This window comes from Grampus griseus, assembly GCF_964374135.1.
Source record: "Grampus griseus genome assembly, chromosome: 5".
Lineage (NCBI taxonomy): Eukaryota > Metazoa > Chordata > Mammalia > Artiodactyla > Delphinidae > Grampus > Grampus griseus.
This window is the reverse complement of record NC_138998.1, coordinates 62,014,983-62,087,071: the sequence shown is the minus strand read 5'-3', so window position 1 is coordinate 62,087,071 and position 72,089 is coordinate 62,014,983. Positions and strand designations below refer to the sequence as shown.

General features: G+C 39.5%; 1 protein-coding gene, 1 long non-coding RNA gene and 1 pseudogene across 3 annotated transcripts in view; 2 read left to right on the top strand and 1 right to left on the bottom strand.

Moving 5' to 3' along the window:
• The window catches only part of LOC309822868, an 8,126-nt gene extending 6,308 nt beyond the window's left edge, over positions 1-1,818 (bottom strand). Inside the window, exon 1 of the long non-coding RNA XR_014296781.1 lies at positions 1,758-1,818. This is a non-coding gene — a long non-coding RNA (uncharacterized lncRNA). The remainder of the gene's footprint in view (positions 1-1,757) is intronic.
• A 10,003-nt stretch (positions 1,819-11,821) lies between these two features.
• Positions 11,822-63,650, top strand: EHHADH (enoyl-CoA hydratase and 3-hydroxyacyl CoA dehydrogenase). Its single transcript, XM_082654909.1, has 7 exons — positions 11,822-11,940; positions 16,406-16,509; positions 21,475-21,647; positions 25,807-25,918; positions 34,487-34,591; positions 47,878-48,219; positions 60,173-63,650. Exons 1-7 carry the CDS (start codon positions 11,867-11,869, stop codon positions 61,432-61,434), a joined length of 2,172 nt encoding a protein of 723 aa, XP_082511035.1. The 5' UTR covers positions 11,822-11,866; the 3' UTR covers positions 61,435-63,650.
• Positions 49,750-53,900, top strand: LOC309822853 (serine/arginine-rich splicing factor 3-like; annotated as a pseudogene). The gene has a single exon. The product of its transcript is annotated as a serine/arginine-rich splicing factor 3-like (transcript).
• Positions 63,651-72,089: the final 8,439 nt, after the last annotated feature.

Genomic DNA, 72,089 nt, shown 5'->3' with positions numbered 1-72,089 from the left:
TACCCAAATTACCACTTGGATACCAATTTATGATGAATAACAGTTATAATAATTATTATGAATATAGGCATTTAGATGTGCAAAATCAGTGGACATGACATCGAACAGCACATTGAGGTAGCAAAATTAGACTTTATGACATTAATACAAATCTAGAGGTACCAAATTTTTATGTATCCTAAAAGTGGCACCATAGTAAGAGCACACAAAGGTGGGGATGATTTGGATACCAACAGTTTCCAGAAATTGGGAAACAAGGTTTAAAGGCAGGCAAACTTTAAAAAATTAGATGTCTTCAATAAGGTATTCACATGCCTACTTTTAGTTTTTTCCAACCTATTTTTAAGAACAGCTTAGATTGTTAAATCTAAAAATGCTTACTAGTTTCTTCTTTGTAAAGCAAACAAACAAAAAGCCTTAAATTCAGGTTTTCCTACTCCGTTATATCCAATCTAATAATAACATTCTAGAACCACTTAGGAGCTACTACCTCATTTGATAGCATGAAACCCATACACATAATCACCTCCCTAGATCTAGATCAATCACTGCATCTAGATAGTGACTCATGCCCAGATCTTACTACAAGCCTGATGTGTCACATGCCCTTTTTTCCCATTTGACAACCAAAAAGAATCTGGTTACACTACTTGTTGTTTAGGTCTATGCCTACTATTTATTCCATTCAAGACACCTAAACAAATAATTTACAAAGGAAACAATTTAACCTTCAGGGATTCATTCTTTTGGAAGCCTCCTACAACTGTTTGGAAGGAGTTAACCTTTTGTGTACCCACCAGGTGAAACCTCTGACTGGATTTTTATAGATTACTATTTTCATCTTTGTTATGAAATACTTCTCACTTATATCTCAAATGTAAAAATACCTCAATTTAAGGAAGAAAACATTACGAAAAACAAAGCAAGTTCATATTACTGAAAAGAAAGCACTTAGAACACTAATTAGAAGCTCAGTGCTACAACTGCAGCTTATCATTTGATGGCCAACTTCTGTCTGGTATCATTCACCTGGAAGTTATTCCCAGAAAAGTAAAGGAACCTGAAAAAAGCCAAATTGATCGCCTTTCCTCTCTACCCACCCCAGAGAAAAATATTAAGACACATTTCTAAATTTCAGTAACTACAAAACAATAACAACAATATCCCGAATCTCTACTGCACTGACATCCTCAAAACCACTGATTAGCAAACTAAGCTGGCATCACTTCTACATTCACAAGTAGGAGCACTGAAGTTCAGAAGTTCCCCCAGCTGATCCAGAATTGGGTTCGTGCGTTCATTAATTCATTCATTTGACAGCATCTAAAGATGCCTAATAATGGCAAAGCACTGCCCTGGATTAAGAGATGAAAAGACGATGTCGCTGTCCCCTACTAGCAGAACAGGACGGGGGACGGAGTAGGAGGGAAATGAACTCTAGGTCAGCTCATCTCAGTGCCCAGGTTCCATCTCTTCACCCCCGAGCGCCAACACTCATGAGCCTGTGACCCCCAGCCATGACTGATTCCTAGAAGACTCAGCCTGTATTTCCTCAACGACCTCGGCCCTCACGACCCCGTTCCCAAAGTTCCTCGTATCCCTGTCTCTCCAGGGAGTCCCACGCCAGGAAGCCTTTCCTTCAGACCCCACCTCATGCGAGATCCACGTTTCCCCGCCCGACTTGGAGCTTCTAACAATCTGAGCCCCCAACCCCAACTTTCACCCTTGCCCCGGTCCAGGTTCGGCCCGCAGGTTACCTGCCTGGGATCCGTGGTTCCAGGATGACCACTGACGCCCCGCCCCGCCCATCGCGACGCCCTCCACAACCAGGTACCGCCTCCAGGGCGTAACTTCCGGGTGTCGCGTCCGGCCCGAACTCCTCCCGGCCCCGCAGTCCCGCTAAGCACTTGACGCCGCTAGTTGACGCCACTTCCGGCCTGTTCCTCGGTTCCCCTGGGTTCCAGGCGCTCTCCCATCCTTGTTTACGCGGTTTTTTCTGCTTGCTTTCCTAAACTCCGGCTATGTAGAACAGCCTGGAGAAGAGCATTTTTTTTGTTTTTCAAACTTCTTTGCCAACTTCTGCAGCCTTCCCTTAGATGATCACTTCCTTCTGCTCCTTCTGTACTTTGAACTCATCACTGTTCTCTGGACTCGTCAGGCCGCTCGGAGAATCACAAGGTTTTCTAAATGTTGCTCAAGTGATGCTGCCTCTCACTTGTAACGGTGTTACCTAGGCAAGTTACTTAACCTCTCGGTGTCCGTTTCCTCAAGCGTGAAACAGACAATATTAGTACCTAGAATATAAGGTTGGTGTGTGTATTACTTGAGATAATACATGGAAAGCGCTGGCATAGTGAAAGCATTCAATGAGTGTTTATTACAAACGCTCTCTGGTTTCCTGTTGGAACATGCAGATGGTAAAGGAGCTTGGAACCGATTTTCCTCTTATCCTCAGCTTTTAATTAAGTGATTAATTAATGATGCTTGGTACTTCTGAACTGTGAGCTCCTCCAGACAAAGATGGAATTTTGTATAAGAATCCGTTTTGACGCTCCTTGAAATCACCTGCTTGGTTATTGTGCTAGGTACTGAGGGAAAGATGAGTAAAACCCAAGCCCTGCCCTCAAAAATGTGGAGATGCATAGTAAGTTATTATGGGAGGAAGAGAGTCAACCCAGGAAAATATAGATGGGACCAGCTGAGCTGAGGATTTATCTTTAGAACAAAAAAAAAATTCACAGAATGTTAGAACTGAAAAGAACTTTAGAGGTAATTATTTAGTCAACCTCTTGATGTTACAAGTAAGGAAAATTGGATCCAGAGAAGCAACTGACCAAAAGTCACAATTAATGGCAGGGCTAGGACCAGAAGTAGAGTCTAAAAATACTACCTTCCTCCATTTCCAAAATATGCCTCAAGGTGTTAATAAGGTAAAAGCAGATTCACTTGCAAAACCTTCACTCTCAAGTGAAAAGGACTAGGAAAATCCCAGTCCAAGAGAGACAAGAGCAGTGGAACCCAGCAGTTGCCACAGGATTCTGATGATCGTGTGAATGTTCTGGTCTTGCCACTGCTGGGTTCATTTCAAACACCGTAGCCCCTTCTCCCCTGGCAAACTTCTTATATTTACCCAGAAATGAGGGGTTAAGTATCAATTCCTGTGAGCTCTACCTTCAGTTTTAACTGGCTGGACAGGCATAAGTAACGGATTCAAGCAGTTCCTGAGGGTAAACATAAATACTGTGAATACACTGCCAATAACATGGCACAACTTTATTTAGACTTCTCTTTTCGACACGATTTCTCTTAAATATTCAAACTCTGTTTTAGGACTATGACAAAGCTAACATAGGTATTATTATTGAAATGTTGCTTATGAGTCTGTGTTCCAAATGACCAGGTAATCCCATAGACCCATAGAATAATATAGTTGGAATAGATGAAATTTAAGGTTTCTTCCAACTCTATCATTAAAAAAGGTAAATGATACTTTTTTTTTTTATTTTTTGCGGTACGCGGGCCTCTCACTGTTGTGGCCTCTCCCGTTGCGGAGCACAGGCTCCGGACGCACAGGCCCAGCGGCCATGGCTCACGGGCCTAGCCGCTCCGCGGCATGTGGGATCTCCCCGGACCGGGGCACGAACCTGTGTCCCCTGCATCGGCAGGCGGACTCTCAACCACTGTGCCACCAGGGAAGCCCTCAATGATACTTTTAATGAATCTGTGGTCCATTGGAACTAAATAATTTACTGAAAGTCACAAAATTAGACAATGGCAGTAAGTTCTAAAGTCTAAGCCTCCTAATTTTATTCATTTATTCATTCGTTCAGGAGACACCAGGCCAGGCATTAGGGATACAAAGATGAATAAAATAATCCCCTGCCTTTGAGGAGCTTTCTATATGGTGAGGGAGACAGACCTTTTAATGAAAAAATAATTCCATGTTAATGTTATCATAGGTCCATCTAGTGCCTTCATTCAACCAATGTTCTTTTCCCCCTTTGCTACCAACATACCATAACTTGATAAAAATCAGTATAAAATGTTTTAATCAAATTTTAAATCATTTGAACCATATATATATATATATATTTCTTTTTTCTTTTTTTTTGGCCATGCCACGCGGCTTGTGGGATCTCAGTTCCCCAAGATTGAACCCAGGTCACAGCAGTGTAAGTGCCGAATCTTAATGGCTAGACTGCCAGGGAACTCCCAAACCACATTTTTAAGAGTCAATCACAGTTTACACAGGTCTTAGAGTCAGTTTGTTTGGGTTCTACGCCTAGCTCTGCTATTAACTAGCCATGTGACCTTAAACAAATCACTTCCCCTCTTAGCCTCGATTTCCTCTTCAAGGTCCTACCTCCAGTAAACCTTGTGTTAGTCAGTCTAGTAGAAAAAAAGACACATGCTATCTCCCACTGTGACCACTAGATGGCTTTTTTGCTTTGCTTTGCTTTCCCCCCTCCCCTCTCTCTTCTCTCACTCTTCCTTTCTCCCTTTCTTTCTTTCTTGTTAGTTTCTCTAACCAAAGACATTATTATACCACCTATCTGAATAACCATCTATACTGGTAAAGATTGAGTATCCCAAGACTCTGGGAGAGGACAGTTCTAAAATGTTTGTTGAATGAATGAAAGAAAGAGTGGAGGGGACTTCTCTGGTGGTGCAGTGGTTAAGAATCTGCCTGCCAATGCAGGGGACACGGGTTCGATCCTTCGTCCAGGAAGATCCCACTTGCCACAAAGCAACTAAGCCTGTGTGCCACAGCTACTGAGCCTGCACTTTAGAGCCCGCGAGCCACAACTACTGAGCCTACATGCCACAACTACTGAAGCCCACGTGCCTAGAACCCATGCTCCACGACAAGAGAAGCCACCACAATGAGAAGCCCGTGCACCACATCAAAGAGTAGACCCCACTCACTACAACTAGAGAAAACCAGCGCACAGCAATGAAGTCCCAATGCAGCCAAAAATAAATTATAAAAAAGTAAAAATTGAAAAAAAAAAACAACTAGCCTAATAATTTTTAAAATGGACAAGTATTGCTAAGGATTTGGAGAAATTGGAAACCTCAGGCATTGCTGTATGTATTGTATGCTAAATGGTGCCAAACAGTTTGGCAGTTTCTCAAAAAGTTAAACATAGAATTACCATACGACCAAGCAATTCTACTTCTAGGTGTATACCCCAGAGAATTAAACACACAGTTTACATAAAAACATGTACATGAAATGTTCATAGCAGCATTATTCATAGTAGCCAAAACAGTAGAAATAACCCAAATATCTACCAGCTGATAAATGGACAAACAAAATGTGGATATTCAGCCATAAAAAGGAACGAAGTATTGCTATATGCTACAACATGGATGGATCTTAAAAACAAAACATTATGCTAACTGAAGGAAACCAGACACAAAAGGCCACATATTGTGTGGGTCCATTTATATGAAATGTCCAGAATATGTAAGCCCATAGAGACAGATTAGTGTCTTTATTAGAGTAGATCTGTGTTTGCTGGGGATAAGGAGAAAGGGGAATGGTAAGTGGCTACTTAATGGATACAGGATTTCTTTTTGTGGTCTTAAAATGTTCTGGAATTTGAGAGTGATGATGATGTACAATTTTGTGAATATACTAAAAATCATTGTATCGTACACTTTCAAAGGGTGAGTTGTGTAGTATGTGAGTTCTATCTCAATAAAAAGTTAATTATCCTTTAAAGAAAAGAGTACATCACTTGAAATTTAAAAGGAAAAAGAGTTTTTATGGATCAGAAAAAAGAACAAACATGAGTTAAGGGAACATGAATATCACCTGATTGATGACAGGTGCAGAATACAGAGAATCATTGCCATTGACAAACATGAAGAGTGTCCAGAACAACCCACGTAGTGAGAAACTAGAGATTGCTTCTCTTATGAGAAATGGTGGTACCTGAGGAAGAGCCTAAGAAGAGCAGGCTGGGACAGACTTGTTAGCATATTTAAATATCTGATGAAAGACTGTTCTAATTAAAGGAAGGCAGTGTATAGCAAAAGTAGAATCATGGAGTAATTACTTTTGAGAACAAAAGTAGAATCAGGGAGTAGAAAGTCCTAAGGAATAGTGCTAATTTTTAGCAAGCAAAAATGTCTACCATGCAGAGTACTGAGCTCCCCATCATTGAGAGCATTCAAGAGAGGTGGGTAATCTTGTGCTAGGAATGTTGTTGAGGCATTCCTATATTTGAGAGAATATTAGACTAAATAAGCTAGAGCATCTCTCAAATTTATATATATGTAGCCTTTTTCTAAATGGTGCCAGTTTGTCAGAAAAATCTGAAAAGGATTCTTATTAGCAGATGAAATGGTCTCTTCGGTAAAATGATATGGTGGGAAATCCGGAGAAAGATCTGAGAAAACATAAAGGTGAACTACAGCCTAATTGCACTTTCAACATGAAATGAAATTGGATGCCAGAGAATGCCAGGAGTGTCATAAAAGGTGCTATCCTGTTGAGAAGGGACATTTTTCGTACATGATTTTCAGTTCAGAAGTTGACAGATGGCATTTAGTGAAAAACTATTTGCAAACCTAAAGCGATAAGCAGAGTCCACTGGAAAGCTGAGAGGCTGAAACATGGGGAGATAGCAGTGAATGAATTCTCAGTTCGATTTTTGGCTGCATTCAACTCAAATTTTGTTGCAGCACATGGGCGTGATCTTTAAATATGCTCAGTAGTACATTGCTGATCTCTGACATTTCAGCTGGTGAAAATGATTAACATGTGACGGAGTCATTTTTGCCCTAGCTGGGTCTCCTTTAGAAATCCTGATGGCTTATCTTATTAAGATACTGAATATGTGTGTGCGTGTGTGTGTGGGGGTGTATCTCCAAGGCTCAGAACTTGAGCAAGCCACTTGAATTTATAAAAATTATCATTACTGATGGTATTGTATAGTGAAGAAATGATTTTTATCCCATCTCTCATTTCAGACACTAATATGAGCAGCTTTTGTCCTCAAGTGTCAGCCAACTTCACTGTGGAAGTGTGTACTCACTGCCCTTTTCTTCACTATATTAGTTACAATAGGTTTAAAGTCTTTAACAAACAGAGCCAAATTTCTTTCTTTAGCCAGTAACAGTCCATGTTGGTTCCAGTCAGTGGGCCAGCTCTCCTTTACAGCATCATTTGAGAAGTCTGGCTTCTGCGGCTTTATCCTCCCCGAGAGGCTTGTGTCCATTTGTATCCCACAGTGAGAGGGGAAAGGACATTAAAGAGAACATGTGAGAGATTTTATCACTCCAGCTGGAAAGCAATATTTTGCATTCGTTCCAGAAAAACCTGATTGGTTTACCAAAGCAGTCTGCTCTGATGGCTTCATGTCACTATCAAATGAAGTGTTACAACACCACACCTTGATTCCAGAGCTAAAAGATCACCAATGCAGGGAAAGCCAAGTTTAGATAGCTAGCTCTGTTTTACCATGAGTATATATTTACACGTTCTAGTACATAAAAGTTTTATATTTACATTCTTATATTTTTCTTTTAAGCTGTAATGAACTACTATTTTAATTGAGGTATAGTTGATTTACAATATTGTGTTAGTTTCAGGTGTACAGCTAAGTAATTCATTATATTATATATATATACATTTTTTCTTCAGATTCTTTTCCATTTTAGGTTATTACAAGATACTGAATATACTTCTTTGTAAACCTTATTTCTATTATGGTTTATTACTGGATATTGAATATAGTTCCCTGTGCTATACAATAGGACCTTGTTGTTTACCCATTTTTTTATATAACAGTTTGCATCTGCTAGTCTCAAACTCCCAATCCAACCCTCCCCTGCACACCCTTGGCAACCACAAGTCTGTTCTCTGTCTGTGAGTTCTGTTTCTGTTTCATAGATAAGTTCATTTGTGTCATATTTTAGATTCCATATGTAAGTGATATCATAAGGTATTTGTCTTTATATTTCTGACTTACTTCATTTAGTATAATAATCTCTAGGTCCATGCATGTAGCCACAAATGGCATTATTTCATTCTTTTTTATGGCTGAGTAATATTCCACTATATATGTGTACCACATCTTCTTTATCCATTTATCTGTCAGTGGACATTTAGGTTGTTTCCATGTCTTGGCTATTGTAAATAGTGCTGCTATGAACATAGGGGTATATCTATATTTTCGAATTATAGTTTTGTCTGGATATATGCCCAGGACTGGGATTGTTGGATCGTATGGCATCTCTATTTTTAGTTTTTTTTAGGAACCTCCATACTGTTCTCCATAGTGGCTGCACCAACTTGCATTCCCACCAACAGTGTAGGAGCGTTCCCTTTTCTCCACACCCTCTCCAGTATTTGTTATTTGTAGACTTTTTAATCATGGCCATTGAATATATTTCTTTTTCTTTTTTTCTTGTTTTTGGCTGCATTGGGTCTTCATTGCTGCACGTGGGCTTTCTCTAGTTGCGTTGAGCGGGGACTACTCTTTGTTGAGGTGCACGGGTTTCTCACTGCGGTGGCTTCTCTTGTTGCGGAGCATGGGCTCTAGGCACTTGGGCTTCAGTAGTTGTGGCACGTGGGCTCAGTAGTTGTGGCTCACAGGCTGTAGAGCACAGGCTCAGTAGTTGTGGCACACAGGCTTAATTGCTCTGCAGCATGTGGGATCTTCCCAGACCAGGGATCAAACCCGTGTCCCCTGCACTGGCAGGCGGATTCTTAACCACTGTGTCACCAGGGAAGTCCTGATCAACTGATCTATTTGTGAATTGCAACACCATGACAGCAATGAAAATGACATATTTAAGAAGCAAAAGCAGTAACATGCAAATGATGTGGAAGTGTGTTAGTCAAGAGGAATGGCATCCTGCTAAGTAGCACTTGTTGGAACTAATAAGAAGACAATTTAAGAATGTAATAGTTCATCACAACGATCAAGAGACTGTCAAGGGGTCAAGTGGTCTGTAAACAACATCATGGTGGCACCTGCTATGTTAGCTTGCTACACTGCCATAGATTGGGCCCATAAGGAGTCCAAATAGATTTAGACAGTTTATTATTTACATAGACAGCAAAAGAAAGATCAGCATGGTATCTGCTACCTAGTCGCACAGTATGGCACCAAACAGGAGGGGCTGGATGACAGATTACAGGAACTGTGGGGATCGCTGTTGTTGAGGAGCAGGGCAGGGTCAGCAATTGCATGAAACCGAGAGTGAGTGCCCTCTTCAATTTTGCCCACCCTAATCCCGGCCTTGCTGAGGAGCCAACTCTAAACTACTGCCAAGCAAGGCAGGGAGGAGCTGAGTCCTGCCCAGATTCACAATAAAGAGACCAGATATTTCTCATTCTCGAGGTCAAGGAGACCTTCCCGACTACCCATGCGTAGAAAGACTCCTTGGGGGCCAAAAAGGGAGGGGGCACCACCGCATAATACGTGGCGTCAACCTTCCCATAGGCTTCTGCGCCAGAATCCATCTTGGCTAAGAGGTGCGCACGCACACGGGGAGGACACTGAGTTAACCAAATACGGACTCTGAGTCAGGCAAAGCAAGATGATTGGCCAGAGAAAACCCAGAAGAAAGGCCCCATGTAAGTGATTTAAACTACCACAAAGGCGCGACTCTCTCTCTGAGCCCACCCATGTGTGTCTATTCACATGTACTTTTTTGCTCCTAATAAACCTTTTACTTGTTTCACTAAAAAAAAATAGAATTAAAAAAAAAATAAACTGCCAAACAGTTTTGTAGACTTACACAGAAATTTGCAGCTGTACCTAAGGGGAGGGAGGTGCAAGGCAGAAAGTTCTGTGTTCAAATAAAACTAGGGAGATAGATGAGAAATGACCCGTGGCTGACTCCAAGATGTAGATGAGAAAAATGCCTCAAAACGGCTCCACACCATGCTGATCTCCACTTCCTCCAGGAGCAATTTCAGAACTGTTAAGCCTTGCCTACATGGCCTTTGTGGAGGTACTCGAAGTTGTTAGGATGGACGGCAGAATTGTTCCCCTAGAGGCCGACATCTGAAAAGACAATACTGAATCTATTGCTTCCTACAGTAAGGGAAAGCTGTGCTGGTCATACATAGTCTCTCCAAGCAGAGCAGACTGTTGATCTTACATATAGTTTTTGGGCAAGGTTGAATTCAGGGATTGGCGAATTTTAGAGGCAGTAGAGATTGATGCCACTTGTAAGAGGCTGGTTGATGTTGAATGTTGGCACTCAGAGGCGTGTGCCCTGGGCTGTTTGTGATTGGCTGGCTATCAAAAGTGAGAGGCTGGGACTTCCCTGGTGGCTCAGTGGTTAAGAATCCGCCTGCCGGGCTTCCCTGGTGGCGCGGTGGTTGAGGGTCCGCCTGCCAATGCAGGGGATGGGGGTTCGTGCCCTGGTCCGGGAGGATCCCACATGCTGCGGAGCGGCTGGGCCCGTGGGCCATGGCCGCTAAGCCTGTGCGTCCGGAGCCTGTGCTCTGCAACGGGAGAGGCCACAACAGTGAGAGGCCCGCGTACCGCAAAAAAAAAAAAAAAAAAAAAAAAGAATCCGCCTGCCAATTCAGGGTACACAGGTTCGATCCCTGGTCTGGGAAGATCCCACATGCTGCAGAGCAACTAAGCCCGTACACTCTACTACTGAGCCTGCGCTCTAGAGCCCGCGAACCACAACTACTGAGCCCATGTGCCACAACTACTGAAGCCCAAGTGCCTAGAGCCCGTGCTCTGCAACAAGAGAAGCCACCACAGTGAGAAGCCCGTGCACCGCAACAAAGAGTAGCCCCCACTTGACGCAACTAACGAAAGCCCACGTGCAGCAACAAAGACCCAACGCAGCCAAAAAAAAAAAAAAAATGAGGGGCTGTCCTTGATAGGTTGTCCTTGACGGATTAGATGGGTTCTGACTGCTACTTGTTTTCAGGGCTTCAAGGCAATAGGTACTTTCCTAGGAGTAGGAACCTGGTTTTATTTTCAACAGGTAAAAGAAAATCTATGAAAATAATCCTTAATCTTTGCTAAAATTGGTGAAACATTAGTGAATAAAACCGCTCCATTGTTTTTTTCTCTGAAACTTCCAGACTGCCTTCTAGCCCCCTGATGGACTGTGGAGACCGCCTGAGGCCAACTGCATCTTTAAAAACTTTGTCCCAGCCTGAACGAGGCTTTATTTATCTTTAGTCTCCTGCCTACAGCCTAGCACATAATAGGTGCTCAATTGGTGGTTGAAGTATTGGAAATCACAATCTTTAGGAATGGCAGAAGAAGAAAGAAATGGAAGGATTGGGCAGGCAGGAAAGTTGAAGGTTTCACTAGGTCGCTGTATGACGGTTCTGTAAATATTTGATATTAGTACCGTACCCATTTAGGTGAAATGAATGATTTGTGTATTTTATGTGTTCCAGGTGTGTGTCATATCACATAATTGTGAGGATCCCAGATATCTGTCCCTGTTAAGAAGGATCGTGTAGATGAAAACTGTGATGAGGACACAGCTCCACCAACTTAGGGAACCTAGGACTTGTCCAGAGTAGCCAGCCCCTCTGGGCCAGCGGTTTGCAAATCTCGACTTGCTGGCAATTCCACTCATTTTCCATAGTCCTCCCTGATCTACTTTGTGCAGGGAGCAGGACAAGAGCCAACAAAGAGGAGACGACAAGGATCTGCAGAGCGCGGGGCTGTGGTCCGGGGAAGGAGGAGGTCTGGGATGGATGATGGGCATCGGCGCCCTGGAGCGGCCCGGGGGGCGGGAGGCGATGCCGAGCTCACATTGGCCCAGCAGGTGCCCCTCCTCGCGGGGCCGGCCCAGCGCCCAGTGAAAGTGATATCGCCCTGGGGCCATGAGCTGAGGCGACCTCGGCGACTGAGGAAACATGGCTGAGTTTACGCGGCTGCAGAACTGCCTGGCGCTGATCCGCCTACGAAACCCGCCTGTCAACGCGCTCAGGTAACGGGCTCGGCCGCCTTCAGCCCGGGGACAGCGAGCAGGGTCTTAGCCGCCTGCCTGCAGTGGAAGCTTTGACTCTCCCCTGCTGGTTTAAACGGAGAGAGACACTGAAACGGATTAAACCTGGGCATATGCCAGGGCCTTTTACATTGGTTAGCTCAGTTCCTGTTTGCAGAGAACTCTCTCACTGGTAAGGAAACCGAGGCTGAGAGGCAGACAGATGGCTACGAAGCGGGGGAGCTGGGATGGATCGGGTCTGTCCGTGCTCCCTTCGCGCTGGACTCTTCTGCTTGCTTGCAACTTTGACTTCTCAGCCGTACTTTCTATTCCAAAGGTCTTAGTGCAATGCTGGCTGGACCTTGATCCTTCACTTCCCAACCTCGAGTCCAGGCCACCCTTATAATGTGTGACTAAAAGTTTTAGGAATCCAACAATAAAGTGGCTTCGCACTGTTAAAAATATAGATCCCCTTTAATGCCAACACAGTGAGTAAAAGAGGATTGTGTCCTGGCCCAGATATGCAAAGGTATATCTCTTGGTCTGTTGTAAACCTTAAGGTCTTAGTGCTTCCGTGGAAGATCCATGTTGGGTTAAGCCCATATCAGAATAAGCCTATTAAATAGCGTTTTCTGAAAAACTACTGTGGAGTACCTTCCTTGTTAAACTTGTAAAAGCATTACTTTTTAAAAGTGAGATTAACGCTGCTCTTTTGAAAGTTAATGACGTTATATAGGTTTGGTTCTTTTATATCTCTGAAAAAAGTATAGTGATACATCAGCCTAGGAAAGAGTCACCTATCCACAGGGAGTAGGATTAGAAGAAATGATAATTTACGGAGAACATATAAAGCATAAAGAGAAAGACTTTTGGTCAAAATCCTTATCACATGATGCTGGAGCAAAAAGAGACTGTAATGAGAAGACATACTAATTTTAACTGAATTTTCATCCTACTATCATCAGATTTGATTTTATCATTAGCACTAGTATAATTATTTTAATATAAAATTTTGCATTTAAAAATATAAAAAATCAGAAATAAAATCATTCAAGGATGATAATGTCCACTTACTTGCCACTCTCAGAAAAAAGCAAAATATTTATTATTTTGGCTTTGATGAAGAAAAACATGAGTAATATGATTACATATCAGTTTTGAACTTGACTGTATTCCTATTAGAATTACTAAATATTAGGACTCTGCCTTAACCTCTGCTCATAATGGGAAACTGTGCCCATCTAGAACTTGGGGAAAAAGGTTCCACAGTCTACTACCTATAACTAGGAATATTTTACCATAACTACTTAAAATGTTTCTGTTATTTAACCTGCCCCCTAGCCCCCCTTGCAGGAGAAATGTTAGTATCTACCTCATTAAGTTGTTGTGAGGTTTAAATGTGTTAGAGATTATAAACTGGCACTTAGCAGATGTTAGCTATCATTAGTACTATTAGTCAGAAGGCCTGTTACAAGCCCCTACCAGCAGGCCCCGCTGCTCAGGATTCATTGCAGCTGCATCAAGATTTTCTCCACTTGGGAATAAATGCTTTCTTGCCCTTTTCCATCTACCTTCTTCTGAACTTATGTTTAGGTAGAGGTGTGTGTCCCAGCACATTCATCAAGTTTAACAGGTTCCCAATTTTTTTTTTTTTTGCTTTACACTTTTCTTCTTCCCTTCCTTCCTTTCTCCCTTCCTATTTCTAATTTTATGTGGGAAGTTATTTCTTCCTAGCTAAGTGAGAGATTCTTATTTGAATATTTTTGGGCCCAACCAAATAGTTCAAATCTTTCCTTGCTTCCTTTAGCCAGCCAGGTTTCCTTCTATTCAGGTGAATGCCAACCCTCTTTACAAATGTAGGACATGTCTGATTACTAGGCCCATCTCCCAGAACAATGGCTTTCACACTTTTTAAAATTATAATCCACACAGGAATCCATGTTTTACATAGCAACCTAAGACACACACACATACGAATACATAACTGAAAACAAAGTTTCGTGAAACTTATTTGTTTTGTTTGATATATTATATTTTCTTTTCTATTTCTTTGTTTGAAGAATGCTGGTCACAAGGCACGGCTTGATTCGCTGACCCCCTGGCTTTAAAAAATTGTCGCAAGAAAGGCTTCCTATAGTGACAGAAGCTAAAGATCTTTGGTCATCACTCATGAAATGTTACCTTTAGACTCCATTTCTCCATGCCTGACAATATTAAGGGGAGAAAATAATTTCTTAACCCCTGTGACCTTGACATTGCTGCGAAGTTGTTGTCCTTTTCACTCAACTAGAATCTAGTAAAGCTATATCTACTACAGCCATTTTCATTTTTCTTTTTTCCTGTGTTTTATATTTGCAAAATTAGCAAGAACATAAGAAATAAAAGAGTAGGGGTTGGTTGAAATGGGAAAAGCCAGCCTTGTCTCCTCAGTGGCGCAGATTGGGCTCATTTTCCAGCCATCATTTACCCAGAAGGAAATATGTGCCTTTTGGACTTCTCAGTAGTATGGATGGTTCAGAATCAGTTTTCCATTAGCAGATTTGGTTTCTAATTAACTAGTTGAAGGCAAGAGGTTTTGTTTGATTTCAGCGGGGTTAAATGGTGGAAAAAAGGGAATTGCCATAAACAAGGGCAAGTATCTCCTTTATTCCCTGAGGTTTTAACTCAGTTGCTGGTCTGAACAATCTGGCTTTATGGACATTTGTTGTTGTTTGTTTTAAGATTTTTTTTTCACTCTGTATAAAATGTTCCCCCAATACTTAGAACTCTAAGGCAAAACTGATTGGCCTCTGGTTCTACCGTTTTTCCTTTAAGCAATTCCTCACCACTCTTCCCAGTTCTCCTCTTTTATCATCCCTTGGCACTTGTTGATCCTCTGCTTCATGGCAAATTCTCCTCTCTTGGTCTCTGTGACTTTGGGCTCCCTTGGTACTGAATCACTCTGCTGAGCCTCTCCCACCTCTTAGATCATCTAGATCTACCCTCAGCTCTCTGTTCTTTTTCTTTGGCAGACTCATTCAATCTTGGCTTTAACTATCTCCTCTGTGGATGACTCCCTCATCTACTGAAATTTGGCAAAGTCTACTACATGCCCTTTCTTTCCCAGACCTTGCCTTTACCGCCTAAATTAGTTAGGATTAGGCTTGGCTGCTAGTGACAGAAAACTCAAAATCATGATGGATTAAATAAGAAAAAGTTGATGTCTGTCACAGCAGCGTCCTGGAATGACTGGTATGGCTGCTCCACAATCATCAGTGATCCCAATTCTGTCTATCTTTTGCTCCGCCATCCTCAATAAACAGCTTCCACCTCTTGATCCATAATGGCTGCTCCAAATCTAGCCATCATATCTGCATTCCTGCCAGAAGTAGGGAGGAAAGAAAAAGCAAAAAGCATACCCAATCCTTTGAGGACTATTCCCAAAAGTTGCATGTACCAAATCCGTTTCCATCCCATTGGCCAGAAATTAATGCCTCGGGCTGACCTTACTGCTGGGAAATGTAGTCTTTATTTTGGGCAGCCATGTATCCAGCTAAAAACCAGATGTTTAATGCTTCAAAGAATGTTGGGATGGAGGGATATTTGGGGGTAACTTGCAGCCCCTGCCACATCACTTAGACTGTTATTTTTAGACAATTTCAGTTTCTTATATTATGCCAATATGACAAATTGAAAAAACTTTCTTGGGACTTCCCTGGTGACGCAGTGGTTAAGAATCCGCCTGCCAATGCAGGGGACACGGGTTCAATCCCTGGTCTGGGAAGATCCCACATGCTGCGGAGCAATTAAGCCCGTGCGCCACAACTACTGAGCCTGCTCTCTAGAGCCTGTGAGCCACAACCACTGAGCCCATGCGCCACAACTACTGGAGCCCAAGTGCCTAGAGCCTGTGCTCCACAACAAGAGAAGCCACTGCAATGAGAACCCCATGCACCACAACAAAGAGTAACCCCCGCTCACAACAACTAGAGAAAGCCCACACTCAGCAACAAAGATCCGACACAGCCAAAAATAAATAAATAATAAATTTATTTTTAAAAACAAGACTTTCTTTCCTCTCGGGAGTTCCACGTCACTTTCTTTGTACCTTTATTACAGCACTTATTTTAGTGTGATATTGTGTTGTGTACATTTTGTTCTCCCTAGGATGTTGTAAGCCCTCACTGTACATAGGATATGTATATAATATTTTTAAATTGATAGTGCTGATTCTAAGTGGTCAAAGTTACAGCAAAATGTAGGAAAACACTTTTTTTCCTAAAGTTTATGTGTTTAATCAACTCAGTGCTTAATTTACAGTAAATACATATATTATTTGTTAAATTAGTGAAAGTTTAATGATAAGTATCTAGGATTTTTATACATCGTGTATATGTTTAATTTTTCATTGTTAAGAAAGGAAAAAAACCTCTGAGATGGTAGAAATTTGATTCTGACTCATGCTTCATGTAATTTTTTTCCCTTTTAGTGAGACTGTTCTCCGTGGAATAAAAGAGGGTCTGCAGAAAGCTCTAACAGACCATACAGTAAAAGCCATTGTGATTTGTGGAGCAGATGGCATCTTCTCTGCAGGTAACCAGTGTCTAACCCTCTCCCATGCTCTCTGAAATCCTGCCACAGACTGAGATCAATGCTGCATTATCTGTTCTTGTGGGTAATACTATAGTGTGGGTAATGAATATGGGAGTTGAATGGGAATGAGAAACATTGTGGAGAAAGAGACAAGAGTCATAGGAGAGAACCCAGAGAAGATGCTGACCTTACTCTCTTTTATATTGGATTGGGCCTTTGGAGGACATTTAGTTCCAGGCTTGATGGCTATTATAGCTGCTAGTATACATCTGCTGGTACATATCTGCTCTGCATGTGTCACCATCCTATGCGAGCTTGGGCAAGTCCCTTAAATCTCCTGAAACTCAATTTCTCTATTTATAAAATAGATACCATAATATTTATATCTTAACAGGTTTTTGTGAGAGTAAATGAGATAACACATCTGAAAGCCCTAGAGCAGTGCTTGCATGCAGAACATGTTCGATAAATGTTATTTTTTATTTTACACAGAGTCCTGCAATGGACTTCACTTTTCTTCTGATAGTCACCCATCTCAGTGACCATGCACTCTTTATTGGGTTATCCTGTGAAGATGCAAAATAGTGACAAAATACGGCAAAAGCATCTGAAATGGTGATTTATTCACTGGTATTTGTGGCACCTTTTCTTCTTTTCCCAAATTATACCCTTTGACAAAAGTTCCATGGATATGAAGGCCCATGTATTCTTACTGTAGCCAGAGGAATTTTTTTCATTTTTCTTCTTCTTCTTCTTTTTTTTTTTTTTTGCCAGAGGAATTTAATGTATGTCGTGGTAACCTGAGAAGAAATAGATGTTGAAATCATAACAATGAATAAATATAAACACATTAATCATTATAATAATTACCGTTTAGCTTACCTGCTATGTGCCAGTACTGAGTAGCTTATTTACTTATTAACAATGAAAATAGTAATATTTTTACATACTTTATATTTTAATCCTCAGTAAATCCTACAGTTTCCATTTACAGATGAGAAGGCTAAGCCTAAGAGAAGTTAAATAGTGGGCCAAACATTAACCAGCTATTAAATAGCTTACTCAACTATTTGAAAACTTAAGGTTGGGAGCCCAAGATGGTGACTTTGAGGCATGGAGTGAGGGATCAGAATTATGAAAAATCAGAACTGATATTTCTTTGTAAAAAAGGAGGTAGGAGGGCTTCCCTGGTGGCGCAGTGGTTGAGAGTCTGCCTGCCGATGAGGGGGACGCGGGTTCGTGCTCCGGTCCGGGAGGATCCCGCGTGCCGCGGAGCGGCTGGGCCCGTGGGCCATGGCCGCTGGGCCTGCGCGTCCGGAGCCTGTGCTCCGCAACGGGAGAGGCCACAACAGTGAGAGAGGCCCGCGTACTGCAAAAAAAAAAAAAAAAAAAAAAAAAAAAAAAAAAAGGAGGTAGGAGAGAACGTAGTTAGAGTTCAGAGGCAGCAAAAATAATTGTTCTGGAAAAGCATTAGGGATTGTCAGACTTGACTTAATGGACTTAGATAGAACAATGTGCCCAGCAATCGGAAAATATGTATTCTCCAATCTGCAACATTTACAAAAGTTGATCAGCTACTGGACTGTGAAAGCTTATCTCAATAAATTTCATTTAGAATATCTCTGACAACAGTGCAATCAAGCTAGAAATCAATAACAAAAATATAACTAGAGATTCTCATGTGTTTGGAAAATAAATTCATTTTTTAATAACCTTTGAGTCAAAGCAGAAATCATAATGTAATTTAGAAAATATTTTTAACTGAATGATAATAAAAACAATATATAAAACTTGAGGGATACAGTTAAAGCAAAGCTTAGCAGGAAATGTATGGCCTTAAAGGTATATATCAGAAAAGAAAAAACACTGAAACATATTGTGGTATTCCTATTAAGGAACTGACAAAACAAACAGTAAAATAGATCCAAATGAAGTAGAAGGAAGGAAATGATAGAGGGGAAATTACTAAAATAGAATACGAATGTGAATCAAGAGAACAATAATATCAAATGTTCTTTGAAAATACTAATAAAATTGATAAAGCTTCAGAGAGGCTTATCAAGAAAAAAAAGAGACAATACAAACAATACATATAAAGAATGACAAAAGGGATATCACTGAAGATGCTCTAGCCATTAAAAATGATAATATGAACAAGTAGAAAAACAGAGCTTACAAAATTGATTCAAGAAGAAACAGAAAACCATTAAAGAAATTGAGTCAGTAATCAAAAATCTCACAAAGTAAATTCAAGTCCCAGATGACTTCATTGGTAACCTCTAACTGAAAAGTCAAGGAAAATATCATTCTAATTTTACACAAACATTTCAGAGAATAAAAATAAGAGGGAACACTTTCTATATTAGTTTCCTGGGGCTGCCATAACAAGTGAGCACAAACTGGGTGGCTTAAAACAATAGAAGTTTATTCTCTCAGAGTTCCAGAGGCTAAAAGTTCAAAATCAAGATATCTGCAAGGCCATTCTTTCTCCAAAGCCTCTAGGGAAGAAGTCTTCCTTGCCTCTTCTAGCTTCTGTGGTTGCTGGCAATCCTTGGCAATCCTTGGCTTGTTGCTGCATTATCCCTATCTCTGCCTCTGTCTTCCTGTGGCTTTATCCTCTGTGTCCAAATTTCCCTGATCTTATATAGACCCACACTGATCCAGTATGACCTCTTCTTTACCTGATTATATCTGCAAAGACCCTATTTCCAAATAAGATCACATTCACAGGTTCTGGGTGGACACCGTTCTATCCAGTACACTTCCCAACTCCTTTTGTGAGGCTAGCATAACCTTGATAACAAAACCTGTCAAGACAGTATGAAAAAGCAAAATTAAAGGCCAATTTTATTTGTATTTTTGTTTTTTGTTTAACCTAGATATAAAACTCTGAAACATTATATAATAAAACTGAATCTAACGATATATAAAAAGCATGATATATTACTTTCATCCCAGAAATACCAGATTCATTAAACATGAGACATCAATGTAATTCATCCTATTAAAAGATTAAAGGAGGAAAATCATGTGATTATTTCAAGAGATTCAGAAAAAAACACTTGGTAACGTTTAGCATGCATTAAAGATTAAAATTCTTAGTAAACTAAATATAGAAAGAAAATGTCTTCATCAGGCAAAATGTATCTATTTTTAAAAACCTACAGCAAACATCAAACAAAATGGTAAATTGAATGCTTTCCTTTTCAGAAAGAAATAAGACAAGGCTGGCTGCTATCACCATTTGTATTTGACATTATATTCTAGGCCCTGGCCAGCCTAGAAAAAGAAATAAAAGGTATAAGCATTGGGAAGGAAGAAACAGAACCATCATTATTCAGAAGAAATGAGTGTTTGTAAAAAATAAATCTATCAGAAAATTATTAGAATTAATAATAGAATTTAGGAATTTTGCTGGATGTAAAATCAGGATCCAAAAATTAATTGCATTTCTATGTGCCAGAGATAAACAGTTAAAAAGTAAAATCACTATACTCTTGTCTGTGCCTTGGTTTCTATAAAATTGGGATGATCATACTAACCTTTTGCTGCAAGTAGAAGAATGTAGTATAACATTTAAGAATGTGAACTGTGTAGTCAAACTGCCTGAGCTCAAATCCTTATTCAACCAGTTACAGAATCATATGTCTGAACTAGTCACTTAACATCTCAAAGCCTTAAACTTAAACTTGTAAAATGTTAATAGACTATTTAACTTAGGTGTTAAGAAAATTAAATGAGACAATATATGAAACTACTTAGCCCAGTGCCTTATGTATAGTATTTATCCAACAAATGTTAATTGCTTCTGTTACTTGAAAAATTAGTTTAACCTAAAGTTACAGGAATAATAGACATGACATTCAGACTGAAGTTCACCTTGTTTCTCTAGAACCAAAAGGAATCTAAAAAAATAAAAATAAATAATAACAGTAGAGTGTGAAATATGATGGATTGGTGAGAAAAAAAGCACAATCCCTGGATGGATGCTAGATGAGGAGCAGGTAGCAAAAAAAAAAAAAAAAAGAAAGGCTGAACATGAAATAATTAATTTAACTTTTTAACTTGTACCAGGCTTAATATTTTCAAAGAACATATAATGCTATAGGGGAAAAGCTCACTACTATGTATAATGTTATGTGAAAAAAGGAAAATATAAAAAATGACTTTACAGAGTGTTCTCAATATTGTTAAAAATATATATTATAGTAAACATTCATTTAATTGTCACATCAGTTATTTAAGATAGGTATTGAAACAAAATGGTTAAATAACTTACTCAAGGTCACAAAGCAATTTACATACATGCGTTGGGAAAAAACTAAAAATTCACCAAAATATTACATTGTTATCTCTGTGTGGTGATATTTGGAGTAATATTTTTATCCTTTATAATTTTGTGTATTTTTCAAGATTTCTATAATGCATATGATTTTTATAATTAGGAAAAGCAGTAAATGTTGTTACTTTTATTGATCACAAAAAAGTCTATCACAGAAATGTAATTCTAAGCTGATTGATTAACATATAACTCACAAATATGTCTTCATGTTACTCTGAGGTTTTATATTGTTATGACTGATGCCCTTAACAAAGATATGGGTCTAAATTGCTGTGAATAGAGTTGGTGAACAGTATCATGCAAAAAATGGGAATGGCTGACTCAATCTTAGAATCTTTGCTTCCCTTTTCTGAGCTTTCAAATTTTTCTAAAAGTAGAGTTACTACTATCATATGGAAAGACAGATTTTAGATTACAGGACTTCTGATAAAGATTTGAGGATTTTCTCTCATATCTTTCTACATTTTCCAGGCTACTTGTTCCTTTACTGTGTCTGCAACCAAAGGATAAAGAGTTTCATGGGTCCAAAGAGATCTGAGATTCCTTAAGTGTAATCTGGTAACTTATTGTTCTATAGCAAAGTCTTCTTCAACTCTCTTTTTTCCTTGTCTTTGTGTTCTTAGGTGCTGATATCCGTGGCTTCAGTGCTGATAAGACCTTTGACTTGACATTGGGAAGTGTAGTAGATGAAGTACAGAGAAACAAGAAGCCTGTGGTGGCAGCTATCCAAAGGGTGGCTTTAGGAGGGGGACTGGAGCTGGCCCTGGGCTGTCACTATAGGATTGCCCATGCAGAGGTAACAGAGGGGATCCATATGGGATTTGATGTAGGGAGCTTTTCTTTAGAGCAAGCTCTAAATGTAGTCATAAGCATCAGAGGTGATCATTTTGAATGGTTAGCTTACTGGTTCACAACTCTTAGGTTTTTCTAGCACTGGTGTTCAGCTGTTACATACAAGTACAGTGTTACTCTTTGTTGAAATGTTGAAATATGTCCATTCTAGTTGATAAAGAGTTACTACCCTGAGCCTGTGACTGTCCCATCACTTCCCCTAACCCTAGCCTTTGGACCTTCCCATGACCCACTAGTTAAAGGGGAACTCCTGTACAGGACACCCAGGACCTTGCTCTAGTACTATGGCCCACATCAGATTTCACTGAGCTATGCTCATGCAGTATGAGGTATTAATATTTTGACCATCACCCCTGAGTGTACATACTTAATTTAAATTTTTGTTTCCTATCTCAAACATTTCAGTTTTGTGGTCTCATAATTTTTAGTACTTAAGAAGACAAGTTCCTATTGGAAACTGTGCACAACTAGTAAATCCATGTATTTCTGGAAATAGATTTAATTTGGGTTATTAGACATGTAGATTGAGGTTTGTGATACCAGTCTTATAATAGTAATATTTTTATAAGTAATACATTTTTCTAATAATAAAGATAATATTCATCATTGTAATAGACTATAAAATACAGGAAAGTACAAAGATGTAAAACTGAAGTCACCATAAACTCACAGTTCAGAAATAACCACTATTGACATTTTATTTTTTTTCTTCCTTGTCTTTTTCCTGTGTAATTTTTTTTCTTCGCAATCTTTTTTTTAAAAAAAAAATACATTTGGAATTTTATTGTATTTCACTTGTAGTCTATTTTTATACTAATACTGTATCTAAATTATTATTAAATATTCTTTATCCATTTTACCAATCTGTACCATTTACATTTAACATAATTACTGATAAGGAAGGACTTTTGCCATTTTGCTATTTGTTTTCTACGTCTTATATTTTTTCATTCCTCAGTTCCTCCATTAATGCTTTTGTTTGTATTAAATGGATAAGTTCTAGTACACTTTTAATTCTCTTATTGTTTCTTTCACTGTATATTTTTGAGTTATTTTCTTAGTGGTGGTTGCCCTGGGGTTAACATCTTAATTTCTGATAAGCTAGTTCAGATTAATACCAACTTAATTTCAATAGTATGTAAAAAATTTGCTCCCATATAGTTCTGTTACACACCACCTTTATGCTGTTATTGTCACAAATTATATCATTATACATTGCATGCCCATCAACATAAATATATAATTATTGCTTAATGTAGTGGTCTTTTAAATCAGGTAAGGAAAAAGAGGAATTGCAAACAAAAAATTACATTAATACTGTCTTTTATATTTACCTGTGTAGTTACCCTTTAACAGTGTTCTTTATTCCTTCATGTGGATTTGAGTTACTGTCTAGTGTCTTTTCATTTCATCCTGAAGGATTTCTTGTAGGGCAGATCTGCTAGCAACAAATTCAATTTTTATTTATCTGAAAATGTCTTAATTTGCCTTCATTTTTTAAAATAAATTTTTATTTATTTTTTAATTTTGGGCTGTGTTGGGTCTTCATTGCTGCAATGTGGGCTTTCTCTAGTTGCAGTGAGCGGGGGCTACTCTTCACTGTGGTGTGCAGGCTTCTCATTGTGGTGGCTTCTCTTGTTGTGGAGCATGGACTCTAGGCTCACGGGTGTCAGTAGTTGTGGCTCACGGGCTCTAGAGTGTAGGCTCAGTAGTTGTGGTACATGGGCTTAATTGCTCCACGGCATGTGGGAATCTTCCCGGACCAGGGCTCGAACCTGTGTCCCCTGCATTGGCAGGCAGATTCTTAACAACTGCACCACTAGGGAAGTCCCAATTTGCCTTCATTTTTAATGACTAGTTTTGCTGGATGTAGAATTCTTGGTTGACAGTACTTTTCTTTCAGTACTTTGAACGTGTCATCCCACTGGCACTGGTCTCCCTGGTATCTTTTTTTTTTTATTTTTAATTAATTTATTTTTGGCTGTGTTGGGTCTTTGTTGCTGTGTGTGGGCTTCATCTAGTTGCGGTGAGTGGGGTCTACTCTTCCTTGTGGTGCGCAGGCTTCTTATTGTGGTGGCTTTTCTTGTTGCAGAGCAGGGGCTCTAGGTGCATGGGGTTCAGTAGCTGTGGCATGTGGGCTCAGTAGTCGTGGCTAGCGGGCTCTAGAGTGCAGACTCAGTAGTTATGGCACATGGGCTTTGTTGCTCCGTGGCATGTGGGATCTACCCAGACCAGGGCTCGAGCCCAAGTCCCCTGCATTGACAGGTGGATTCTTAACCACTGTGCCACAAGGGAAGCCCTCTCCATGGTTTCTGATGAGAAATTTGCTGTCAATCTTATTGGAAATATTCCTTAAAAATATCATTTTAAATGGTTGCATAATTTTTCATCTTATAGATTTATCATAATTTATTTAACCATTTCCCTATGTTGTTTTAATTTTTTATAAAACTTATAAATAAAGACACATATCCTAAGTGTTCCTTTTTCTGTGTTCCTAATACCATGACCTTCTGCACACTCAGTGCAGATCTAAGTTATAAGCAATAGTAAGTCAGGGGATAGGGATGACCACTGGTGGGAAAAATGGTGATCAACTGCTAGGAAAGCCTCATGTGAGAGAGGCTCAAACATTCCAGGTATTTTGGAGCTGTTGGCATCACAATTTGGGCAAATGGCAGTCTGTATTTAAGTACCCTCCTCCTCCCATCCTTATACCTGGAAAATGACTAACAGAACTTTGGCCACTTTTAAGGCAAAGAGAGACATGTGATTAAGGTCTCAATCTCACCCTCTCATCTGGACTGAGGTTGCTGCCTGACTTTCTTCCTTTCTTCCTCCCTTCCTTTCTTCCTCGCTTCCTTTCTTCCTTTCTTCCTCCCTTTCCTTCTTTCTTTCTTTCTTTCTCTTTTTATAATAGCTTCATTGAGATATAATTCATATACCATATAATTCACTCATTTAAAGTGTACAGTCCAGCGGTATATTAGTATATTCACAGAGTTACGCAATCATTACCACAGTTGATTTTAGGATATTTCATCACCCTCAAAAGAAACTTCACACCTTTTAGGAGTAAACCATCATTTCCCTCTCCCCCAGTCCTAGCAATTACTAATCTACTTTCTGTCTGTATGGATTTACCTATTCTAGACACTTCATGTAAATGAAAACATACAATATGTTGTCTTTTGTGTCTGGTTTTTTCCACTTAGCATTGTTTTCAAGGTTCACCTGTGTTGTAACATGTCATTAGTATTTTATTCCCTTCCATGGCTGAATATTTCTTTTTATGGATATACCACATTTTCTTTATTCATTCATTACTTGATGGACATTTGGATTGTTTCTTCTTTCTTGGATTTATGAACAATGATGCTATGAAAATTTTTGCACAAGTGTTTTTTGTGGGCATGTTTTCATTTCTTTTGAGTATATATAGAGGAGTGGAATTGTTGGGTCGTATGGTAACTCTGGTCGTATGGTTAACCTTTGAGAAACTGCCAAATTGTTTTCCAAAGTGACTGCATCATTTTACGGTCCCACCAGCAATGTATGAGGGTTTTGTATGCTCCACATACTCTCTAAAACTTGTTATTGTATGTCTTTTTTATTATAGCCATCATAGTGGGTGTGAAGTGGTATCTTGTAGTTTTGATTTGCATTTCCCTGATGGCTAATGATATTGAGCATCTTTTCATGTGCTTATTGGCCATTTGTATCTTTTTGGAGTAATGTCTATTCAGATGCTTTGCCCATTTGAATTGGATCATTTGTCTTTTTATTATTGAGTTATAAAAGTTCTTTATATATTCCACATATGTTATTAGCAACTATTTTTTCCCATTCTGTGAATAATTGAGTCAGAGAAGAATTGTGTAAGAAGCTGGGGATGTGTTTCAACATGAAGACTTAGGGATGGCACAGCTCTATTTATGCTATTAATTAAAGGAGAGGGTGTGCACTAATTTTCTCTGTAGAAACTCTCACTGAATTCTATGCAGCAATGTTTTTGAGGGTGTGAGAAACCCAGGGGAATGCTTGCCTTGACTCTGAATATATCATCTCATTCTAATGACCTTTATGCCTTCAATCTTTGATAGGCTCAAGTTGGCTTCCCAGAGGTCACACTAGGAATCCTTCCTGGTGCAAGAGGAACCCAGCTTCTCCCCAGACTTATTGGAGTTCCTGCTGCACTTGACTTAATTACCTCAGGTCAGTACTAACCCTGCCAATGTCTGTCTAGTTCAATGTGAGGAACTGGACTAGGATTTAGAAACATTCTGGCTTGACCATTCCCTACCCATGTAATTTTAAGAGGATACTTTAACTTCTTTGATGTCAATTTTCTCATCTTTAAATGTAAAGAATGCCTTTTCTGAGAGCTTCTCGAAAGTTACCATGAAGAGCAAATGTGAGTGCTTTCTAAATGAAAGTATATACCGAGCCCTAATCAAATTTAAGTGTCTGCTCATAGACACTGGTTTCACATAGGGTGCATTATATTCAGATCTAATTTAGAAATTGTAATATAAACAAGAATTGAAACCAGAATTTCCAAGGAAAGATTTCAAATTTTAGTTTGGAAATGACTGCATTTTTCATTTCCCAGGTGATAAGGTGTTAGCTTCAAATAAAAGTTTTCTCTTTCAATAGGGAATGTGAACAATGCAACACTAGAAATCATCTAGAGACCCTGAATTTACCAAATATGATAAGACATAGAAAGATATTGCCAGTCGAAGTGAGGTTGGATGAAAGAACATACATAACTATTTACTCCAAACAGGTGGAACTAATGAGGCCTTGGGCCAGACACTTTACCTCTTTGTGCCTTAGTTTCTTCATAAATGTTTATGACAATAGCACCTACCATATGGTGGTGTGGTGAAGATTAGACACCTTAATGCATACAATGTGCTTAGAACAGTCCTAGACATGGTAAAAAGTGTTAGTTATATGTTATTATTCCCATATCTGACTTTAGTGAAAGAGGAGGATTGAGTAAAAATAAGATGAGGATCTTGGTAATAGACTATATCCCAAAGAATGGGCAATAAAAAGAGCACAATCTTTAGAATCAAAGACCTGAGCTTGAATCCCAGCTGTACCACATATAAACAATATGCCTTGTACAAATTAATTTTTATTCACTCATGCAGCAGCTGTTTAATTTTTTCTCATGTGCTGGGCCCTGTTGTAGGCAGTGGGAACTATAGAGGTAAATCAAACCTACAAAAACTCCTGCCCTTATGGATATTATATACAGAAAACAACAACAATAACAATAATTATCAATTCAAAAATGCACAGTGTTTTCCACATCTTTGAAATCAGGACGCCTCTTACATTCATTGTGAGTTGTGGTTTGATTGGCAGTGTTTTTCTTCCCTTGTTTCTGTGGGTCAGGAATTTGGGAACAGCTTAGTTGGGTTCTAGCTCAAGGTTTCTCATGAAGTTGCAGTCAAGATACTGACTGGGGCCATAGTCATCTGAAAACTTGACTGGGGCTGGAGGATCTACTTCCAAGATCTGCTTCCAAGATGGCGCACTCACATGGATGGCTGCTGCTGACTGTTGGCAGGAGGCTTCATTTCCTCTCCACATGGACCTCTCTCTAGAGCTACCTGCATATCCTCACAGCATGGAAGCTGGCTTCCTGTAGAGTGAGTGATCCAAGAGAGAGCAAGGCAAAGACTGCAATGTCTTTTATGACCTAGCTTTGGAGTCACGTGCCATCTTTTCTGAACTATTCTATTGATTATACAAGTCTTCCCTATCCAACTTGGGAGGGGAACTTGAATACTTAGAGGTCAAACACATGGCAGGTCACTTTGGAGACCAGCTACCACACTGTATACTCTTCTTAAACTCCATGCCTACCTATTATGTAAGTAGTATACATGGTAGGTTAGATGGAGATCAGTGCTAAGGAGAAAACATAAAGCAGAAAGGGGAAATGTAAAATGATAGGGCTGGGGGTTGGGTAATATTTTAGGTAGGATAGTTGGGAAAGGCTTTCCTACAAAATGAATGTGAGTGAATACCTGAAGGATGGAGGAAGCTTGTTATGCCAATATCTGGAGGAAGATATTCCACACAGAGAAAATAGCAAATACCAAGCCCTGAGGTAGGGGCATACTTGGAAATTTCAAAGAACAGCAAGAAGGTCAATGAAGCTAGAGTAAGGTGAGTAAGGGGAAGAGTAGTAGGGGGTAAAGTCACATCAGGTAGGGACTTGAAGATTATAGAGAGAACTTTGGCTTTTCTTCTGAAGAGGTAGAAAGGCGTTAGAGTGTTTTGAGCAGAAAACTAACAAACATGCTGTCACTTATGTTTTTTAAAAGATCACCCTGGCTACTGAAAATATATTAAGTGGAGGTAAGGCCAGAAATAGGAAGACTGATTAGAAGCCTGCTTTAATAATCCAAGGGAGCCATGATGGGAGGTTAGACCTGAGTGGTAACAATGTAAATGGTGAGACGTGGTCAAATTCTGGATATATTTTGAGCCAACAGGATTTTGTGACAGACCAAATGTGAGAGGTGAGGGAAAGGGGAGAGAAAATGATGATTCTAATGGCCTCAGCAGCTGGAAGGATGGCGCCATTACTGAGAAAAGGGGAATTCTGCTGGTAGAGCAGGTTGTAGGGAGGAATCACAAGAGCTTAGTTTTGGACATGTTAAGGTTTGACATCCAACTTGAGGTGTCAGGTAGACAGTTGGATAGACTGGCCTGAAATTTAGAAGGGAGATTGTCTGAACTTCTCTCAGTCTTCATTTTCTCATCAGTAAAACAACCACATAGTTGTGTAAGGAATAATGAAATTACATGACTTGCTTCTGGTATAGTACCTGTCACAGAGGAGACATTTTATAAATGGTAACTGTGGTAGGCATAATAATGCCTCTCTCCAAGATGTCCACGTCCTAATACCTAGAACCTGTGAATATATTACCTCACATTCGAAAGGGACCTTGCAGGTGTGATTAAATTAAGGATCTCAAGATGGGAGATCATTCTAGATTGTCTAGGTAGGCACAATTTATCACAAGCGTCCTTAGAAGAGGAAGGCAGGAGGGAGAGAAGATGATACACAGCTGGCTTTGAAGATGGAGGAAGAGAAGAAGAAATGTAGGCAGCCTCTAGAGGCTAGAAAAGCCCAGGAACAGATTCTCTCTCAGAGCCTCCAGAAGGAGCACAATTCTGCTGACCTATTTTAGATTTCTGACTCCTAAACTAAGATAATAAATGTGTGCTGTTTTAAGATGCAATGTTTGTGGTAATCTGTATAGGAAACTAATACAGTAGCCATTAATAATGATGATATTAAGACTCTTGCTTCTGGAAAACATTTTTTTTCCTAAGAAGGGATGCTAAAAAATTGTTACTGAAAGTTGAAGATTCCCTACTGATGTTAATGAAGAAAAATACCAGCTCTATAGGCACTGCCCCCTAGGAAATTAATAAGTAAATAAATTTAGATTAAATTAATAAATAGCTAACCTTTTCTGCTCTTCTGAAAACCATAAGAGAGATAATTCTGGAAAGTGGAACAATTACAACAGCCACGCTTCTCCACAATTCCCTTAAAATGCCACCTGAAAACAATCGAATCTTTAGCAGTAACCACAAAACACACGCTTGGGCACAATGCAGTTCATTCCCTGACGTTCTCTGTCCAATCAAATGATGAAAACTACAGTGCCCTGATGTTGCTTCTGCTGTTATTTTCTAGGTCCCGTCTTTCTGAACAGCATAGAAAGCCTCTTCTCTATTCTCATAGAGCTTTGTCTCAGCCCCATAGTTACTTTATGATCTTTCCCAGGACAGGGATGCCCTCAGACTCTAGTCTTTGATGAGGTACCTCTTGCCACCCAGGATACTGGGGAAGAAGCTGCGAATGGCATCTTTATCCTGCCAGTCTTTCAGATTTAGTTAGGTCCATGTGGGTTTTCTCTATACTCAAACAAGATGTTAAGGGTGAGTTTTAATACCCAGGGCTCCCAGTCAGCAATAATAAATATCAGCAAATATTATTTCATGACTAAGACAAATAAAACAGACCAAAAAAAAAAAAAAAACAAGCTATGAAAATATTCTGTGTCATTAGAAAAATGAAACATAAATGTGAGTCTGTTGAAACAGATTAAAGGCAACAAAAAATCTTAGAAAACTCACAATATTCTAAATTAGAAAAGAAAATATTTTATTTATTAAACAAGAACACCCTGTTTAAAATCAAAACATTAGCCAAAATAACTTTGAAGCAATAAAAAAAAAAGATGCACTAGAACAAACTACTGAATCAGCAACATAGAGGATAGAGACACGTTTATAGAATTCAGAAGAATTTCTAAAAAAATACAGAAAATGTAAATGAAGGCAGCAGACATGAGAGGTCTATAATAGAGGCCTCTGCTATGAATAATAAAAGCTCCCAGAGCACAAAGCGAAAAGGGGAGAAGCAATAACCATAGGAAAAAATAGAAGAATCTCTTCAGATACATAAAGGAATCAGAAATTGTACTTTAGTAAGCACCTCATTTTCCTGGAAAAACTGATGAGATGTCAATGCCTTGTATTTTGATAAAGATTTTAAATTTCCACGAAATAGACTCCTGCAAGCTTCCAAAGGATAAAAACAAAACACAACAAAAGGTTACTCTTGAAACAGCTAAAATCACTCCAGCCACAAATAAATTCTCAACGTATGGAACATTTGTATACTAAGATGCTATACAGTCTTAAATGTGGTCTAAATCAGGAGTTCTTAAAGTGCGGCCCAGGAACTCCTAGGTGTACCTAAGACTATTGTGTATGGGGGGGCAGGGGGTGGGGGTGGGGTCCATGGAGTCAGAACTATTTTCATAATAATAAGATATTGCTTGCCTTTTCCACTCTCATTCGCTCACAAATATACAGTGGAATTTTCCAGAGGTTATTGTATGCCATGTGGTATCAAAACAGATTGAATGCAGAAGCAGAAATGAGAATCCAACTGTCTTCTGTTAAGCCAGACATTAAAGAAACTTGCAAAAATATAAAACAACACTCTTCTCACTAAATTTGTAAAATTTTGAAAATAGAGTTATTTTGCATAAAAATTTATTTATGTTAATATGTAATAGGTTTATCATGGTTATTTTAAAGTGATTTAATAAAGATACATTTTTAAAGTTCTCAGTTATGATTTCTAATATAGTAAATATTAATAGAAATAACCCATATAAAAAAAAGCTCTTTGGCGTATTCCATAATTTTTAAGAGTGCAAAGGGGTCCCAAGACTAAAAAACTTGAGAACTGCTAATCAATACACTTTTTAAAAAAATAAATTTATTTATTTTATTTTATTTATTTTTGGCTGCATTGGGTCTTCGTTGCTGTGTGTGGGATTTTCTCTAGTTGCAGCAAGCGGGAGCTACCCTTAGTTGTGGTGTGCGGGTTTCTCATTGCGGTGGCTTCTGTTGTTGCAGAGCACAGGCTCTAGGCACGCATGCTCAGTAGTTGTGGCTCACGGGCTCAGTAGTAGTGGCTCTCGGGCTCTAGAGCACAGGCTCAATAGTTGTGGCGCAGGGGCTTAGTTCCTCTGTGGCATGTGGGATCTTCCCGGACCAGGGCTCGAACCCTTGTCCCCTGAATTGGCAGGCGGATTCTTATCCACTGCACCACCAGGGAAGCCCCAATACACTTATGTTTTGACACAGAAACCACAATACAAAACTGTGCACACATGGTCCAAATTAGAAAATAATGAGTCTATATTATTACTAATATATAATTACTAGTATAAAATTTATACAGTTACTAATATATAATTAGAATAAAGTCTGAAATGGCTTTTTCCCCCTTTAAATGGGGAGATGTTATAAATTCTTTAGAGCATGAAAAGGGAGTTAAAAACTAAATTTCTTCTCTTCAATAAATTAGATTAGAAATTGCTTTAATTTACAGTGGTATGATAAGTATACTTTTAAGAATGCGAACTATTTTAAGTACCTAATGCAGAATTCATAAGAGGATGCTTACAATCAACCCAACATACTACAGAAATTCAAAGCACATGAGAGGGTTAATTCTGCAAAAGACCAAATAGAAAGGAAGAAAAGCAGCATAAAATATAGGGGGAGGGCTTCCCTGGTGGCGCAGTGGTTGAGAGTCCGCCTGCCGATGCAGGGGACGCGGGTTCGTGCCCCGGTCCGGGAGGATCCCACATGCCACGGATAGGCTGGGCCTGTGAGCCATGGCCGCTGAGCCTGCGCGTCCGGAGCCTGTGCTCCGCAACGGGAGAGGCCACAACAGTGAGAGGCCCGCGTACCGCAAAAAAAAAAAAAAAAAAAAAAAAAAAATATATATATATATATATATATATATATATATATATATATAGGGGGAAATCATAATAGTGTGAAATGAGTCTGTAAATTCTAAGGTTTATAGAAATTAAAGCATGTGGGGGAATATTGAGGAATTGTGTGTTCCTGCTTTCAGTAGTAAGCCTGAAAGGCAAGAATATCTTGGAGGAAATCAGGAAGGAATCTGGCTTCTTTGACAAAAAGAAATAAAGTGAACTAAGATTCACCTTTTTCAAAGCACTGCTGCTTATAGAAATATCACTATTATTAACATGATGAAGAAAAGAGGTAAAAATAGTAAGAATATGATAGATTTTGATTTGCATAGAGAAGGTCACAGTGAATTAGAAGAAAGCTAACATTGGAATCATACGCCTATCTTTTTATTTTATTATATTTTTTAACATCTTTGTTGGACACCTATCTTTTTAAGTAGTCTGTACAATTTTAAGGGGACTTTAAAATGGCTTCTGGAAAGTGTTCCATGTAGAAATTTTTTTCTAAAGCTTGGAAAAGAAGCCACAAAGAAAATTGGAAAGAATTGAGATTACCTGGCTTGCAGAAGTCTCAACTTCAGTTGCCCCAGTCTCTTTATAGTAGATCTAGGGAGGGCTTTTATTAGATTGGACAGTGGTTATTATCTACACTCACAAGAAAGAACAAGAAAGCACAAGAAAGAACAAGTTTAAATCTCAGCATGAGGATTTGGGTTGGATATACAGAGCTGTGTCTTCAGGTCCTTGAAACAGAATAAAAGTACCTGAAATCTCATTGACTCCGTAAGAACAGTAGTGGTCCTTGCAACTTTTGTGAAATCCAGGTCAGAAGAAAACATTACAGCTAATGGAATTTTCAGTTCATCCTGTGGACATCTCATGTTTCCCCTGCTCAGTTGCCCCAAAGATCCTTTTAGTACCCAGGTTTTCATATTCCATTCCGTGTCCCTTTGGGCCCCTTAACCTAGAGAGTCTGATTCACTCACCCCTCACTCAAGTGATTTTGTACAGAGGAGACTTCACCCTTGAAGCCACTTGCCCACCCCCCACTGCCCTCCTCACCCCAGGCGGAGATCTGGAAGCCTGTTTTCAAAGGCATTTCCAGAAAACTGCCCAAATATTGCTGTTACAGAGTGACCCCTGCCCAAAATCATTGAATTGTCTATCTGATCAAGAAAAGCCATTGGTAGCTCTCCGAAGCACTAATAAGAACTGGGAATGGAGGGTTTGTCTCAGAGATGGCAACCACCAACACTCTGTAAGAGCAGCAAAGACCATGGAGTTGTTGCCAGCAAGACTGACTTGGTGATTGCTCTTCAGAAGCCCAGATGGTGCTGGTAAACAAGCAAGCAATGTGTTGCTGTCTCTCTCCTGACCCTGTGGTGAGGGAAGTTTATATCCCTTAACCTCCCGCTTCAGAGTGTGCAGATCAAATTACGTATCTATGCCTGCTGGAGAACATGGGAGTAATGCAAACCCTCATCAAACTTCTGTAACCTCCTAGAGCTTCCAGTCTATACCAGAGGCTGCCAAGTGTCACTAGTGGATGGTAGATGCTCCTGGCACCACCGCCACCAGACACTAGATGTCACCACCTGTGCAGTGAGATTTACGCTGTTGCTGTTCCTTAGTGTTACTCACTCCAGCTAAAAACCCTCAGTTGAGCACTCAGTTTGCCAAGCCTGGGATCATGGGACACACCGTAGTGCCAGGTCTGAAGGAACAATTGTCTGATCATCTCTGTTTCTTTTTTAGCTTCCTTTTTAGCTCCAAAGCTCACACATTAGCAATTCCACAAACTAAGGGAGGGTCGAGATGCTGGGTAGCCAAAAAATGGCAGAGGTCCACCCCACTTTTCCTGTGAAATTTTGATTATAACTTATGTGATATCAACTTAATAATTCTTCTCCCCTGTCTATCCAACTATATTTGTGTTTGAGCTCAGTTCGTAATCAATGGCAGCCCATGGTGTATGCTAGTATAAGAACAGATAGTATTGCTATTGCTGTGCAGCTACTACCTCTGTTATTTATTTATCTGTATTATTATCAAACAATAAATCCTCATTATTATATAGATTTATAGTTCATAAAGTGCTTCTAATAGAGATTTATAGAATAGAAGGAAAATGTATTATTTTCACTTAATACTGAGAATTACCAAGGTAAGCATAATTTTTGCCATTTACCAACGAAGAAATTGTGGTCCTAGTACAGTTCACACAAATAGTGCAAGGTAGAGCTGGAACTTGAATCCAAATTTTCTGATTACCTCTGCAGTAATCTTTCCACTGTAACAGTCAGCGTGGTGCTTGTTTATTTAGTAACAGATGTTTATACCCAGGACAAGTGAATTTTCCTACTAGAGAGAGTGATGTTTTTGGTTTACTATCACATTGTTCTTTGATTTGTTTTATTTTGTTTTCTTTTAGGAAGACATATTTCGGCAAATGAAGCTCTTAAGCTGGGTATTCTAGATAAAATTGTGAACTCGGATCCGGTTGAAGAAGCAATCAAATTTGCCCAGAGAGTTTCAGGTAAAGAAGATAATAATAAAACTAGCACAAATTGGAAACAAGTTAAATGTCCATCTTAATAAGGAACTCCTTAAATATTTTATGGTACATCCAAATAGAATATGATACAGTTTTTTTTTAATTGGAGTATAATTACTTTACAATGTTGTGTTAGTTTCTGCTGTTCAATGAAGTGAATCAGCTATATGTATACCTATATCTCCTCCCTCTTGAACCTCCCTCCCTGCCCCCCACCACCCCACCCATCTAGGTCGTCACAGAGCACCTAGCTGAGCTTCCTGTGCTTTATAGCATGTTCCCACTAGCTATCTATTTTATGCATGGTAGTGTATATATCAACCCTAATCTCCCAATACGTCCCACCCTCTCCTTCTCTCTCTGTGTCCACATGTCCATTCTCTACATCTACGTCTCTATTCCTTCCCTGCAAATAGGTTCATCTGTACCATTTTTCTAGATTCCACATACATGCGTTAGTATACAATATTTGTTTTTCTCTTTCTGGCTTACTTCACTCTGTATGACAAGACTCCACATCTCTACAAATGACCCAGTTTCGTTCCTTTTTATGGCTGAGTAATATTCCATTGTGTACGTGTACAACATCTTCTTTATCCATTCATCTGTCGTTGGACATTTAGGTTGTTTCCATATCCTGGCTATTGTAAATAGTGCTGCAATGAACATTTGGTAACATGTGTCCTTTTGAATTATGGTTTTCTCAGGGTATATGTCCAGGAGTGGGATTGCTGGGTCATATGGTAGTTCTATTTTCAGTTGTTTAAGGAACCTCCATACTGGAGGTTGATACAGTGGCTGTATCAATTTACATTCCCACCAACAGTGCAAAAGGGTTCCCTTTTCTCTACACCCTCTCCAGCATTTATTGTTTGTAGATTTTTTGATGATGGCCATTCTGACTGGTGTGAGGTGATACCTCATTGTAGTTTTGATTTGCATTTCTCTAATAATCAGTGATGTTGAGCATCTTTTCATGTGCCTCTTGGCCATCTGCATGTCTTCTTCTTCTTTTTTTTTTGTGGTACACGGGCCCCTCACTGCTGTGGCCTCTCCCGTTGCGGAGCACAGGCTCCGGACGAGCAGGCTCAGCGGCCATGGCTCACAGGCCCAGCCGCTCCGTGGCATGTGGGATCTTCCCAGACCGGGGCACAAACCCGCGTCCCCTGCATCGGCAGGCGGACTCTCAACCACTGCGTCACCAGGGAAGCCCTGCATGTCTTCTTTAGTGAAATCTCTATTTAGGTCTTCTGCGCATTTTTTAATCGGGTCGTTTTTTTGATATTGAGCTCCATGACCTATTTTGGAGATTAGTCCTTTGTCCGTTGCTTCATTTGCAAATACAGTTTTAAAATGAATGAGAAACTCTATGTATTGACATGGTATGAATGCCATGATGTATTGTATGGTTAAATGAAAAACGCATCATTGTGTACAGTGGTGCAACATTTGTGTAACAAGAAAGGGGGGATAGGATTGAATGTTTATATAGGGAGAGCGTATATATGTAACTGTCTCTGTACAGGATACCTCTGTAACTATTCACAAGAGAGGATTGATGGTTGCCTCTGGGAATGGGGCTGACCAGCCAGCAGAAGCAGTTAAAAGTAGACGTCCCTTTTTATTCTTCTGTACCTTTTGAATTTTTATTGAATGAGTGTATCTTCTATTAAGAAACATAACTAAAATTTAAGAAAAACCAAGCAAACAAACATTTCAGCCATTAGAAGACAAGCTCTATAATTTACCACAATGAAGCCATGGTTCTGTCTCAGTGAGCTACGTTTTCTCTCTCTCACTGGTTTCTCACTTTATGGACTCATGACATTCCTTTAAGAGTTCTTTGGAGTGGCATTCCTAGATTTCTTTTTTTTAAAAAATGTTTCTTTTTGATTTATGGAGGTTGGCAGCAAGATGGAGAGGGTTAAAGTGCATCAGAAAAAATAATTGGGAGGAATATTGGGCTATAGGCAGAGTGTTCATCTCCCTCGGTTGGTGGTAGGTAATGGCTAGGTGTCATTCAAAGGCTTCTTTTGAAAAAGTCCTTCTTTTGTCCACCCTGGCAGGGACCAAACACTTCCCTGAAATAATCTTTCTTTTTGTGGCTCTAACCAGTTACTGTTTCATTTCAATAGCAAAAGCTTGAACTGGAAAGGCCAGGAACTGTAAGGAGAGAATACTGGTGACTCTAAAGAGAGTTAGCAAGGCTTTGCCCAAAGGGGAATGAGTTTCCTGCTGTCTTTCTCTGCTTTCCAGATAATCTTCACCACAGTTTCATCACTGGTTTCATTGTGCCTCCTGGAAGCACTTATTGTTTTGTTGGAAGTCATTTGGCCTACAGCAAAGGCTATTTGCATTTGTAGGTCCCTAAATGGTTTTTGGTTTGGGGCTTAAGAGAGACCCATGTCTATCATTTACACCTGTAGTTTTAGTTTGTAAAGGCCCTGATTTTGACAGAAGTTCTTTTCTTTGACTGATTTCCAGAGATTCAGATTTGAGAGTTAAGTTACTACAAGAGATAGATGAGCATCATGGTCTGGTACACTTATAAAAGCATCTGTTTTAATTACTAAAATTTATTTAGTTTTAAAAATTAATTTTACATTAAAATTTTAAACACTAAATTGTTATTTTTTTAAATTTCTAAAAAGGTCTACTCAATCTAAGTAATATTACAGTTTGTCCACTTGGTGGCATCCAAATATTGAGGAGGAATCATTTGCTTTAAAATTTGGTAATTTACCTGTTAGCGATAGGAGAATGGTTCTGGGTTTTGGACAATTATGTATAACTATTTTAAATGATAATCATGAAAACTTTGTAGAAATGTAAAATTGTGATATAAAAATGTCTAAATACAAAATTACATATAGTCTATACTTATAGTTACATAGAATATTATGAATACAGACAAAAATTTTGTTGTTGTTGTTTTTTAAACATCTTTATTGGAGTATAATTGCTTTACAATGGTGTGTTAGTTTCTGCTTTATAACAAAGTGAATCAGTTATACATATACATATGTCCCCATATCTCTTCCCTCTTGTGTCTCCCTCCCGGCCACCTTCCCTATCCCACCCCTCTGGGTGGTCACAAAGCAGCGAGCTGATCTCCCTGTGCTATGCGGCTGCTTCCCACTAGCTATCTATTTTACGTTTGGTAGTGTATATATGTCCATGCCACTCTCTCACTTTGTCCCAGCCTTACCCTTCCCCCTCCCCGTGTCCTCAAGTCCATTCTCTAGTAGGTCTGTGACAGATAAAAATTTAAAGAAAATACACAAAAATGAAAATAAGTTGTTTTCCCCCCAGAATTTCTTAAATGATTTTTGCTTTTGTTTTGATTTTTCCAGCTTGAGGTATAATTTACACACAATAAAATTCACCCATTTTAAATGAAGAGGTCGATGAATTTCTGTAATCATTTGCAGTTGTATAACCACTGCCACAATCAAGATATAGTTCTATCACCCTAAATAGTATTGTCATGCCTCTTTCAGTAGATTCTCTCCCCTGCCCTTGGCCGCAGACAACCACTGGCCTGTTTTCTGTTACTATAGTTTTGTTTTCTAGAATTTCATATAGCATGTAGTCTTTTGTGTCTGGCTTCTCTCACTTAGCATGTTTTTGAGGTTCATGATGTTCTTTCATGTATTAATTTTTTATTCTTTTTTTGTTACTGAATAATAATCCATAGTATGGATATACCACAATATGTTTATTCATTTATCAGTTGATGAACATTTAGGTTGTTTTCACTATGGGTGTACACAAGTCTTTGCAGACATTATATTTCCCTTTCTCCTGAGTAAATACCTAAGAGTAGTATTGCTGGATCATATAGTAAGTATATGCTTAATTCTTAAATGCTTTTTAAACTTGGTGATTAATATAAAACCATTCATGATTTGAAAGACACTAATTTTTTCCAAGCAAATTAGCAAAGATAGAAAAAATAATATGCTCAGACTGAATTTAAATAAGCACTTATTAAACAGCTTGTAGTATATCCTGCCTGTCTAGACGGCAATTGGGCAATCATGCATTGAAGCTTGTTCTTATGTTTTGACTTATTATTTCTATTCTCAGACGTTTATCACAGAGAAATAATCACAGAAGTACACAAAGATTTGTATACAGTGATACTCACTGAAGCTTTATTTATCATTATTAAATGTTGGAAACAACTCAAATATCTAATTCTAAGGGATTAATTGCATAAAAGATGATAGATCTCAGTGAAGCAACCCCATTCAGCCATTAAAACTTCCATTTTTAAAGGAAATTGAAGAGCTTGGAAAAATGCTTACATGTAGTATTAAGTAGAAACAACAACCAGATAGGAAGTTGCACAAATGTGTGTGTGTTCATATGCATATTTACATACAGAAAAAAAACAAGGAGATATAACAGATTTTTAACAGCGGTTGTATCTGGATGGTAGGTAGAGAAGACCTTTGTTTTTTGGGTTTTTTTTAATGTTTATCTTTTCCTATTATCTGAGTCATTAAATTTACCCAAAGGAAAAAGGGATGCCTGGCCAGTGTGGAAGGGGTACAGTCTAGTAGAGAAATAGGTTTAGGATTGGATGTCAGGAGGCCTGGATTATAACTTTAACCCATAGCTATATGGACCCTAACAAATCAGCTTTGGGGGCTTTATTTTCTTCATCAATGAAAGGAAATGTTTCAACAAAATAAGCTGATTTCAAACTGTATTCTGAGACCCTATGGGCTCCAGTTTTTTTTTGTCTTGCTACAACCTGGGCAGCTCTACTGTGTCCCTTTTGAGGTTTAGGGTTTAGAATCCCAAGGAAAACTCTGGAACTTTTACTTAAAAAAAAAAAATGAGTTCCACTGTTTAGAATCCTATGATTTCTTGGTGCTGCCCTGTAATAGATAAACGCTAGAGATACAAGGTAGAGAAATCGGGCAGATCAATGAAGGACTAGCTCAGAGAATCTTATCTACATTTACACTTATTATCTTACAAAATGTGTAGCTTAGCTAGGCTTACATATTTTGCATTTCATTTTCATTTGAGGTCTTGTGCTTTTCCTTTCTTTTTTTCCTTTGTTTGCTTTTAAATATAGCTGTTAGACTGTGGTTATTTGGCAGACAAAATTGATGGATTGATTTGAAGGACAGGCTTCACAAAAATCTATTATAAAAATGTATATTTATGTTTTATAATAGATATTTTTTATAAATATATGATATAAATAGTACAGATATTTATTATAAATATATGATATAAATAGTACTGATGTTTATTATAAATATGAATGTATAAATATAAAATATTTTTTATTAAAATATATTGATGTAGGGCTTCCCTGGTGGCGCAGTAGTTGAGAGTCCGCCTGCCGATGCAGGGGACACGGGTTCGTGCCCCGGTCCGGGAAGATCCCACATGCCGTGGAGTGGCTAGGCCCATGAGCCATGGCCGCTGAGCCTGCGCGTCCGGAGCCTGTGCTCTGCAATGGGAGAGGCCACAACAGTGAGAGGCCCGCGTACCGCAAAAAAAAAAAAAAAAAAAAAAAATATATATATATATATAGATGTTAAATATATGTGCATTTACAAATCTATAGCTAGTGAAGCTAGTGCAATTGTCTTGATCTAGAGGAACGGTTCTCAAACGTTACTGTGCATCAGAATCACTTAGAGGGTCTGTTAAAACATAGATTATAGGACCCCACTCATTACTTTCTGAATTAGTACATCTGGGATGGGGCCCAATTTGCATTTCTAACAAGTTCCTAGGCGATGTTGATGCTGTATTCTGGGGACCACACTTTGAGAACCACCGATGTACAGAGAACAAGAGTGAGAATGGAGATAACTTTTCCTAGCTTTGACTTTTTACATGCAAACACTACTTGCTGTCTTAAAGATATTAATAAATCAGTTCTGCATGGTTAAAAAACAAACATGTATGGTTGCACACCTTGTGATTATACTAAAAACTCCTGAATTAACAAACTTTAAAATGGTGACTTTTACTGATGTGATTTATATCTCAGTTTTAAAAGTACCTGTAAAATTTTTGAATTCTCTTTTTCCATTTGTAAAAATATTTCATTAATTCAGCCTATTCTCACTCCGCATCACTTCCCCCACCCCCACTGCTGAAATGTTGACTTAAAAAAATAACAAAAGGAAAAGATTAAGAGCACTTATTTAGTTTCCACATCCAATAAAGAAGTTGAGAAGGAAGGAAATTTCCAATGGTCAATGTTGCAATCAGCAGTTTTGGAGCCAGTTATGGGTGGGAGGGGATTGTAGGAGGTTAACATATATATCTAAAAATGTGATTTGGGAAGTAGCTGCAAATTTCTCTACAAACTTAACACGCATCCTGGAGAGTTGACTGTGGAAGTTAATTAGCTTCATGTATCTTAATGCTTTTGTTACATGAAGCCTCTTAGACTACTGCAGTGCAATGGATTTAGCAGAGCAATTCAAAATCACTTGGCCAAACCAGATTGCTTTGGCTAAACTGGGGAGGGGAGGGTCCTGTAAAATGCTATTTATTTGCATTTGGCCAGCAGCCTGCTTGTTCCCAAACTGAGTAAGAACTCCTTGTTCCCACGTGCATGATTCTGGCATAAGCTGAAAATGTGTACTGTTAGTCAAAGATGGGCACAGGGGACATCCAAGTGGGAGCCTCAACTCAGGAACCCAGTGCTCTGTTTTTGTCCCTGTAATGAACTCTGGTCCTGTTACTATGACTGCACTGGGCTGTGTTAGCCATTTTTAGCGATTCTTATTCTGCCCAAAGACCTTGATCTGTTTAGATTTTTGTGGCTTAAAAAAAAATCTTAGTGGTTACATCTGTCTTTCTCTTCATTTTATCTTTTGCGCTTTGTAATTTATTTTTACTGTCTGGGAACATTTATATAAACATGTTTCACAAAAGCAGAGTGACACTGCCATACCTAGGAAGCCTGAGCACACGTCTAAACTGGGCTTCTTTTTTATGTACCCCACTTCTTTAGGGACCCCCCCTCAAGCCTGGAAAAATGCAGTTGTTGTGTTTGTCCTTTGCAGCCCTTCTATGAGAGAGACAGCTTACTGTTTATGAGAGTTAGAGAAAAGAGAGTCCATTATGTCTTAGGAAACCATTTCTGTAAACTGCACATTATGTCTCTCTTTATCCTAGGCAGAGAAAATCTCTTCCTGTTAGTTTACTAGAAAGGAAAGAGGGAAAATAATCACCTCCTTTTCTTCCTTTGGGCATGTGAGTCCTTTATTTTTTTAATTAAAACTTCTGCCTTAGAAAACTTCAAAGAATTAAGAAAAAAATGTGAATGGGTCAGGGAAAGAATTCAATTATAAGCATATTTGAATCATTAATTAGTTCTTCACTTTCCCATGTTCCTGGCAGCTAATGCTGGTGCTGACCTGCTCACACTTGCCTCTCTTATTATGTAGTTACAGCTGAGTGACTTTAAAACTACCAAGACTCTAAAACTACCAGCTGTATAAGAAATACACTTTGAAAACACCATACCTGTGGACCCAAAGTGGAAATTCTGAATATATTTTGTAGTAATAAAGTGAAGTTTTAAGATAATAGCATCCTTCAGTTACAGCCACAGAACAAAAGGAATAGGAAATTGACAGGAAAAAACCTTCTAATGTTTGTGCCCTGATCCAGCACTCTCCAGTGGATGTGCTTAGTTTGGCCCTAGGCTGGTCGGAACAAGTGCTCTGGGGGGCTCCCAAAATGTGCATCTGTAGTCTCAGAGGTTCTGAGTATCCCCAGAATACTAGGAATATGCCAATTGGCTAAAATTACTGCACACTATTCAGTTTTTTTCTTCTTCATTTTTTTTTAAAGATTTTTTTTGATATGGACCATTTTTTTTAAAAGTCTTTATTGAATTTGTTACAATATTGCTTCATTTTATGTTTTGGTTTTTTGGCCTCAAGGCATGTGGGATCTTCGCTCCTCAACCAGGGATTGAATCCACACCCCCTGCATTGGAAGGCGAAGTCTTAACCACTGGACCACTTTCTTCCTTTTTTTCTTTCTCATCTCTTTTCAATCTCTGGCCCAGGTTAGAGTTGCCAGGAGCTGCATCTGTCCTTGATACAGTGGCTGACATATGCTCTGCTCTTGGACCTCCCAGAGGCTATACCTCAAAATCAACTATCGAATTAAAAAAAAATACTCATGCCCAGGCCCCACCCTTAAAGATTCTTTTTTTTTTTTTTTTTTTTTTTTTTTGCGTTATGTGGGCCTCTCACTGTCGTGGCCTCTCTCGTTGCGGAGCACAGGCTCCGGACATGCTGGCTCAGCGGCCATGGCTTCTGGGCCTAGCCGCTCTGCGGCATGTGGGATCTTCCTGGACCAGGGCACGAACCCGTGTCCCTTGCATCGGCAGGTGGACTCTCAACCACTGCGCCACCAGGGAAGCCCCCTTAAAGATTCTTAACTGAGTTCACAGTGGGGCATGGGCATCCAAACTTTTTAAACTCCTCAAATAACGCTGATGTGTGCTATGATGTTGAGAATCAGCTCCTGTCATGGTGGGGCTGGTGGTAGTGTCACAAGGACAGAGATCCAGCTCTAAGATATCCCAAACCCAGCTATGCTCTGTCCCAGGAAAGTCTGCAACAGCCACCTGTTGTCAGATGCCACAACACTGACAGCTCTGCCTCCTTTCCTCTTCCACTTGTCTTCTACCCACTGTCCTCTCCCCACTGTCTGTTCTTGTCTCTCTTTTGAGCCACCAGGGAATTAAATCAGCTGTAGGCCCTGGAAAGGTCTTCATCCTTCTGCACTGAGCTTGCCTTCCCATAAAGGATTGGGTAACTCATTGGTTAACTGAGCAAGTAATTGGTAGCCTGTTGGGTAGAGTTCATGTTTTTCCAACAATAACAGGGACCACATGCTGCTACTCATCATCTTGCCTCCTTTCCTGAATCTTATTCTTATATGGGAAAGCATTAATTTAAAAATCCATTCTTTTGGGCTTCCCTGGTGGCGCAGTGGTTGAGAGTCCGCCTGCCGGTGCAGGGGACACGGGTTCGTGCTCCAGTCTGGGAAGATCCCACATGCCGCGGAGCGGCTGGGCCAGTGAGCCATGGCCGCTGAGCCTGCGCGTCCGGAGCCTGTGCTCCGCAACGGGAGAGGCCACAACAGTGAGAGGCGCGCGTACCGCAAAAAAAAAAAAAAAAAAAAAAAAAAAAAAAAATCCATTCTTTTCAATTCTACATAGTAATCAAGCATTAAGGAAATGTTCTTGCCAACTAGGTTAAAAAAAAAAAAAAAGGTTGAGATTATACAATGCCTCACAGATACAGTTCTTCCTTGTGCACATGATTATATCCAAACCTTACTCTCCCTTGGACACATAGTAACATACTAATGCCAGACTGGCTCACATTCATCTGTCTTTTTATAGTGAAACTGCTTTGTAAGCTCTGGTAGGTTTCTGGTCTAATTAACTAAGGTGTACATTTTTGATATATTGCTTTATTTTTTAAGAGATAGTAGCACTTTTTAGGAAACAGTTTCTGGAATACTATTTTAGAAAACTATTTTAGAAAAAATAAATTTATTACACATTTATACTTTTATGTAAACTTTAAAATAATTCTTTTGAGTTATTTAAAAAAATAGGACCACAAGGATTCTGATTAGAAATTCATATATAATATATGGAAAATATTTATTTTATGCTATTAAATATTTATATTCAGGGACATGGGGTCATTCTTTATTAAGGTATTATTTTATGTTCTTCAATAAAATGTTATATAGGCCTTCATAAAGGTCTTGTACCTTTCTTAACAAATTCATTGCTAGATATTTTTTAACAGCCTTGATGAGGCATAATTTGCCTTTGAGTTAGAGTTGCGCAACCATCCCCATAAATCAGTTTTAGGACTTCTCCACTATCCCCAAAAGTTCCCTCTGCCCTTTTGCAGCTTACCCCCACTCCCCCCCCAGCCCCAGGCAACAGCTGATCTTTCTGTCTCTATAGATTTGCCTCTTCTGGACATTTAAAATAAATTACATCACATCAATATGTAATCTTTTGTGTCTGGCTTCTTTCAGCTTGCATAATGTTTTTAAGGTTCATTTGTGTTGTAGCATGTGTCATTAGTTTGATCCTTTTTTTCTTTTTTCCTGGCTGTGTTGGGTCTTCGTTGAGGTGAGTGCAGGCTGCTCTTCATTGTGGTGTGTGGGCTTCTCATTGCGGCGGCTTCTCTTGTTGCAGAGCACGGGCTCTAGGCACCCGGGCTTCAGTAGCTGTGGCATGCAGGATCTAGAGCACAGGCTCAGTAGTTATGACACATGGGCTTAGTTGCTCCACAGCATGTGGTATCTTCCTGGATGAGGGCTCGAACCTGTGTCCCCTGCATTAGCAGGTGGATTCTTAACCACTGTGCCACCAGGGAAGTCCCTTTTAAAATAATTAATTAATTAATTAATTAATTTATTTATTTATTTAGTTTTGGCTGCATTGGGTCTTCATTGCTGTGCGCAGTCTTTCGCTAGTTGCAGTGAGCGGGGACTACTCTTTGTTGCGGTGCTTGGGCTTATCGCTGCAGTGGTTTCTCTTGTCGCAGAGCACGGGCTCTAGGCATGCCGGCTTCAGAAGTTGTGGCACGCAGGCTTCAGTAGTTGTGGCATGTGGGCTCAGTAGTTGTGGCTCTTGGGCTCTAGAGCGCAGGGTCATTAGTTGTGGTGCACGGGCTTAGTTGCTCCGCAGCATGTGGGATCTTCCTGGACCAGGGCTGGAACCTGTGTCCCCTGCATTGGCAGGTGGATTCTTAACCACTGCGCCACCAGGGAAGTCCAGTTTGATCCTTTTTATTGCTGCATAGTATTTCATTGTATGGCTATACTACATTTTCTTTATCCATTCATCAGTCAGATATTCACATTGTTTTTGGTTTTGAGCTACTATAAATAATGCTGCAGTGAGTATTCACATACAAGTTTTACACGTTTTCATTTCTCTTGGGTAGATTCCTAGGAGTGAAATTGCTGGGTCGAACAGTAAGTTTATGTTTATCTTTTTAACAAACTGCCAAACTGTTTTCAAAGTGAATGTACTGTTTTACATTCTCACAAGCAACGCACGAGGGTTCCAGGTACTCCACATCACCGCCAACATTCTGTGTCATGTCTTTTTGATGATAGTCCTTCTAGTGGGTCTGTGTTGGTTATCTATAGTTGCATAACAAATTATCCCCAAATTTATTTGCTTAAAATCAAACTATTCCTATCTTACAGTTTCTGTGGAATCTGGGTGTGGTTAGCTAGGCCCTCTGGTTTAGGGTTTCACAAAAGACTACATTCAAGGTATTGCAGGGGGGACTGTATCTACCTGGAGACTTGACTGGGGAGCGATCTGCTTCCAAGCTCACTCAAGTGGCTATTAGTGGAATTCAGTTCCTCTTGGTCTGTTGAACTGAAGGCCTCGGTTCCTCACTGGCTGTTGGCTGAAAGCCTCCTTCAGTTCTTTGCCTCATGGGCTTCACTAGAGGGCAGCTCACCCATGGTAGCTTGTTTCCCTCAGAGCGAGCAAGTGAGAGAGCAAGAATCTTTTTGTCATTTAATCTCAGAAACGACATCCCATTACTTAGAGGCTGCCTACCACATTCATTGTGGTTTTAATCTGCATTTCCCTAATGACTAATGATGCTGAATGTTTTTTCACTGCTTATTAGCTGTTTGTATATGCTCTTTGGTGAAATATCCACTCAAGTTTTTACCCGTTTTAAAATTGAGTTGTTTGCCTTCTTATTATTGAGTCATAAGAGGTCTTTATATACTCTGGATACAAATACTTAATTAGATATTCTGTATGCAAATTGTATTCATTTTCTACTTCTTGATAACAAATTACCACCAGCTCAGCAGTTTTAACAACACAAATGTATTACTTAGTGATCTATAGGTCAGAAGTCTGGTAGGGGTCTCACTGGACTAAACCCAGGTGTCAGCAGCTGCACTCCTTTCTGAAGGCTCTAAGGGAGAATCTGTTTACTGCTCACTCGGGTTGTTGGCAGAATTCATACTTGTGTTGTAGGACCAAGGTCTCCATGTTTTTGCTGGTTGTAAACTGATGGCCATTCCTAGCTTCTAGAGGTCACTGCAGTCCTTTGCTCTTGGCCCCCTTCCACCATGTTCAAAGCCAGGTTGTCATCCATGGAGCCAGTCCTTCCTGTGTTGCATCTCTCTGACTCTTCCTCTCTCACTCCAGCTGGGAAAGGCTCTCCTCTTTTAAGCATTCATGTAATTAGATTGGGCCCACCTGGATAATACACGGTAATCTTCACATTTCAAGGTCTTTAACCTTAATCACATCTGTAGAGTCTCTTTGCCATGTAAGGTAATATATTCATAGGTTCTGGGGATTAGGAAGTAGACATTTGGGGAGGGTGTTATTTTGCCTACCACACAAATATTTTCTCCCAGTCTATGGTTTATCATTTCATTTCATTTCATTTGCTTAATGGTGTTCTCTGAAGTACAAAAGTCTTTAATTTTGATGAAGTCCAACTTACTGATTTTTTTCTTTCATGGATTGTGCTAAGAATACTTTGCCTAACCAAAGGTCATAAAGATTTTTCTTTTTTTTTAAGAAAATTTTATAGTTTTAGCTCTTCAATTTAGATTTATGATCCATTTTGAATTAATTTTTATATATGGTGCTAGGTAAGGATCTAAGTTTGTTTTTTTCATGTGGATATCCAGTTGTCTGCAGCATCTCCTTTCTCTCATTAAATTGTTTTGGCACCTGTGTTGAAAATCAATTGGCAGTGATTATAAGGATTTATGTTTGAACTTTCAATTCTCTTCATTGATTTGTATCTCTATCCTTGTGCCGATATTACACTGTCTCCTTTTCTAGATATTTTAAAGTTTTTGTTACTGTTAAGAATGGAGTTAAAATTATTTTGAACCTAAAATATCATTAACTCAGAACGATTTTCCTTAAGCTCACTGGCAGATTGATATAATTAATCTATCATAATATTATCTTGGCCTTGAAGTAAAAAGAAAGTGTAATTTTATGCCTCAATTAGGTAACTGGAAATTGCTTTGAATCTATTAAATTCTGTCTAATGGGACTAAGTTGCAAAGATGTCGGAGATTTTGGTATTAGTGTTACATTAAATATCTTGATGAATAGTATTTAATTTCATATTTTGAATTTGAACAAGTTATTACTATTGCTATATACACATATTCCCTTGGTATATGTAACATTTCCAAATTTTCTTTCTTATTTCTTTCAGATCAATCTCTAGAATCCCGTAGAATCTACAACAAGCCGATCCAGAGCTTGTCCAACATGGACACCATTTTCAGTGAAGCCCTTCGGAAGATACGGAAGCAGCACCCTGGGTGCCTTTCTCAGGAGACTTCCATCCGTGCAGTCCAGGCCGCTGTCCAGTATCCCTATGAGGTGGGCATCAAGAAGGAAAAGGAGCTGTATGTGTACCTTCAGAGATCAGGGCAGGCTAGAGCCCTGCAATATTGTTTCTTGGCGGAGAGGACCACAAATAAGTGGTCCACTCCCTCTGGAGCATCCTGGAAAACAGCACTGGCACGGCCCATCTCTTCTGTTGGCATTCTCGGTAAGGACATGGGTAATGTCACTCCCCAAATCTGCACACGTAAAGTATTACCATTTGCTTAGGGCCACCAGGTGCCAGGCTGTTTGCCAAACATATCACTTGTTTTAGCTAAGTTAATTTTCACTCCAGCCCATGAACTATCTTTACTTTATATGTGAGGCCTAGAAACACTAACCTTCTCAACAGTGAGCTAATGAAACCCAAGTCGTCTAATGTAGGTCTGTCTGATTCCAGACTCTGGGCATTTTTTAACTCATTTCTACCTCTTCCATGTCTCTCATTCCTGGATTTCCCAACAATGATTATTAATATGTTGCACATTTCAAAGTGTGTGCTGTCACTCCTATAGCTAGGGATTTGGAATGAAGGCTATATCTTTCTGGTCCTTGCATCCATTTGCTTCTCCTGGTTCAAAACCACTATCCTCAAATTCATCTGAACTCTGAAATAGTGGCTTCCCTACTTCTTCCCCTAGAAAATTTCTCAAACAAAATGTCTTCTTTCCTCAGAAGCTAGCTCTCTGATTGCCTTCTTCAGGCCACTTTCCTAAACTTCACTTTCTCTTAGTCTTGGCCCAAGAATGGTCTTGGGTAGATTCCAAACCTCCTGAAATAGTAAATGAAATGTTATATGTATTAGCTTATATACAGTCTTCTGGGGGAGGAGGTCCAAAGTTTACTAAAAGCATCAACTTTCTTAACCCTCACCCAGCTCTCTAACACCAGCCCAGCTTGGAGGGGAAGAGCCCTCTCTACATCTTCTTAGTCTGTGGTGGTTTCAGTCAAGTTTGGGAATAAAATAGTGTGTCTTTAACACAAACACATTGTGCTCCTCTAGCACTGACTCTGTTCACTTGTGACTTTTTAAGGAGATGCATAAATAGTGTGACAAAGAACTATGAGTATCCCTTTTTTATACTCTTTCAGCAACACCAATATTTGTTCCCAGTTATGTACTTACCCCTTTCTTCTTCCTTGTATTCCTTCAAGCCAAGAATAATTAATGCAAAATAATAGTAAAAGTTTTAAGTTTATCAGAATTTTGTTTGTCAACCATCATTTGAGAATTTCCCTGTTTCCTTATTGTGAGCTTTTTAAAAATACTTCAGGTTTGTGTCTAGCATGGAATGTTTAAAAGTTTAAGGTTGTTTTTTTTTAAGTATACCCCACATTGTTCTGAAAAATATTTGAAAAAGCATTTAAACTGTATAGAAGACAACGTGGATAAAAATAAAGTGAGAGAGTTTGTCATTTCCCCCTTCTTCATGTTTATCCACATCCTGCTCTGCACTTCTTCTTTGTGACACAGCCTCCCGCCGCACCCTGTGTCCTCTGGAACACGCCCACAGCCTCATCTGGTTTACTAATGGCTCCCCCTCTGTCTCCTGCCTGAAACCTGGCTTACTCTGGGCACCTGCTTCTCCTGCAGCCCTGTCAAGAGAATGCTGTTGCTTCTCCCACGCTCCATGGACCTCACTGTCACTTCCCAGTTCCCCTCTCAGACCATTACCCCTTTCAGGACACTCTCCTCTGTGGTCCTGCCATCCAGTCATATCACTTTATCCCTCCTCATTACTGTCAGTGCTCCCCTGCTTTGCCCTCATTTTAGTACCTGGCTCACAGTTATCCTCTGTGGCCCAAATCCTGCTGCCATCTGGTTGTCTTCATCCTCTGTGTGAATAATTCAGCCCTGAATAACCCAGACCTGTTGCTTCTGGGTTCCTTCACCTCCTCAGATCCAGCGACGCTCACCTCACTTCACTTCTGTGACCCATACTTATGGCTTCACCGTAGGTCTTGTCTTTACCCTGAACATTTCTCCACCTCTGAAATGTGAAATCTCACTTTTTCACCACAACCTTGTATTTTCCCACATCCCTTTCTCGGTTATTCTAACTAGTACATGTGTTACTTGATCAGCTCCCCCTATCTTTACTTTCTTCTCTATTCAGTTTTCAGTTCCAGTCATCACTTCAATTACTCTCTTACCAATGTCCTCAAATGCCACGACTCATCCTTTCATTATGCCCCCTGGCAAAACCCCAGCCCTGATGAGCCCAACTTTGCACTTCCATAAGCCTATGTTCTCAGATCAGGTCGGCACAAACTGCAAGTTCACATTCTCCCACCTCACCTGGACTCTCAGGGCTGTCAGAAGGGGAGAAGACTGCAGTTGACCAAACACTGCAGAACCAGTAGTCAAAGCATCCCTTATCCTTTATTTACTTCTCTGAGTAGAAGAGGTTCTTGACTAGATTTAATTCCATGGCAGTTAAAGGCAGTGATTTGGTACAGGAGTAGGACTCCTGGTCCCTGTCTGTGTGTGTTTAATGAGGAAAAATTAAGAAACTAAATTCAATGTAAATGCAATATATACCTATGAAAACATAATTACCAACAGTGAAAAGTTTGGTCTTTCAGCCCTTTGTTCTTGAGAACTTTGAGACCACAAGGTTGTGAAAATAGAAGTTAGTAGCTAAGAACTTTTTGAAAGAAATAGATATTGTTTTCATGTATATTTTGTTTCAGTGATTAAATGAAAAGTATCAGTTTATAGAATTGAAGAAGATCTAAAGTTATAGCTAAGACACTTCTAAAAAGCACTAGTCTGGCCCACTTTGTGGTTTGGATTATGAGCTGTTTGGAGCGCCAGCGGTCCTTCAGCAGACCTGCTCTGAGAGGTGAGCGCCGAGGAGCTCTGCTCCATCTTCACCAGGTGGCCTTCCTTCCCCGCTGTGTTCAGTTCTGAGATATCACCTGCATGACATTATACTTTACAAAGCACTTTCACATAAACTTCTCATTAGTCCTTATTGTCCCTGTGAGTTTATAATCTCTACATGGTAGGAATTTTCAGCTTGGGACCGAAAGCTAGGAGGCCAGGGTTTTGAACCCCCAACTCTACCTCCTATTTACCCAGGCCAAAGTTTAGGATACAAGCTGCTACAATAGTGAGAGTTATCCAGCCCTCTTGTTACTGAGTGAAATGCAGATGCTTAGTAAATTTGGAAACCTAAATGTTTTAAATAATTTAATATATATATTATATTAAATAATTTAATACAATTTAAAAATTAAATATATTCCAGAGAAACTAAATCAGTGATTTCTTATTATTGATAACATTCTTTATTCAAAACCAATTGCCACAGGGGATTAAGAGGCACAAATTACTATGTATAAAATAAATAAGCTACAAGGATATATTGTACAGCACAGGTAATATAGCCAATATTTTATAACTTTAAATCCAGTATAATCTATAAAAATTTTGAATCACTATGTTGTACACCTAAAACTAAAGAATATTGTAAATCAACTAAACTTCAATTGAAAAAAAAAAACAATCCCAAAGCTAGTCATTGTAAAGTGTAGAAGAGTTATATATACATGTCTTTCACAAAACATCCACAGTGGGTTGGTTAGGTAACAGGTAACCTGCTGCTGTAACAAATAACAATCTCAGTGGCTTAGCACAATAAAGATCATTTTCCTCCTCACTCCACAATAATTCTAGAACCAGGTTCTTTCCAAGTAGAGGCTCTGCCATCCTCCTGGATAATAAGGGTCAGCAAATTTTTTCTGTAAAGTTCCAGATAGTAAATGTTTTAGACTTTTGGGCCCATATGGTCTCTGTTGCAACTACTCAACTCTGCTATTGAGGACAAAAACAGCCATAGAGCAATTTCGTGGACGACGGGTGTGCGAGAGCATCTGCGGGTGCCAGGCGGGAGGGGACCGGGAAGACCCAGCTGAGGGTGCGTGGATTTGAGCCTTCGCGTTTCTAACCCGAGATCTTGAAATGCATCGTGATTCCTGTCCGTTGGACTGTAAAGTTTATGTAGGTAATCTCGGAAACAATGGTAACAAGGCTGAATTGGAACAAGCTTTTGGCTATTGTGGACCACTCTGAAGTGTGTGGGTTGCTAGAAACCCTCCCGGCTTCGCTTTTGTTGAATTTGAAGATCCCGAGATGCAGCCGATGCTGTCCAAGAGCTAGATGAGAGAACACTATGTGGCCGCCGAGTAAGAGTAGAACTGTCGAATGGGGAAAAGAGAAATCGTTGAAATCGTGGGCCGCCTCGTTCTTGGGGTCGTCGCCCTCGAAATGATTATCGGAGGAGGAGTCCTCCACCTCACCACACATCTCCAAGACGGAGAAGCTTCTCCCGCAGCCGGAGGAGGTCCCTTTCTAGATATAGGAGAAGAGAGAGATCACTGTCCCAGGAGAGAAATCACAAGCCGTCCTGATCTTTCTCTGGGTCTCCTAGCCGATCCAGGTCAAATGAAAGGAAATAGAAGACCAGTTTGCAAGAGGAGTGGTGCACAGGAAATAACTTCATTTGACAGGAGTATGTACAGAAAATTCAAGTTTTGTTTGAGACTTCGTAAGTTTGGTGCATTTTTAAAATGTTTTAGCTGTTCACATTTGTTTGTCTCTTGGAACAGTGACACATAAAGATGTAATTCTCTATGGTTTGAAATGGATTATATGAGGCATGTAATATCAAGAATTGTTACTTTACAATGTTCCCTTATGCAAAATTGAATTTGCTTTGAATTTTTAGTCTTGCATAGACTGATAATAAACCTCTAACTCCTGTCCAGCTAAAGTGTGATGTTTAATATTATGGAAACAAAACTGGCAAAAATTGAAAAGACTTTCTGTAGCTGGGCTATGCAGCTGTAGTTAAGCAAGCAGTCTTTAAAAGCTGCTGTGAACACAAGCCAGCAGGTAAAAATAAAAGCTGCACCCTTAACCTAGATTAGAGGTTTAAAAATTCCACTAGTCTTCACCCTGGACAAGAGATTGTCTGGTGGATTTAGAATCTAAGAAGTTTCAAGAAAGTTAGTTTACCTTTGCTTTAGGTCATAAGTTCCTTCTGTGATTGCTGTATATGAATACATAGCTCTTTGTAATATTATTTGGAAATTTGAGACTATTCAATATACCAATGTCCTGTTAGTTTAAGGGTACATTGTAGAGCTGAACTTTGAGTTACTGTGCAAGATTTTTTTTCATGCTGTCATTTGTAATATGTTTTGTGAGAATCCTTGGGATTAAAGTTTTGGTTACAAATTGTTGTTTAACCTGAAAGCCTGTTTTTCCTTGCAAAACTAAAATCTGAGCTTGGTACCAATCAAGTCCAGGTATAACATTCCTATTGGAAGCCATACTTACATTTTCTTGTAAAGTGCTTTTGAAAATAAAATATTAACATAATTGAACCCACTAACATGGTTGAACCCACTATTACCATAGTTCTGGTCCCATAGAAGGCAGTTTGTTACACAAATCTTATTTTGTAAGAAACACAATTTGAGACTTTTGAAGTGAAGGGAATTTTTGGTTGTCTACTTAAGTGGTGATACATTTTTAGGAGTAGGAGCCAGTTCAAAGTCCACGATATTCAGTGATCAGCATTTTAAAGTATAGCCACCTGATACATTATAATCCAAAGTTGCTGGTAAAAAAACAAACAAAAAAAACCCAAAAAACTTTAGCACAAAGTAGAACTTTAAACATTCCACAAAGCTTTAAAAATTGCTTCCATTTTATATAATTTGAGGTGTTGCATGGAAATTCTAAATTGATCCATCATGTTGTGAAATTCACTATCTGGTTTAAATGCAACAATGCAGAATTGAATATGGAGGCATGCATAACCTTCTTCTTAGAAATCTAGAGGAGTTGTAATTTCAAATTTTGTGCAATTAGATTAAATCATAATGCAACAGTCTTTTGGCTTAGTTTCCTTAAATGTACTATTTAAAGATAGTTTTGGATTATGCTGTGCTGACTTTCTTTAATATAAAAGATGTCATTGTATTAATCGATAAGGATGTTTTATAAGATACAGATCCTAAACAAATTATTTCCGGTTGTCCTTCTTCACCTTTCATGCACATATCAAGGGAGGAGAGTCCTGGGTGTCACAGGGGGAGATCTGGTGTCAGTGGAGTTCAGTATGAGCCTTGTTACAGAAGACACTTTTAAGACGGCCTATTGATTTACTGGGAGCTCGGGCTTTGGGCCTTTTGTCTTTCGGCATTTCATAGCTTCTTACAACCTTTGTTAGGATCAAGCAAGGCAAGATAGCTAAGAATTCATGGAAGTAATATGGTACATCAATATTACACTGCTCTTATAAATCTTCATGGGCATTTTTGGCAGTATACAACTTGCAGAGTCTTAAATTGGAAGGGTTTCTGTAAAAAGGATAGTGGATTGTAGCTATAATGTGGCTAATACAGACCTGATATAAAATTAACCTCCAGGATTTAACCTTAGGGTCCAAATTTGCAATCACTTTAACCAGAAAACCTAGCACAATTTTATGGCTTGTTAAAAATATGGAAGATAGAAATCGTTAAAACCTTACATTCTACATTTAAATTGTGGCTATTAAAAAGTTTAGTTACTTTGATTTCTGAAATTAACAAGTCCCGTTGGCCAGTTTTGTCTTGCATTCTCAGTTGAGTATGATACTGAAAGCAGTCACAGACTTTGACTTGTGGTTTAATGATTACAGGTGTTCACTAGAGGTCACTTAATAATACTTGGTGATAATTTAAGGAACATATGTAAGGATTATAGTTGGTTTTTATGCTTTCAAGAATAGTTAATATTCTATGGTTCTCTGTTCATTGTGGGTTACTTCTGACCTCCATGTCTTAAGCAGAAAGGTAAATACAAAGATAAATTAGCCAGAGACATTTTAATTTTATGAGATGTAGATACATTTTACCTACTGTTTCTATGCTTTTTTACAGTTCCTTAAAAGGTCATGTGATCAGTAGATGGCATCACCACCTTTTTAGATTCACCCATGTCTGAATGGAAAGTCCTGGTCACTTTTTACTGTAGAGTTATGGTTTATATTCTTACAGTGTTTCTTTTTCAGGAATGGTGTTTTCCAGGCCTACTGACCCATTTTTCCATCCCTGATTATATAAGAACCACTGGTTTACTACTTTGTATTAGTGTGCTTTTATTTTCAGAATCCCCAACATGATTTAGTTGTCGGACCTGGTTGGTGGTAATATCTTCTGGTTGTATATTTCTGTACTAGACTGTTGCCTTCTGGTTTTCCTTTTTTTTTTTTTTTGAGAACATGAAAGATTTTTATAATTAAAGTAACTGAAGAAAAAACACGGCCATAGACAATACAAAAACAAATCAGTGTGATTGATTCCAGTAAAACTTTATTTATGGACACTAAAATTTGAATTTGATATAATTTTCCTGTGTCACAAAATATTCTTATTCTTTCATTTTCAGCTATTTAAAATGTAAAAATATTCTTAGCTCACCAGCAGTACACAAGCAGGCAGTGGGCTGGATGCAACCTGCAGGCCAGCATCTGCTCTAGGGTCTCCTCCAAAGCCTCAGAGTTGTTCTCTGCATCCTCTATACCCAGGTGGTAATGAAGGATTTTGTGGGTGATTTTAGGGGCCAGTCGTGATCCCACACCACCCTCTTCCCCATTCCCTTGACCAGAATTAGTTACAGGCCCTACCAGGATACCAGAGGTCTAGAAAGTACAGGCTTCTATGTGCCCAGGAAGAAAATGAAATGGTGTGGGAAAGAAATAGCAACCTCTTTGCCATCGAATAATTTTTCTACATTTTCCATCCTTCTTGCCTTTTTTTTTTTAAATAATTAGTTTATTTATTTATTTATTTTTGGCTGTGTTGGGTCTTCGTTTCTGTGTGAGGGCTTTCTCTAGTTGCAGCGAGCGGGGGCCACTCTTCATCGCGGTGCGCGGGCCTCTCACTGTCGCGGCCTCTCTTGTTGCAGAACACAAGCTCCAGACGTGCAGGCTCAGTACTTGTGGCTCACAGGCCTAGTTGCTCTGCGGCATGTGGGATCTTCCCAGACCAGGACTCGAACCCGTGTCCCCTGCATTGGCAGGCAGATTCTCAACCACTGCCCCGCCAGGGAAGCCCCCTTCTTGCCTTTTTAAAAAATATTTCTCACTTTTCTTTTCCCTTTCCCAGCTGGGTGGTTCAACTTCTCCAATTTCACTGTTTTAGTTTGATCTTTCTTTAAATATTTCTTCAAATATCTTTATCTTGAAGTTTTTCTTGACTCATCCAACCAAAAATAATCCCTTTCCTTTGAATCACCAAAGAAATTTGAACTTCTCTCATCACTTACTTTACCTTTAAGGGTGGATATTTATGAACTTTTTCCTTTCCCACCACTAGATTATAAGTTCCTTGAGGGTTGGTACTACTCATATTTTTAATAACAGTTTTATTGAGGTGAAACATATGTCATAAAATTCACCCATTTAAAGAGTACAATTCAACATAAAATGCTGCAGCTGCTGAAAAAAAGTATGGCAATCCCTCCAAAAATTAAAAATAGAATTACCATATGATTCAGCAATTCCACTTCTGGGTATATCAAAAAGAATTGAAGGCAGGGACTCAAACGGGTATTTGTATAATCATGTCCATAGCAGAATTATTCACAATAGTGGACTAATGGTGGAAGAAACCCAAATGTCCATTAACAGATGAATGAATAAACAAAATGTGGTATATATATATATTCAAAGGGCTATTATTCAGTCCTAAAAGGTGGGAAATTCTGATACACGCTACAACATGAATAAACCTGGAGGCTATTCTACTAAGAGAAATGAGCTAGTCACAAAAGGACAAATACTATTTGATTCCACTTTTATGAGGCACCTAGAGTAGTCTTTGTTGAAAAAGACTAGAGTAGTCAAAATTATAAAGATAGAAAGTAGAATGATGGTTGCCAGGGGCTGGGGAGAGGGCAAAATGGGGAGTTATTGTTTAATGAGTACAGAGTTTCAGGTTTTTTTTTTTTTTTTTTTTTTTGTGGTACGCGGGCCTCTCACTGTTGTGGCCTCTCCCATTGTGGAGCACAGGCTCCGGATGCGCAGGCTCAGCGGCCACGGCTCACGGGCCCAGCCGCTCCGCGGCATGTGGGATCTTCCCGGACCGGGGCACGAACCCGCGTCCCCTGCATTGGCAGGTGGACTCTCAACCACTGCGCCACCAGGGAAGCCCAGAGTTTCAGTTTTGCAAGATGAAAAGCGTTCTGGAGATGAGATGGGTGGTGGTGCTGGTTGCACAACTCTGTGAATGTACTTAATGCCCCTGAACTGTACACTTAGGAATGGTTATGATGTTAAGTTTTATGTTATATGTATTTTACTGCAATTACAACATTTTTAAAAGACATAGTAACAATGTCACCAAAAAGAGAGTACACTTAAGTGGTTTTTAGATATTCATAAAGTTGTGTAGCCATTGCCACAAAAAATTTTAGAACATTTCCATCACTTTAAAAAGAAACCCTGTACCCATTTGCAGTTATTCCTCATTGCCCATCCTCCCAGCTCCTGGCAACTACTAATCTACTTTCTGTCTCTGTGGATGTTCCTATTCTGGACATGTCATATAAATGGAATCATATAACAAGTAAACTTTTGCATCCAACTTTAACTTAGCATAATGTTTTTTAAGGCTCATCCATGTTATAGGATGTACCATTTAGTTTTACGGCTGAGTAATATTCCACTGGAGAGACATACCACCTTTTGTTTATCCATGTTGATGACATTTGGCTTGTTTCTTCTTTTTGGCTATTTTGAATAATGCTGCTATGAACATCTATGTACAAGTTTTGTGTGGATGTATGTCTTCATTTCTCTTGGGTTATGTATATACCTACCTACCTACCTACCTAGGAATGGAATTGCTGGATCGTATGGTAACTGCACGTTTAACATTTTGAGGAACTTCCAGCTTGTTTTCTACTGCAACAGCACCATTTTACAATTTGCCAGCAGTGAATCAGGGTATCACATCCTCACCAGAATTGTTATTGTCTGTCTTTTTAAATTATAGCTATCCTAGTGGGTATGAAGTGGTAGCTCATTGTGGTTTTGTTCTGCATTTCCATAGTGACTAATGATGTTAGGCATCTCTTCATATGCTTATTGGCCATTTGTATATCTTCTTTGGAGAAATGTTTAATTGATCCTTTGCCTAATTTTATTTTATTTTTTAAAAATTTTTATTGGAGGGCTTCCCTGGTGGCGCAGTGGTTGAGAGTCCGCCTGCCAGTGCGGGGAACACGGGTTTGTGCCCCGGCCCGGGAAGATCCCACATGCCGCGGAGCGGCTGGGCCCGTGAGCCATGGCCGCTAAACCTGAGAGTCCGGAGCCTGTGCTCTGCAAGGGGTGAGGCCACAGCAGTGAGAGGCCCGCGTACCGCAAAAAAAAAAAAAAAAAAAAAAATTTTATTGGAGTATAGTTGATTTACAACGTTGTGTTAGTTTCAGGTGTACAGCAAAGTGAGTGTTATACATATACATATATCCACTCTTTTTTAGATTCTTTTCCCATATAGACCATTATAGAGTATTGAGTAGAGCTCCCTGTGCTATACAGTAGGTCCTTATTAGTTATCTCTTTTATATATAGTAGTGTGTTTATATCAATCCTAATCTTTCCATTTATCCCTCCCCCCACTTACCCCCTGGTAACCATGTTTGTTTTTTATATCTGTAACTCTATTTCTGTTTTGTAGATAAGTTCATTTGTACCCTTTTTTTAGATTCCACATGTAAGCGATATCATATGATATTTGTCTTTCTCTGTCTGACTTACTTCACTCAGTATGAGAATATCTAGGTCCATTGATGTTGCTGCAGATTCCTTTGCCTAATTTTAAATTGAGCTGTCTTTTTATTGTCGAGTTTGAGTTCTTTATATATTCTGATACAAGTACCTTATCAGATATATGATTTGCAAATATTTTCTCCTATTCTATGAGAGTTTTTTCACTTTCTTTATTGTGTCCTTCAAAGCACAGAAGTTTTTAATTTTGATAGTGTCCAATTTATCTATTTTTTTCTTTTATTGCTTATGCTCTTGGTGTCATTTCTAAGAAACTGTTGCCTAATCCAAGGTCATGAAGATTTACTCATAAGAGTTTTACAGTTTTAGCTCTTACTTTGGCCTTTGATCCACTTTGAGTGATCCACTTTGATCTACTTTTGTATATGGTGTGAGGTAGAAGTTCAACAAAATTCTTTCACATGTGGATATCAGCTGTCCCAGCACCTTTGTTGAAAAAGACTATTCTTTCCCCCCATATTGGCACCCTTGTCAAAAATTGATTTTCCATAAATGTATGAGTTTATTTCAGGACTCTCAATTCTATCTCATTGATCTATATGTCTATCCTTATTCCAGTATCACACTGTCTTGAATAGTGTAGATTTGTCAAAAGTTTTGAAATTGGAAAGAGTTTGTTCTTTTTTTTTTCTATATTGTTTTGGTTATTCTGGATTTCTTGTATTTCTATATGACTTGTAGGATCAGCTTGTTAATTTCTGCCAAAAAAACAGTTGGATTTTTCATAGTGATTGCACTGGATCTGCAGATTGATTTGGGTAATATTGCCATCTTAACAATATTAAGTCTTCTGATCCACGACCATGGGATGTCTTTCCATTTATTTAGGTTTTATTTAATTTCTTTCAACAATGTTCTTTTGTTATTAGTGTACAAGTCTTACAATTCTTCCTTAAATTTATTCTGAAGTATTCTTTTTAATGCTATTATAAGTGGAATTGTTTTCTTAATTTCATATTCAGATTATTCATTGCTAGTATATATAAATAAAACTGATTTTTGTATATTGATCTTGTATCCTGCAACCTTGCTGAACTTGTTTATTATTTCTAATAGCATGTGTGTGTTTGTGTGTGAATCCTACTTACTGTTATACCTTCTGAATCACTTAATACAGTGCCTAGCCTTAACTAGTATTCAATCCATTTGTAGTCCTTGAATTTGTATCTTTGAATGCCACGTTTCCACAGAAGCCTTCCATTCACTGAGTAATTTCTCAGTTGCCAATACCATTGAATCATTCTTTTTCTCCTTCACTCTTATCTACAGGCTTGGGAACAATGGGCCGAGGCATTGCCATATCTTTTGCAATGGCCAAAATCCCTGTGATTGCTGTAGAATCAGACAAGAAGCAGCTAGAGACTGCAAACAAGATAATAACCTCCATCTTAGAAAAGGAAGTGTCCAAAATGCAGCAGAGTGGCCACTCTTGGTCAGGACCAAAACCCAGGTTAACTACATCTATAAAAGAGCTTAGTGGTGTAGATTTAGTTATTGAAGCAGTATTTGAGGAAAGGAACCTGAAGAAACAGGTCTTTGCTGAACTGTCAGCCGTGTGCAAGCCAGAAGCATTTCTGTGCACCAACACTTCAGCCCTGGACATTGATGAGATTGCTTCTTCCAGTGATCGTCCTCACTTGGTCATTGGCACCCACTTCTTCTCACCAGCTCACGTCATGAAGTTGTTAGAGGTTATTCCCAGCCGATACTCTTCCCCCACTACCATTGCCACTATTATGAATTTATCAAAAAAGATTAACAAAATTGGAGTAGTGGTAGGCAACTGTTTTGGATTTGTTGGGAATCGAATGTTGAAGCCTTATTATAATCAGACATATTTCTTATTGGAAGAAGGCAGTAAACCAGAGGAGATAGATCAGGTGCTGGAAGAGTTTGGTTTCAAAATGGGACCTTTTAGAGTGTCTGATCTTGCTGGGTTGGATGTAGGTTGGAAATCCCGAAAAGGGCAAGGTCTTACTGGACCTACATTGCCTCCAGGAACTCCCTCCCGAAAGCGAGGCAGCTGGAGATATTGCCCAATTCCTGATATGCTCTGTGAATCAGGACGATTTGGCCAGAAGACAGGTGAGGGTTGGTACCTTTATGATAAGCCGTTGGGTAGGATTCACAAACCTAATCCCTGGCTTTCCAAATTTCTGACACAGTACAGAGAAACCTATCACATTGAACCACGTATCATTAGCCGGGATGAGATCCTCGAGCGCTGCTTATATTCACTCATCAATGAAGCATTCCGCATCTTGGGAGAAGGGATGGCGGCTACCCCAGAGCACATTGATGTGGTCTATTTACACGGGTATGGATGGCCAAGGCACAGGGGTGGGCCCATGTTCTATGCTTCCACAGTTGGGTTGCCCACAGTGGTAGAGAAGTTGCAGAAATATCACAGGCAGAATCCTGATATTCCCCAACTGGAGCCTTGTGACTATCTGAAAAAACTGGCTTCCCAGGGAAACCCTCCTCTGAAAGAGTGGCAAAGCTTGGCAGGACCCCCCAGCAGTAAATTGTGATTCAGCCTTTCAGGTTTTGCCTCACATGCTGGCATCAGGTAGTGCTCACTGAATTTCAGTGAAGCTAAATCCAAAGATCCAAAGTAAGATTGCTCTGAAATGCAAAGCAAAAGAAGTAATTGGCCAGCTAAAACTCTTCTTTGGGTCTTTGTCTGATGAAGATTCTAATGGGTCAGATCTTTAGGAATGTGCTTCCTATGCCTGGGAATCTGTCCCTATCAGATAAATTATTTCAATCTCAGTGAATAAACTTATGTTAACACCATAATCACTAAGGAAAGAGCCTCAGGAATAAGTTGAGGTTCCCAAGTTCTTTGATCATTGGAGAAATATGTCATTAATTATTCACTGATACGTGTATAAATTCATTTGAGCCCTTTCAACCTCACACACGTAGCACTGATAGGAAATCTTATGAACCCTTCATTCAACAGACACTCACCATGCACCCCTGAGCATCTTGCACAGCACTTGACAGACCTAGAGTCCAGAGGGGCATTAATCCAGCAAGGAAGCCTATGATACATTTCACTTCAGTCTCAGAGGTGGAGTGAAGATGGTTGGCAGGGTAGAGTCAGCAGTGAGGGTCTCTATGAGTGAGCTTGGAAAGCTGCCAAGGGAGAGGCAGAGGCAGTAGTCAGAGGCAGAGTATCAATGGCAGAACAGTGTTGAAGTTTAGGCAAAACACAATTGAGAGTTGGTGAGGAAACCACATACTTCAGACCAGAATAGGGAGGTCAGGATAGCTTGGCAAGTCATGCTCAATATAACACTTCTGTCCAAGGCCCATGTGCACAGTTGTCCTTGCTGCTTGCAAGAGGCTCAGTAACATTTTATGATAATTTCCTCAAGACCACTGGATGTCCACAACCTGGTCTTTATTTACTCTTCTAGTCAGACAGAAGTAATGGAAAGTAGTTAAGTTGTTGACTTAGTGTAAGAAGAGATCTCAGGGATCTAACCTCGTCTAATTCTGTGATAAAGTCATGATGCATTTCCCGGTCATGATATGCCTTTGTGATGTTGGGTATGAAATCTTAGCAAGTCTAAAATTATTGTAAAACAAATTTTGTTTAATTTTGTTATAAGAACTCTTTTTACTTTTTGCCTTGTATGGTTAAATGTTGAGGGGCTAGTCAACACAAAAACTTGTACACAAATGTTTATAGCAGAATTATTCATAATAGCCCCACATTGGAAACAACCCAAATGTCCATCAACTGATGAATGGATAAATAAAATGTAGAATAGCCGTACAATAGGATATTATTTAGTCATAAAAAGAAATGAAGTGCTAATACATGCTACAACATGATGAACCTTGAAAATATTATGCTAAGTGAAAAAATAGGCAAATCTATTGAGATAGAAAGCAGATTACAGCTTGCCTAAGGCTGGAATGATTGGGGGTGGGGAATAGGGAGTGGTTGTTAATGGGTACAAGGTTTCTTTCTGGGTTGATGAAAATGTTCTGAAATTATTGTGGTGATGGTTGCATAACTCTGTAAATCTGCTAAAAACCATTGACTTGTATACCTTAAATGTGTGAACTGTATGGTATGTGAATTATATCTTAATACAGTTAATAAATAAGTAAACAAACAAACAAATGGGCTTAGGTTATTGTCCTTCAGGATGATGTAAATGAACTGGTTTTTTTTTACAATATTTTCACCAGTGAACCCAAACAAAATTACCAAAAGTTCTGATAGAGAAATCTTGAAGGAATATAGCATAAGTTTTCCATTGTACAAAACAAACCAAAAAAACTTCTAGAGTGTGCTTTGAGTTGTAGTTCAATTTAGAATAATTTTTGAGATGTGTATTGCTGGATTTTATATAAATTGGTCCTTGAAATTAAAGACATCAATAGAAAAAAATTCCTGAAAATAGTAACTCTGTCTCCAAAGTGTCTTAGTTTCAAATTAATGTAAACTTATTTCAAATTCATACACACATCAACTTTTTCTTCTTTAGACCTTGAGTAGATTTCAATTTTGAGTTCTCTTTTTTTTTGAGTTCTTAAAACTTATTTTCATCCTACATTCTCCTTTAGATTGGGGTTTTGAAACTAGAGTGTCTATGAATAGATTTTGAGTCAATAATCCCTGAAACTTTGTGCTAACATTTGTGTATATGTATCTGAGTGCATTGCTTAGAAAACGTGCCATATCTTACATTGTATTCTCTGACATGTCTATGACCCAATAAATGTTAAGGACCAATACTTTATATATTGATATAAAATGGGAAGAAGAAGCATGAGTTCAATTATCCTTATTTTGTGTCAAAGGAGGCAAGACTGATTCAAACTGTTGGGTCCCATAAACAGCAGTGGCTAATATGAAGAAACCTTTCCAGGATATCCCATCCCATTATTGAAAATGCACTTGCTTAAAGACTTATTTTGTTTTTGTTAATAATTTTAAAACTATCTTTTTTTAAAAAAACACATTCTAAATGACATGTTAAAAATATGTTCTAATGGTAATTGACTCTGACAAGAGCTACATATTAGAGGCACCCTTGAAGCTTTGACATAATACTCCAGCTTTAAAGATGAGACTAATTATGTTCCTTAAATCAGGAAAGCCACCGTGCAGCTGCGGTTGCTATCTACTTATTCATTTCCAGCAGGAACAGGTGTGCTCGCAAGAAAGAAAGTGAGGGATCCTAAACTCCCCTGATTAATGATGTGACAGAAATGTGCACGCAAATCATATTCCACAGCACTGTAGAAACCTGAAATTTCTAGGGTCTTACACTTGTCTTTAGAATAGACACCTAGAAATTCAGAAATGTTGCAGATTCACTAGATTAGCTGAACCCTCTTGGTAGCCATTGATGAAATTAATATAAATCAAGTTCTCTGGACTATGTTTAGAAACAGCTTTCTTCAAGAACAGAATAGTTTTTGACTCTTCTTGGGACTGTCAATGCCACATGATTATTTTGCCAGTTTACGTGTATTTCGATATTAACAGACAAGTTACACTGCTTCCCTGCAGGACAGCAACCTTACACAACTCTGAGGGACACCATTTATACCCTGCTCCAAGGGACTGCCGTTCACATAGAAATAATGTGAACAGTACCCTGTAGAGTTGTGCAACACCCAGTATTGTTTCCAGGGCACGCCGTGTAGAGGTTTCAAGCCCCAAAACAGTTTCTTCTCTTTATTGCTGTAAGTATCTCTCTAAACAAAGTTGACAAAAGTAGAGGGAAAGTCTCCATTTAGATTGGTGTCTCCAGTGGACCAAATTTTTAGAAAAGATTACATTTGACCCTTGAACAGCTCAGGTTTGAAAAATTCCATTTTTTCAGTGGTAAATACTTTTGTACTACACCATTCACAGTTGATTGAATCTGCTGTTACAGGGGAACCATGGATACTGAGGAACCATGTATATGGAGGGCCCACTATAAATTATAGATGGATTTTTAGACTGGGAGAAGTGTCAATACCCCTAACCCCAGCCTTGTTCAAGGTTCAACTGTACGTCTTGTCTGTTCTTCTTAGTATTTTTTTTTCTAGCACCCTGAGAAAGAGGAACGTGAGAGAGATGAGCAGGGCTTTTAATTCTTGTCAAAAGAATTCCAGGGTATTTTAATTGTAATATTTATTTGTTCTCTTTCACCAAACCTAAAATAGCCTAGCTGAGTGATGCCTGAAAGCATCTGATAAAATGATAGGCACAGAGCTGATGCAATCGACCTTGTGTCCATCTTTCCACCTTCTCTAAGAGAGCACAGAAGCAGTTGCTAATTCTGGACATAATATGAGATCCTTAGGATGGGGTACAGCAAAACCTTCTCCAACCAAATCATAAGTGCACTTGGATTCCTGAAGACCGCCAAGGCCTAAAGAATCGCTGATTTGTAAGTTTTGGCAGAGACTGTTGGCTGTCTCCCAAAGTTTCTCTTCTCTAGCAATAAACTTCTCAATTTTTAGCTGAGTATTTGGTTGTTCAGAATAAATAGTATTATTGTCAGCTTCTCTTGCATCCAGTTGTGAACATGTGACTGAGATCCAGACAATAGGATGTAAGTGGCAGTGTCACATGGCAGATTTTGGGAAACTACCTTAAGGATCAGATGATATGCATCCTTTTCCAGTTTCTTTTTTTTCCCCTTCCTCCATCTTGCTGCCTGGAACATAGATGTGAAGGCTGGAGGTCAACCCACTATACTGGACCACAAGGACAAAATTCCCTAGGGATTAGCAGAAAGGAAGGCTGCAAAGAGCTTGGTCCCCCAAGACCTCATGGAGCAGAGTTGCTACTCTGCCTTCCAACAGTCATTTGTGTGAGAGAGAAATCAACTCCCATTATGGGTAAGACCCTGTTTTTGTAGTTCTTTAATTCCTCGCAGCTGACCCTAAGTAATGCAGGTGGGGTCCGAGAATGAGTGGGTTTTGTTTTGTTTTGTTTCTGTTTTTCTCAGTGCCATAGGTCATTCTGACACACAGGCAGCTTTGAGAATCTAATCTCATTAAACAGGATTTCTTGTTTTAAGAAAAACATTTTTTTGCCAGTGTGATGTCTTTTTCAACTTGATGTTGAATTGCTAATAAACTTGTATGTTATGTTTCACATATAATTGTTGTAGGCAATTCATGGAGACACCACCAAGAACCTGAACATAATTTAAAAACTAGACCACAAGGACAAAGGGATAGCAGAAAGGATTAAATCGACTTAGTAGGAAACAGTCTCACAGGCCTACTTAAACCTCAAATTGACTCCTACCTGATTAGAGATAAAAACACTAACAAAGTATGTGCTATCAGAAGGAAAGATGGAAAGAGGAGTAATTCAAGAAGCAATATCTCTCAGCACTGACCAAAAGGGAGGTGCTGGATCTGGGGTGCACAAACCTGCTCACTAGATCAGAGATCTCTAAAATGGGGTGCCCCTGGGCTTCCCTGGTGGCGCAGTGGTTGAGAGTCCGCCTGCCGATGCAGGGGACACGGGTTCATGCCCCGGTCCGGGAAGATCCCACATGCCGTGGAGCAACTAGGCCCGTGAGCCATGGCCGCTGGGCCTGTGCATCCGGAGCCTGTGCTCCGTGTCGGGAGAGGCCACAGCAGTGAGAGGCCCGCGTACCACCCCCCCCAAAAAAAAAGAGAGAGAGATTAATCTTTATAAATATTTCATGTAGATAAGAACACTGCTGTCCTCACCAGGTTGTGTCTCAGACAGCCACATGTCAGGAATGGAGTGTCGTGAGGGAAGAGGGCGAGTTCCAAAATGTAGAGAGGTTGACAGTGGCATCCTCCCTCTTACATTTGCTTTCAGCATATTGAGAAATATTGCAAATTATGTATGCTGGGCTAAGTGGGTATTTAGACTAAATTATTTAATTTAACTAAATTAACCCTCACAAAAGATTCCTTCAAAGAAAGCACCCTTAAAAATAATCTTTGAAAGAAAGAACAGTTGAAGATAACACAAATAATGCAAGCAAAGGAGTCAGATCAGGTAAGAAGTTGGCCAAAAAATTGAAATTATCAAGAAGATTATTAGAAATATTGACTTACAACCTACCATTCATGATGAAGTCTGCCTGTCCTAAGTGTGTATTGTGTCTTATCTTAGTGAATAGCAGTATGAAACCATCACCTATGCAAAATGTTTTAATACATTGTTTAGTTCATCACTATCTCACTCTTTATAAACTTCTATGTTATTGTGTTTAAAATGTCATATATGTCAATATAATAGTAAAAGTATATAATTTATAAACATCCTATTATTATGTATTAGAGATGTATACTCAAAATTTATGTGATGTGCTACCCAGATCCTCTTTTAGGAATGAAAATTTTATTCTCCGAGTTGGTAGGAGTGTTACCAGAAAATGGCCTTCTTTCGGGATTGCCTTGCTCAAGGTCACAACTTTTTCCAAAAATAGCTTGTTGTGGGGGATGAATTGAGAGACTGGGATTGACATGTATACACTATTGATACTATGTATAAAATAGATAACTAATGAGAACCTACTGTATAGCACAGGAAACTTTACTCAGTGCTCTGCGGTGACCTAAGTGGGAAGGAAATCCAAAAAAGAGGGGAATATATGTATCCATATAGCTGATTCACTTTCCTGTGCAGTAGAAACTCACACAACATTGTAAAGCAACTATACTCCAATAAAAATGAATTTTAAAAAATAGCTGGTATTCAATGATTGCTCAACTCAGGAGTGTAAGCACCTGATCTTCTTGCCCCAACTCTGAAGGGCTGACATAGCTCTCGAGCTCCCAAGGACATTGAGCTGGGGCCTTCGTTGGTATCCAATTGCAGCTGAACTTCTCTGCTCATTCCTGCTTCCTCCCTTCTCCTTCACAGGTGTTAGTCCCAAGAGCCCTCCCTAAACAATCTGCACACTCATCTCCGTCTCAGAGTGGGCTTCCCAGGGAAACTGCAACACTGCAGGTACATGATCAAAGATGTTTGGAAACCATTGATCCATATGCTATCAACTCTTTTGTATATGTGTAATAGACTTCTTCTGATTTCACATGTTATCAGTTTTTATGAACAGCTGTGTGTGCTAGAAAAGAATGTGCATTCTCTGTTTGATGAATCTAGGATGCTATTCTAAGGTCGGGCTTGCTAATTATGTTGGTCAAGTTTTCTCTGTAGCCCTGCTCATGTTTTATCTATAGTCCTGCCTCCTCCTGTGATTGGGGTCAAATACCCAGCCAGTGGGGGGACTCCTTTCCTTGACACAAAAAGCCAGGAGTGACTGAATGGGCACATATAGATTTAAAATGATCTTACTGTGTTTCTGGCAGAAGCATTTCCCTTCTAGGAACCATGTCTTCTAGATCTCAGGGTGTTAATTTCTGGTACAGGAAACAAAACTCTCCAAGTGGGTCACTGGCTGTGATGATAAATGGGGCCACTTCTACTTTCAGTCTTTGGTTCCTATAACCTTGTATTTTACGTGTTAGGGACATAGCACCATATAACAGTTATTGATTCAGGATGTGAACTGCATCCTGGAGGATGGTACTCCATCCTCACAGGATATAATCTCCAAGCTGGAACCTCAGTAATACCTTCTAAGAGATATTCCATTATTCTATAAGGAAGGCTAGTAGCTTCTGGGTGGTGTAGTATCTGATCAGAACAGGGAATCCATGGTCATATGCCTACCTCTGTACCACATTTGTTTTAAAGCATGTCCTTTGGTCTGATGCAATATTATGTGAGTTCTTACTTTACTGGCTCAGATCCTCTTGAAGTCCTTGGAAAAGGAAGCCCTGCAGTCAGGAAAGGAAAACCCTGGAATATGTGTCAATTCCAGTCAAGATGAATCACTGACCTGCTGACTAAAGAATATTGATGTAGTTGGCTTACCACCAAGTGGTTGGTTGGTCTCGCCATGGCAACTTGCAACTGGGGCAAGTTGTACATTCAGCAATTAGATCAGCCCTGATGAGTGGGCGTCCATTCTGTTGGGCTCATGCATAGCTTCATCCCTACAACCAAGCCTTCTCTGTCGTGGGCCACTTATACCAGCAGCACTAATGGGGGTAATGATAGTGGCCGGTTGATGTCTGCTAGCCTGGTCACTCTGTCTACTTGGTTGTTTAATTCATCTTCTGTGGTAGATGTTTCCTGGATGGAATTAACATGTCATGCACAGCTCTTCACACTTTGTGCCCACTCCCATCAGTGCATCCCTCAATTCCCCAGTTTTTGCTGTCTCCTATCTTCCAATATTTCTCCTTTTGGTCCCTGACCAACCACCCAAGCCATTGCCACTGCCCACTCAAGCCACCTCTCTGAGTCTTTTTTTTTCCTTCTTCCACCACCTGCCATGGCAGTTCAGTACATCTACTTCACTACGTGTGTGCCATCACTTTCTCCAAGCCTCCAAGAGCCAACCTAGCACTGTGTTAGCAATGTGTGTCCTAGAGCCTGCCTGGGCATTAAATCCTGTATCATGGAAAAGGTTTCCACATCAGTAAACTCACTCTACCAAAGTTCATGTTCTGCCCCTCTTGATCCAGCACCCTCAGGATACACTCCCAAACATAGTCTCCCAGCTTCTGCCAACACCTCTTGGCTGGATTCTATACCTCCTTGAGGATATAAACCCTTTCTTCCCTTAGTCTTAACACTCCCCTAAATGGGTTATTTTGTGACTTAACTCTAGTTATTGTTCTGATGCCCAAGAGGGGAGTTATTTCACGAGCTGAGTGTGTGTCTTGCATAACAGAAGCCCCTGAATTGTCTTTGAGCAAGGGTGAAACGCAAGTCTTTAGGAAGGAGGGGCCGGCCTCCTCTGCAGGCGCAAAGTATTCAGGGGAACTCAGAATTTGATATTTTCAAATTCACTGACCCAGATGTCCCCATTGCCAGTCGCAGGGTCCCATTTCTTCTCAATCAAAGCCTTAACTTTGGCAAAGCAGAATTGCCATGAGAATTCACCCTTCTCTGAAACTCCATTTCCCTCATAATTAAATCCTGGGCCTGACCTCTGCTTTTTCTATCCTGTGACTACAGGAGATAAATCTGTCTTATATGCTTCCAGGGAAGCCCTCTGAAAATCACAGTTTGTCTTAGATTGGTAGTTAATCACCTTCACACCTTTTATTGTATTTCTCCAGGACAGGAATAGTCCCCAGCAACAGCCCTCTGAATCCATTACAACTTTCTGTAACCTCTTAAAGGCCTGAAAAATCCCCTCATTACCTTCTGTGGATATCCCATCCCAACTTCTCCACTGATGAAAGTTTTAACTTTTGTGCAGTTACGGCATGCTAGGTGCTTTCAATACTCCACTTACCACCAGATGACATTTTCATTGCCAGTTGGCTGGTTTATAATCCAGCTCTAAAATCCCATTTCAGATTTTGCTTCCTAGGACCACTTCTGTTAGCAATTGGCATAGAGCAAGTTTCCCAGGAAAGAGATTCTGAAATAGAGATTTCCATGCAGGAAGTCTACTGGTGAATGCTCCTGGGTATAACACCTGTAAGGGAGTGGAGAAAGCAAGAAGGAGCAAAAGGAGGAGTTGAACTGTGAGGCAGATGTAGCAGAAGCTTCAGTAGATCTTTGGGGAGCTCTGAGGCTCAGACAGCCCTTCAGAGGTGTCCTGAATTGAGGCAGGGGTGTTTGGCCTTTGTACTTTCACCTTTTTGGGTGTGGGTTGCCCCCAGGGAGGGAGGCATGGCCTTGGACAAGGCATCTACCTTCAGCCAAGGTGAATATCCTTGGGGGAACTCCGGTCCTTGGCTTCTCCCAGCAGCTGAGAGATTAAGTGCCTTGGTACTGAAAGGGGGAACCTGGACCGTGCACCACAGCGTCCAGTACACAGCTTCTGCCTTGTCGACCTTCCATATCACTCTCCTCACACCTTGTCCCTGCTTTGGTCATTCACTACAAGAAGCCCCAAACTCCCAGCCACCCCTCATCACCTGGACTCTCATCCCTATACAGCTCTGTATATCTCCTAATCTGATGCCTTGTCTTCCTCAGCTTTCTAAATTCTTCCCTTGAGTCCTCTAGAAATCACGGTTTCCATCAGCAAAATATCCTCTATTCTTAAATGTTTTCTGAACATTCCTTCGTCTTTGTGGCCTAAATTCTTAAAGTCTTAAAGAGAGTCTCCAATGAGTGGCTTCACCAGCCAGCTTCTGAATAATCGAGAAATAAAATAAAAAGTAATTGTGGGGGTCAAATACCACCTTTCTTATTGGTAGAGGCCAGATTGGAAGATGTGGGTTTAGTATATTAACCCTGTGGACTTGATAACTTTGCACCTGAGAAATAGACCACCCCACACAGTCAGCAGCACTGGCCCACACTTTTTTTTTTTTTTCTGAAGCCCTCATTTATGTCATTTAAAATAATTCTTTATTGTATGTAAATTGTCTCAGCCCCTTTTTGGAAACATGTGAGGTATAATTAGAAGAAAAAGAGAGGTAGGACTCTCAAAAACAGATAAATGAAAACAGGATGTAACATGTGTTATGTGCCAAATGAATAACGTAGAATATTACTACTGGACTTCTGTGAAGGAAATGGTCACTAAACAATTAAAGCCCACTAACCTCAAGGAGGCTATACTATTATTATACAGAACACTTCCCCAGGCCATTCGTTTCCCCACTCTTCTACATGACTATTTCATACCCCCTCTTTTCCTGAATTCCATCGCCTCCTTCTCTGTCCCCCTTCTCTGCTGATGCCCTTGCTTCCTTTACAGAAAAAAATGGAAGCAATCAGAAGAGACCTGCCACAAGTACCCACCAACACATCTATCCACTCCCCTGCATCTGAGCTCATATATCCTGCTGTCCCTCCTATTTCTGTGAACCAACTATCTGTGTGCCTTTCAACCCCCAACTCCCCCACTATGCTCTTATACCATCCCCTTTCACCTACTCAAATGCACCACCCCAGGGAGCCTCTCCTCTTCCTTCTGCTTCATCATCTCCTCTCTTTGTATGGCTTCTTTCCAACCAGCATGTAAACACTGTGTAATGTCTTCCATCTTAAAAAAATTCTTGTTTAGAAAAAATTTCTGGGCTTCCCTGGTGGCACAGTGGTTAAGAATCCGCCTGCCAATGCAGGGGACACGGGTTCGAGCCCTGGTCTGGGAAGATCCCACATGCCTCGGAGCAACTAAGCCCATGC

Coding starts and splice junctions, on each gene's coding strand:
- EHHADH (XM_082654909.1), top strand. CDS start 11,867: ATGGCTGAGTTTACGCGGCTGCAGAACTGCCTGGCGCTGATCCGCCTA. Junction 11,941..16,405: donor CCGCCTGTCAACGCGCTCAG/GTAACGGGCTCG, acceptor TTTCCCTTTTAG/TGAGACTGTTCTCCGTGGAA. Junction 16,510..21,474: donor AGATGGCATCTTCTCTGCAG/GTAACCAGTGTC, acceptor TTGTGTTCTTAG/GTGCTGATATCCGTGGCTTC.